The following is a 60,878-nucleotide window of genomic DNA, read 5'->3' as shown; positions in this document are numbered from 1 at the left end:
GAGAGTTTCATTGTTTCGTTAGTATTATTGTTTTTTTTTATTGCATTACAGTATTCACCGCATAATCGGGACAGGTTGGGAGTAGCAAACACGGCCCCTTTAAGCGGGGTGCCCGATTTCGCGATGAGCACTCACCATACACTAACGGCATACGACATGTACATTATGTAGTGCACACACACACACACACACATGCATACTGACGTACTGTACATGTACATGAATACACAACCACGCTACCCCTCGGCGCGACCCTCTAGCTGTCCCTGCATTCTCGCAATGATGTAGAGTAATCGCAACCGGGTTCTTCTTCTGTCGCCTCTCTTCGAACACAAAATATGTGGATTAAAAGCGAGCACTTTCTTAAACATTCGTAGAATCCTTGGACACGTAGGGCGTTCTGTGTAAATACATATCCACAACCATGGGAAATGATTACCCAGAACTGATGTGGGAACGTCAATGAAAAGTCCTTCAATCATTCAATCATCACGGCTTGATTGTTTACTTGCCGCGATCACTGTACCGTACATGTATTGTAGCGATCTGGCTCGCCATAATATATACACATGTACAGAAAAGCGAAGGCGGGCAGCGAGCTGAAATGTACGTGTACTGGATGGACGGAGGTCAAAACACACCAGTCCGAAGCTTGCTATGTAAGTTTGATGTAAACGACAACTGATAGGGAATCTTTGCAATATTGTTGTGGTATTTTGGTAGATGTTTTTTGTGTAAAATATCAACAAAATCAAAGATCGCTTGAAGAAAAATTGTCCCGTTTATCAGAGGTCCCCGCCCGATTATCCAGTGAAAATAACGTGCATTGGAAATGTTTCTGGGAAGCGTATGTCATTTAAGCGAGGTTCCCGATTATCAGATGCCCGATTATGCGATGAATACTGTATTTGTTTTTCCACATCGATAATTAGAGTGGAGAGTTAGAACTGTAAACCTTCATACATTTCTAGGAAACTTTACCAGCAAAATTTTAACAAGTTTGAATCCACAAATTGCACATTTTGTTTTTGTCAGTGTGTCTGTAATAAAGTGTATGTTTGTGAGTGTGTATGTGTGTGTGTGTGTGTGTGTGTTCATGAGTGTGGGTATTCAAAATCAATCATCAGGGGGCAATAATCAAAATTGGAGCAGAATTCATGTAAACAATTGAAGACGTTGTTCGCAAAAACCGATGTCCATATTTGCCAAATGGAGATATTTGCAATTGAAGGTCAAGAAAAATAAAGAGAATAATAAGAAAATTTTTGCTTCATTTGACCATAACTTCAAAAATGTACCTCTATATGTACTGACCAATATATCATTTAAAAGGTATTATTTTGTACTTTATGACAGAGACCGTACTTCAAAATTTTCAAAAATGGACTTATCGGGTTTTTTCGAACAAACTCTTCAATTCTTCAATTTTGTATGATTTTATTTAAAATTAAGAAATTGTTCTGATTCTTTTTTTTTTTTAAACTTACCCAGTTCTATTTTTCATATTCAAACAGCATACACCCAAGAGGCTCCTCCCTGCACACCATCTCAATAGCTCCATGAGATCCTCTCAGGCACAGTTAGGGCGTCGGGAGGGAAATTGTTGAACACCCAAGTCTTTTGTGCTATAACTCAACATAAGGAGTTGTCCAAAAATCACAAGTTTTTCAGTGATAAAGTAATTATGTTGTTCAAATTTTCAACATTTGTTGTTGTTTTTTCTTTCTTTCTCCGGTTGTCTAGATACACATTATAATGCTTTGGTTTGAAGATGTGTGTATATTCATGCTTTGGTTTTGAAGGTGTCTCTGTATTCATGCAGCTTGATCTCATTTCAGGAAAGATGTTCAAATATTAAACAATTCATGCTAGAATGGCAGCGTCTCGTAGCAAGAGCCAAATCGGGAAGTCAGAATTGTCATGACCATGACCAGGGATGCTAACCATGTAAAGGTTATTGCAGAATTCTCAGGGCGGAAAGGGGGTATTATTTTAGTATGGAAAAAACAGTATTTTTTTTTTTTTAGTTTTTTTTTTTAACCTTTCTAACTAGAGACATGTAGGAACACACTGGGAAAATGGTATCTTCCATGAAACCGCAGTATTTTTTTGGCAAAAAGAACAGTACAAAATACTGCCAGAAAAGTAAACAGTTGGCACCTGAGTCTGCAAGACATTTGCCATTGTTGAAAGAGTTGTACAGTGCACTCCAGTTACAACGAACGCAGTTATAACAAAATTCTGGTTGCAATGAAATAAAAATCCAGATTGCAAAATCATTGGCTCTGTGTGTTTTTTTGTTTGTTTGTTGTTTTGTTTTTTGTTCGTGTGTTCAATTGTAACGAAATTTCAATACTATAACAAAAGAAATATGCCCGTCCCAAGGACTTCTTTGTAACAGGAGTAAGTACAATGAAAGTACAATGTACCTTCTCTTGAAACAAATTGTAACAAACACACACACACACACATACACACACAAACACAAAAACATTTTCATACAGTACTCTGACAAAACAAGCATTTTGGAGAGTGACTGTGGTTGTGTTGAAATTTACTTGTAAGCATCCATGTGAGAGAGTGTAACCATAAACGACAATGAAGAGTACAAAATACATGTATCGGCACTTACTCTGGTTAGAAATCACACCAGTTTTATGTAAAACATTCTTGGAACGTGTGGCTGTGTTGTAAAAGTTGCAGTCAGTGTTTTTGGAGGGTTTTTTTCCCCTTCTTCTCTGATAATGTGTCGCACAGAAAATCACAATTCCATAAGCCTCTTCTTCAAGGCCACTGAAAATCAACACATCGGTACACAGATACACGTACTTGCATTCCATTATACAGGGTCATTATACGAGATCAAAAGGAACAATAATATGTATGTACTTGAATATGGCAGGTATCATCAACAGAGCACAGTGCCTAATCTTTGGACTTCTTTGCAAGCAAAGCCAAACACAAGTTACTTGTTTTGTTTTTGTTTTTTCATTATTTTCTCATTTCTGAAAATATGGCACACTTTAAGTAATAAAGCTTCAAAGTTTCTTTGAAGGCAAAACCAAACGCAAGTACTTGTTGTTTTTTTTTCCCCTTATTTCCTTATTTCTGAATATGCGGCATACTTTAAGTAGTAAAGCCTTTTTCTATTTAAGTAATAAAGCCTTTTCCTGCATTTGTGCTTGATGCAATGAATGATGGAAAAAGAGAAAGATATGAGCATATAAATGAATTCATTCAAATGTTTTGGAATGTACAAAATGGAGTGTAGAACACGCAAATTTGGAATTGTAGACAGTTCGAGGTACATTAATTATTCTGGGTAGTTCACTGCAAATCCTTTTTCACACTGCACATTTGATTCCCAAAAAGCATTGGCTTCAGTACTACAGTACAGTTCAGTAGTACACATCCATTAGTCCCACAAATCCTCATCTATGTTGGAGGTTATAGCATACATGACCTACGTACGTACATCAAGAGGGCACCACTCTCTAATATTCTGTGTGGGGAAACATAGCATAAACTGAGCCGATGTCTACATAAATCCAAATTTGCGATGAAATACCAGCAGGAAACTTGGTACACTTTGTCTTCATCTCGGGTATTATTGGTGTACTTTGATGACCCAGAGACAAATACAAGAAAAAGGAGAGAAATACAAGAAAAAGAAAAAATTTCAAACATTTTTTTTCAAACTTTTTTTCTCACTCAATCACCCTGAAAGTAGTATTAAACTATATGGGATAAAGGTCAACACATTTTCATATGTTATGATCAATATATTCCTTTCTCCATGATGATTTTACATCTTTTAGACATATGATCAAATCAGACAATTTAGTCACAGTAAGAGAACATACTTTTGGATGTAATTCTCCCAAACGGGGAAACGCACTCTTTGCTTCCATTTAAAAATTAAATTTTATATATAATATTCTATTAATTTATTTACAATGCATTTCAAAACAAGAGTATAATTACTGTGACTTTAATCAGGGGAGGAGGGACTTGATTAAATTACAAAATCACATAGACATACAGATACATGTAGCTTAGTATTTACAATATGTAAACAAAACAGAGAATGTGCTAGTTGTGGTATTAAGTGTGTGACTTTTAGAGCAGTGTTTACCAGGTGTCACTCTCTTGAGTTTAACTTTTTTGATCACTAAATTCCACAACAGTGAACCCCTTCAACTGACCGTACATTTCAACTGAACATGCTGATCTAGTGCGCTCTCTGGCATTGTTTGGTGAATGTATGCATTACATAACCATCCAGTATGTATCACTAATTGCGGAAAGCCTTTGAAAATTGGACCATACAATTCCTTTCAATCACATTCTTACACGAGTAAACTTACACTACGTTATGTACACACACATGGCTTAAGTATCACTTTTTGATAAAGAATATTGCTTTCCACAAAAGGTCGTGGCTTTCGCAAATGGATATAAAACGCGCAAACAGGGACACCCTCTACCATTGTCACACATACACTTTGAAATTACAACACCATTAAAAACTGGCACTTTGAAATATGTGCCCTAGAGGCTATAAAAATACACTTATTTCTGACAGATGCAATATATACAAACAAAAGAATAGTTTTTTTTTTTCTTTTGATCATGATCGTTTTCTAGTAAAATTGTCACGGTATAAAATCTCATATGGCTCTAAAATTTCAATAGTACTATTAACGTTGTCTGTGCTGATTACATACGCAAACACATGAACTGTACAGTGTGCTCACATATTTGTTTTTTTTTTTTATATATATATATGTAAGTATCGTTGCCAATGTAACAATGGACACATTCAATCTATTAGAAGAAACACATCGAAATTGAGCATGACAAGGCCATAGTGCATGTCGTTGATGTGCAAAACGAAGGCAAAATCTAGCAGTACTGTACTTTATCTAGTGCTGCTTGAAATATTACCTGAATCACGTCTCGTCCAGTTCTTCTGCGCTATCGTGACCAACAATGTGCCTGCGTCATGGTTGAGCACACAACCTCCAGGTGTTCTTTGAATTTACATGTCTATCCAATGAAACCGCAGCATAATCACAGTCCACATGCTTCTAAAAATGAAACACTTACTAGTCTTGTGAAAACGATCATTTCAATAACATGAAGTGTGCTGATGCAAAAGAATTTCTGAAACTTCCTGAAATAGATACTCCATAAATGTCTCTTACATAAAACATTGTCCAAGAAAACGAAAAAAAAAAGCCCAAACAAACATATGTTTGATTGCGTACAACAAGAGTATTGCTGCAAACAATCTAAAAATTTCACAGTACAATTACATTCCCTATTTATTTTTCATAATTCACTCCTGGACCTACAGCTTTGTGATCTTTGCAAGCATCAGCTTCCCCTGTTAAACATTCTGCCTACATACATGTGTTTGATGACTAGTGGTAAAGTCATGCATGTTCACACTCACGATTACCCTTGCTTAGCATCGCAAAGAATTTGACGCGATTTCGTGAGAATCTCCTCAAATTACGGACACTCCAGGGCACTAGTGTTGCAGGGAGCTGCAGTCGATTACAAAATCTTGACATCATTCATGATCTAAAGGGCTGCCCATGTACTGAACAAACTTGGGAGAACAATTCTTAGTACTGCATTAAAAGAAGAGAAGTGACCTTTCACACAAGAGTACATATGGTATGAAAATGAACAAAAGTATAACATCTGCTACGCAGAACTTATGTTTTGAGGGATTTTTTTTTTTTTTTTTTTTTACAAAATTCTATGCATTTCTGTTTAATAGCTTGACCATCTAACACCCTTGCTGAGGGCGGGGTATTCACTCACTATACACATGCTACGGTAGTTTGCATTGATAATGAAGAAAATGAAAATGCCTTTCACATGATTGGTCACCTAATAAGGAATATACACAGCACTGGTGAGTAAAATGAAATTTGGCATGGGAAGTACTAATCCCTTTTGGGACCGACGTATGCTGCATGGGTTATAATTAACAGCAATTAAACTTTAGAGAGATAATAACAGAAAGGTAAGGAGTTCTCTGATGCCTTTCAGCCAAAGATTTTTTCTTTCTTTTTTAATGGGAGAGAAGAAAAAACAAGAAATATAGAATGAATTCAGAGTTATTATACACTAAATGAAGACCAGTAGCAGAAGATATCTGTGATGATTTGCCATTGCTGTCAAGATCTCTACACATAAACATGGAAAAGGCGTTATCTCTACATGTAGATCTATTCCCAGTGATATCTGCATCCAAAAGATCCATCGCTGATTTCGCGGGCCCAACGGAACAGAAACTGTGGGGTGCGTCCAGCGGTGATGGGGAGCTTACGCGGGGCAGAGGGAGAGGTCCCGATCAAAGTTGAAGCTGTACTCCATAAAATCCATTCCTATCAGACTGCTGTCCTGTGTGCAGTCATACGTCTGTACCTATACAAGGGAAGACGCAAGGAGAGAGCAACAGTTAACCCTATTCTAACTGGGGGGGGGGGGTCAAATCCCCCCCCCCTCGACGTTTCGCGCCACGATTTCGCAACGCGCAAAGATTTTGCCGCGTTGTTTCACAACTTTTTTCATTGAAGTCTCCCGCATATTTTGAGACCAAATTTGCGACGTCCGGGTACACCGTTTTGAAGTTATGTAATGTTTTGCATATGCATGTCGACCAAAAAACAGCTCAAATTCATGATATCGTGTGCAAATCCAGTGCAAATTGTGTTTTTTTGGTTAAATTGATATAAATTAGATTATTTCAACTTTTAACCATTGAAATTAATCAATCCTAGTGTAGATAAGCCCGAAAAAGTGCCTGCAACAAATTTTGGCAAAAAAACAATAGAAAACAAAAGGTCGAAAAAACAATAAAATACATAAGAAATTAACAAAACAATAAAAAACAAAAGAAATTGATTTCGATTGTGCTAATCTTTTACAAGAAAATTGTTTGATGTGTCTCGAGGAATTCTGACACAAAAATTTAGCAATCCTCCAGTCTTTTTAATGGAGTTATAGGTGAAAATATGATTTCATGCACAAATTTGCATAATTAATTTATTAAAAATAGAAAGGCAATATTTTTCTATTGTATGACCATGTTATCTTGTAGTTGACATCCAGCTCTATCTTCAGGCAAAATTTCGCGGCGATCGCACGATCGGCGGCCGAGATCTGAAGGGGGAGTCAAATTGACCCCCCCCCAGTAAAAACTTGGTCTCAAATAGCCCAGTTAGAATAGGGTTAAGACAAACTAACGGACTGCCATATACAGACACTTGCAGATAATCACAGGATGCCACGGAGGAGATCAAAAGAATACAGTAGGATCTTGATTATTTGGCCATCGATTATCCGGTACCTGTATTATCCAGATGTGGACTGGCTGACATTTTTGTCTTTTGTTTTTTAATGTTTTCACGTATTTTCTGTGCCAAACCTCACTCAAGACAAGCACACATTCAACCACTATCATGCAAACACACAACGGGACATATATCAATCATCGCAGCGAACCGTAACTCTAAGTTTATAGTTCATGAGATGATATATGACTGGTGCCGTGCTTGTCACTGGCACTGAGTGCACAGCAGTGGTTACAGTACAATGCAGCGGCAGTATTCGACGGGTCGCAATATCAATCTCATTGTCTGTCAGTATCAATCAAACAATACATGAAGGGACATGAAGGGATATCTTACTTATATTTCATTTTATTTCTGTATCATCTGAAGTATCACACACGTGTGACAATGTCATGCAGATAATCATAATGATTGATAAATTGGTAATAACATTTGTATACCCCTAGCATGATGTGCTAGACAGCGCTGTATTTGAGCTTATCTCTCTTATCCGGCCAAATCGATTATCAGGAGACCCTCCGGTCCCATCGTGGCAGGATAATCGAGGTCCTACTGTATATCACATGATCAGCTATGTGTCCTTACCTCTGACAGTGGCATAATGCGGAATGTGTAGGAACTGTTTTGAAAGACGCCGACCGGCATGTCCCAGGTGTGTGAAAAGCCCTGAGAACACAGAAAAACACAAGAGAGGAGAAGATACTGGTGAGAATGAAGATCATATTTAATGAATAATAATTCTCCCCCATTTAGTACACATATAAGCACAGACAAAATATATTGATGTGATGGTGGCATACTTCTACAGTTACCACATACAAACTATGCCTCCTGACACAAGAGGTATCATTTGTTTTATAGAATGCGAGACCATTTCTTCGCCAAAAACACATTTTTTGACCATGTAAGACAGTAATAAAGCGGAAGGCAAATTTACTGGATACATTTCTTTTTGGCTAGTCACAGAAGAAAATACATGCATCCAGTAATTACTCGACGCATGGTGAGCTTGCCAATAAGCATTTTTTACAGAATGCATGAATGCTTGCGCATACTGCACAATACGTGTAGCATGTTCACGGTGGCTATTGTCAGTGAGGCACTGTGCAGCCATTTAAATCAACACATGGCCCTCGACCAACGAGATCAAAGGATTTTCTCTACAATTTCTATAATCTGGATGTGAGAGTACTAACTTGCAGACCAAAATCTGAAACTTACATATAAAACATGTGAGGGGAATTAAACTGTGAACATTCAATGCATTTGAATTGAAAAATTAAAAAATGAAAAGTGGGTTTTGGGCAGAGCATGAAAATATGAAGTCAGATTAAACTCTCAGTTCGTACGTACATCCGTACGTACGTACTATAATGTAACATGCTTTCCGTTCGTGTCAATGGCCATTGTGAATCAGAGTTGATGAAAAAAGTCAGGACTTACTGTGGAGAATGTGGCGCTGGCTGACTCGGGAGACTCGATTTGCTCGAGACACGAGGAGCCACTGGTCCAGGAACACAACACCATGACTGACACTCCCGTTGTGCTGAGGAGAGAGGGGGCAGAGTGGGGGAGAGGTGTCAGTATTCAAGCATTCTTTTTCACTCTTTATTGGATGTGATTTATTACATGTAGTTTTTGGTACCCTGGGGTACCGATTAGAAATCCTCCATTTGTTAATTTCCTTTTTCTTTTCCAGTGTCCATACCCTGGATTACCAAACAATTGGTGATGGTGATTTTTAATGCTTTATGAGACAACTTTTTTTTTTCTTTTTTGCAAAAATGAGCTCAATAGTGCAGCAACATCATAACATGAGGGCTCATCACACACAGTACACCAGTGATTTTAGTTTGTAAATTGAAATGATGTCATTCTGAATTACTGTTCGAAATTGTGATAACATGCTTTGAAAAAAAAAAAATGCATTAAAAAAAAAACATTCTTGTCATTATTGTACAGAAGTTTTACAAGTCATAATTGGCCTGAATTGGCATTGGGATCATTATGGCTAACTGCTAAACTGTGACTGCCACCATGGCAGTATGCAACTGTACATCTTACAAACACATGATGGCACTACACAATGCCATAACCCATGGTTGGTATATTAATGGTATATTGTTGTGCATCATACACGGATATCATAACACAATATGCAACATATCACAGTGTAGGATACAGTACTTACTTCAGTTCCAACTGGGTGAACTTCACAGGGAAATGGGGAGGCACAGTTATTCCACAAGAATAATTCCCATTCCTACAGCAGGAAGGGAGGAGTAGGGGATAACAGAAAAAAGACACATTAATGGTACAACTTTTCTGTCACAATGGTAGTATGCATAATAATAGCACATGATCTAGAAGACCCTCTATGTGCTTTAAAAAACTTCCTACACATTAAAAAACAAACAAACAAGTTTTAAGAGCTTTTACAAAGAGCTGTCAGTAATTTTTGTGCTTTTTTTTTTGTAAACTTATTTCACACTTCAGTGCTCTAACTGCAAAAGAACAATCTCAATGCAAAGAGACGGCTATTTCTTGTAGGTATGTGTGGAGTAATAGTAAAGGGGATTTTAATACCTAATCGTAACTATGAAACATATTAAAAAGAACACATGATACACAATTTTCAGCTCTACACATAAACAGTGAAGGCGATTCACATTCATGACACACATTCTGTTCTCCTTGGCTACTAATAAAAAAAATAAATAAATAAAACAGCTTTCCAAATTTGACAAGCTTGTAATAACTGATGGCTTTTGAACTTACCCTGACGGTGAGGCACAATCTCCCACTACACTCTGAGTGTCATCCAGAACGATGGATGTAACGTCTACATCTGTGGGTACGAAAGGTTAGACAAGGAAAATGCATGAGTTGATCAACCATTCTGTGTATACATCGTCCACAACCAGTCAGTGGACAGCCTTAGCCATTTCAAAACCGATTTTCATCAAATACACCTAGATTTCCTTTGGGAATTGTATTTTTTTTTTTTCATATTTCAGGAGTAATTTCTCATTATATTACCCCCCCCCCCCATCCCCCAAGAAATACATAAATTCTGAAGCCCAATCTCAACCAAAACTATATCATCCCTTTAAAGGTTATGTGAATTGATTAATGCTTTTTCACTGATGCCCAAAAGTGTTGCCTCAACACTGCATTGGATATCAAAATAGAAGTGTTGACTATATGATCAAATTCCAAAATCACAAATAAATATTACGCAGTTTACCCTACATTCCGCAGGCAAGGGCGAGTCACATCGTAAAAAGATACTCTTCGACACAAAAATGCTCACACGTTTCCATATGCCTAATGGCCAAAAGTTGGTACATAAATCACAAAATAAGTCATCAATTTAGAGATAGACAAGTTTGATGTTTTTAACTGTCTCATACTGTATAACTATGATTTAGCAATACACAATTTTCATTCTCTCTGCAAACTCTCTCTCACTAGTGTATGATCTTTGAATGTGAAGTATGCTAAAAACAGAATCAGCTCAAAGAGAACAAACACCATTAACTCTACCATGTGGCACCAGGACATAGAATTACTGGGGGGCAACTTAGCCAGAGTTTCTGATATCTCACCGACTTTGGTCATCCTCTTGTTTCGGAGAAGCGAGGCCAGGTGGCGACGGCGCCGAGACTGGATGGCAACCGAGTCCAGGTCGCTCTCCATCCCCGCGCTCACGTTGCCCCTCGCCGGCATGTCCCCTGGCTCCCCGGAGGATGGTGCCGAGCCGCCCGAGACGGTACGGGAACTCGCCGACGTGACAGTGTCAGAGGACACCTCCGCAAATGGTTGGACAACAGGCAGGACGACTGGATATGTACCGGCAATCATTCCCAGTGCCAAGAGAGATTTATTCGTTGTTACATTGTAGTTGTTAGTATGTGCAGTGAGTGAGGGTAAAGCAAAGGGATTGGGCAGGGAAGGATAATGTGAGTTGGTATGGTTGGGGAGGAAAAGAATTGAAATCAATTAATTACAAGGTTTTATTACAGTAAAAGTTCATCTGAATTGGTACTTCATCATGAAAGTTACAAGGTTCTCAACAGAATGTTCAAAGAATTGGATGAGTCACCAGAACAAACACAACAAATGTTTACAATACAGAAAAGTTCAGGGAGTTATGAAAAATCTGGAAGATTCAGCTAGAAGAGTGATCAAAGACACAACCAACACTTCTCAGGTACAGGGGAATTGCTCAAAATAATATCATTCTTATGGTATGTCAGAAAGTAGCAATAATCTCCAGGTACACTTGAGACAGTACAGGGCAGTTTCAAAGTCTTATAAAGAATGCATTATCACATCATCTATAGATATCATAAATGAACAAAACAATCATCTTTTAGTGCTTGCTTAAGTTTGTTTGTTTGTTCATTTTCCATCTGAGAAGATGGCTGGATAGCCCATATTCAGCTACGTTATAAAGCTGGTCTTCCATGGGGTCCAGTTGGATGTGTGAAATCTTTGTGAAAGAGACATGCAGCAGACTCCAGAGGATGCTCGCATAGAAACGATTGGCAACTTGAGGCTGGCTGAAAACACAATTGACAGTTAAACCCATCCAGTCTCACAAACCCAATATTTCTGTGGTTTGGTATTATATCTAAATATCAGACTGTTTACTACTCACTCATAGGATTATGTGTAAGGTAGAGAATAAAAAAACGGGGAGGGGTCTTCTATTTGCACCTTTACTGGATTGTATATAACTGCCTTTTTTTTTTTTTTTGTTTCAAAATTTTCAAACATCTCTGAATTGCTTCATTAATAAATGATTTTTTAAAGTGACAACACACTATATGATATATCAAGTTTTTGATTACTCTCAAATTGGTGACCTTTTAGTATTATGTCTTTGATTTCATCCATATTTCATAAAACTAACCAGTTCCATATACTCTGTTTTTTCAGTACAATATAGGCAATGACATTCAGAGTTGCGAATCTCATGACAATCAATTATTTCAGCAGTACAATTCTCACAGGATTGAATGGGCTTAAAGGGGCATTCCAGACGATTTTTATAATTTCACATCATGTAGTACATTTTATGAATAAACAGCTCAATGTATAGATTTTTGGAATTTACTGTGGTTCATGAGCAGAGAAACAATACTTTGAAATTCCCAAACCTTAAACAAATTACACTGAACAAAAATGATGACATAGGAGGCCCACATATTTCAGAAATGTAGAGCAGTGTATTTCCATTACAATACCACTTACTTGTGAGTTCATCGTGTATAATCTATGCATACCTTCTTCTTTTGTTCTGCTTCCTTGAGCCCCAACTCATGCATTCTTATGGTGACTCTGCCATGTCATCATCCGTGTTCATTGCAATTTGTTATAAATTTCAAAAATATTCTTATTCTTCATCCCAATTATAATAAATTCTGAAACTCTGTCCTCAGTATAACTAATTTATAGTTGTTCAAATGTAGAAATATGAAAATCATCCGGAGGTCTCCTTTAAAGGGAAAAACACTTACCCGATGGTTTGTACGTCGAATTGAGCGTGGGGATATTGGAGATCTCCATGGGTAAGTTGCTCAGAGAAGAGACGTCACAGCAGTACACCTTACACCCATCACCTGTACAGACGCTCGGCGTTACTACGGGAACGCCTGGGTCGATGTCTAGATGGAAGGGAATGCATCAAGTTTCACAGGTTGAATTCATGACAAGATAATCATACTAGATGAAGGCTGGCCAAACAAACCTCGTAGATTAGAATTCATGAAGGTGGTTTATACTTAAGACTATAGTACAATTTTTTTATTTTTTTATTTTTTTTTTAATGCTACTGCTGTAAATAATGTATGTGACTGTATGATAAACCTAACTTAATTTCTTCATTAATTACTGGGGATCCTCCTATGTGGTAATCTGATTTTTTTTTCCCTCTTATCATATCTCTGTTCTCTGTCACAATGATTTCTTTTATTATTTGTACCATACAGAAACAATACAAGAAATGAAAACGAAAATTACTTCATTAATTAGAATAATAATAATATTTTCCATTCACAAAGCACATAATAATCTAAAAGACTTCGAATGTGCCTTACAAAATTTTCGTCTCATACATGAGAAAAAAACAAGATAGGTTTCCAAAGATTTCACAAATTGCTTTGGGTCTGTCTCAGCCCTACATGTAAGTCTGACAGGCAGCCTATTCCACAAAATTTGCTTTACAACAGCAAAACAACAATATCCATATGAACAGGTGGATGAAATTTGTGTATACTGTATACGCCATATATTTCTAAATTTTCACGATCGGGAATTTCCAAAGATTTCTAGAGTGGTTAATAAATTCGTGATCATGGAGTCCAGTACTGAACGGAGAGGTGTACATGCATACGTCACTTTCACAACGGGATCAGAGTCAATATTTTTGAGGGTCTTTAATTTTGCGAATAGCACCTGACTCGCGAAATTCGTGAAAATAAAGACCTCACGAAATACATTGTATTCAGCGTATACAGAAATCAGTCTGATTCAACACAGGACTAAGCTCACTGAAACATCTTCACAGAATTTGTGAGGGGGAGTAATGGAGTGCACAGACCCAAAGCTTCACAGCTCTACTAAGAATAACGGTCACTACGTGTCCTTCGCGCAGATTTGGAAAAGTGTGCTCACCTTTCTTGGCAGTGGAAGAGCCTCCCGTGGTGGACGCTTTAAGAGTTGCGGTGAGGGAACTCGTCACTGTTGTAAGAACACTGTTTGCGCACAACGCAGACAAAATTATAGCACGAAAGTAAGTCTTCAGAAGATGTTTTTATTTATCATATCAAGGAAAAGTGTCATAAATGACTGCAAATAGCACGTTTCAATACACACAAGACAAGGAAAAGGAGAAATCAATGAGATTTTACGAAGAGCAGAATGTCACTTCCCTAATTGTATTCAAGAAGTAACCAGCAGCCAAGCGTATCTTGCTGTTCAAGACACAAGCTATACAAGGTAAACTTTGTGGTCCTATATACTGCTGCCATCAAAACAGAGGACAGGATTGAAATAAATGGGAACATTACATGACTTGAATGCCTCACAGTAGCTCAGTTCAGGGCAATACATTTGAAATTTGCTTGAAGATTATTTTTGTCTTGCAAGAACAGACTATTGAAAGATCATTTTAACCTTTGAACTTAATATCAGCATCAAATTACAATGCCTTCACAAATGACCATGCTTACAATGGACACTGCAAAGTCCCCAGAAATGGTCTGGGCCACTCTAACTGCATAATACATCAAATACTGGAAATTTTCATGAGGCCTTTAATGCTTCTGCTTCGCCGCTTCACAGAGTCAGGGTGATCAACTGCTTTCTACAAAATTAATTCTTTCTGCTTTAGGTGATGGCTGGAAGGACATGAGCTACAAACAGTGCTTGATGAGGTCTTGTTGGGACGGTGCATTCTCACACTTACTCAGTCTGTGGGAGATTGTTGTTCCTCTCCATGATGTACAGTGTGGCGATTGCTGCAAAGCTATTTCAGTTGAGAAGAAAGGAGAGGGGAGAGAGAGGGGTATCTTGAGAATCCACTGTAATTATTATATCAAAATACTGGATAAGTTATAAAAAAAACACAAGCAAACACAGACAAAAACCAAAAGAGATATAAAGGGTTGCATGTGGGTATAAGATGTTGGCAAGACAGATACACTTGGACATCAATGCAACCACTGTCAACACCAGGGAAATCATTTTTTTTTTCAGCTACCTCTTTTTCACTGCTTTGTCGTGACCAAATATAAGCATTGTGGTTGTTCTATGATACTGAGTGATACTTGGCATTTTTTTTGTTCATCTGCCACATCTGACACTATCACATTCTTACTTGACAGGCAAACATAAAAACTTATATCAAAATTAAAATCAAATGTTACCTGCAAATCAATCCTGAAACAATCTGATGAAGCCTAACTTCAATGCAGTCAAAACATGACAGATCCGACTTGCATTCATCCTCATAACATCTGATCCAAAACTTATCTCTTGTCTACAGTTGGCAGAGCCTGACTACATGAATACACACATCACACCGCTCGCTGGCCATCAACAACGCTTTGCTATAAAGCTGGGTTCCCTTCGCTATCATTACTTTAAAACAAAACAAAAGCAGAAAGATGCTTTTGAGAGGATCAACACTTTGGGTGTTTTGAGTGTTCATTGGAATAGAAAACCCCACAGCATTGCACACGCTGTTCAAAGTTCCCGGCACGGAAAGCGTTAAGAACGGAAGTGGCAATTTCTCACCGATATGCTTTTGAGAGGATTACCACTTTGTGTGCTTTGAGTGCTCACTGAAACAGAAAACCTGACAGCATTGTACACACTGTGCAATGTTCCTGGCACAGAAGGGGTTAAAGGTCCTGTTTACTTTTGGGAGCAGTGATTTAAAAATGTTCAAGATATCACTTTTGATGCATATATGTATAGGTCAGTTGTATCACAAAACATCCAACCATCTCAAATTTTTGCAATAAAGCCTAAAATCTCACAATTTTTCTCTTTAAACCATAACTGTAAATGGTTTAGTCTGGAAACATTTTTATTGTATAACTATTGTTCACATCTTGTATATTTAACAATACCTAACATTGATTACATGTATACGAGTTCAAATTTTGACATTGGTTGTTTGTATCCCTAACTCACATTTTAGAACTATTTTGAAGCATTAATGCTGGGTTTTCATTTCATCTGCAAATGGTAAATTATGCCTTTAAGACTGGGAGTGGCAATATCTCACCAGAAGAGCATGATCAAGACGAGGGCGACGATCAGCATCTGCATGGATCGAGGCGAGAGGCAGTAGCCGACATCCTGCTGACCTTTGCCCTTTTCACAGCTGCTGCCATTTTTGCCGGAGCCGGAGCTCTTCCCCTTGGTGCTACCCTTGGACTTATTGCTTCCGTTACGACTGCAGGTGGGATAACAAAAAAACAAAAAATACAAAGAAAAGTGGAATTTACATACTGGTACAATGAATGTGGAAAATGTACGTACAAACATGTCTTAATGGACTGCATGTATGTACATGACGTATGTATGCATGTACATACGTGTGTATGTATGTATTTCTGTTTGCATGAGTATTATGATGTAAGTGCATGACCGTGTGTTTGTATGTTTCATGGAAGGTATGATATGCATAGATTCAGAGGCAGGTGAAATAGTGCATACGCCATATATTTCGCAGGGGTTTCATTTTTGTGGATTTTGCAAGTCAGGTGCTATTTGCCAATGTCAAAGCACGCTAAAATATGAATTCTGATCCTGACACGGATGATTTCACGATACACCACGTATTTTTTCTTGAATGTGAGTGCAGTTCTGAGTGGCTCTTTTCAGGACCACACTCACTCAGATCAATGAAAGACTACATGGTGTACTGTGAAACCACCCACAAACAAGTGTCTGCGAATATGTCGCTGGTTTTGCAGAGATGAATGGCTATCCAATACGAGACAGGTGCTTACCTGAGGGTCCCAATACTGGTGTTTGACTTCAGACTGTCGATGCGCTTCAGCTTGGACAGCTTCTGGTTCATCTTCTCCAGCTCGTCAATGCGCGTCTCTAGGTTGTCCGTCAGCCGGACCAACTCCTTGACTGCGCCCACGTTCTCCATGTAGATGCGGTCCTTGTTGACCACCAGGAAGTGTTCGATCTTGGCCCCGTTGGGCAGGTGGACGGTGCCGGTCTTCTGGACGGCGTCGGGCAGCACCTCCATCACCTCCTGGGCTATGACGCCCGTCTCCAGCTGGTCGCACGGAGGCAGGCCGGCTTGCTCGGCGAAGGCCGGGATGTAGCGGTACCGCATCACCCGCATTTTGCCGATGTTCTTCAGCTGTTCTCGTGGATCCAGCTACAAAATCGAAAGACAGCACATATTTTCGCTTCAGTTATCTCCCCAAAAACAATCTTAATATAGAAAACATAGGGCAGGCTCTTCTTGGAGCATTTCTATTGTTTGTCATCACACTGTATTTGTATCGAAATGAGAGGTCTGGATAAACCTTCGCAAATGAACAATTTTGGAGGAATCCTTTCGGGTGTAGAGTCCATTAGGTCATGGTACATCGTGTGTCATTTCAGTGTGTCATGCCTGTCATAGTCGCTCATACAACGTCCATCACATCATTTGAATACTTGGACAATCTACAGACTGCATTACTAAACGATTTATTGAATAACTGAACAAAGTGACCAAAACCTCTATGAACATTCTCTAAAGTTGCTGCACTGAAACAAGAGAGTTCTTAGTCAGCTGTAAGTACCCATTTAAAGTGGGATGGAGAATACATGAACAATGCTGAAGGAAGCAGCTTACTTCTAAATGGGTATGTACAAATAAAACCGGCTATGCTACAGTGATGCCCACAGCTAAAGATAAGTAATTCTGCCTTTTATGTAATAGCTTCGTCATATGCCTAGTTGTCCTTGTCTCTGTCATAATACATGCCATGTGCTTCACACTCTGGGCAAGACAGTCAGAGGGAAAATGCTGTAGGCTTGCTGTAAAATCTTTGGCACAGGCTTGCTGAATATTCTGAGAGTGATGAAGCGCTATTTAGCCCACGACAATGTGTCACCTTTAATGTTGATCTAGAGAGTAATACAATCATCAGGCTATCTTAAACCTTCTGATTTACTTTTGAAAATACTCCTGCTAGAATTCACTTAAAAAAATCTCACCTCCTGGAAATCTTCCTTTGCCCTTTTGTCAGAGGGCTGCATCACGTGACCTGTGACCTTCAGGTTGCCGTTGACAACCAGCGCCTCATCCGGCCTCTCAGTGTTGATGCCAATTCGTCCCTGTATAGTAGAGTAATTGTTGCACTGGAACTGTCAAACTGACCAACAGGCTGGACATGGGATAACATACTGCTGACCATTAAAGATATCTCACACTAATTTTTATGTGTGTTTTCACCAGTGGGCAAGTTCACAGTGGTAGGAAAATATATCAACATGATTACAATATCACAACATTACATATAAAGCAAATGGCTTGGAAGGTGTACCACTGAACATCACACCTTCATAAGATTTTATAAGTACTGTTTACACAAAGACATGACATGACATTAACAGTTACAGAAACACACAAATGTGAGTTACTTCATCACCTTCACTTGCGCTATTAGTGTATCATGCAGATCAATTACTGTATACGCCGCATATTTCGCGAGGTCTTTATTTTCATGAATTTTGCGAGTCGGGTGCTATTCGCGAAATTAAAGACACACAAAAATAATGACTCTGATCCCCTGATATGAATGTGATGCACACTTATACATTTCTCCATTCAGTACAGCACTCAACACTCGCGAATTTAACCACTCACGAAATTGTCGGGAAGTCCTGATTCGCGAAAATTTAGACTTGCTTAATATATGGCATACGGATACAGTATGTGATCTTAATGACAAACACCTAAAGGAAAGCACAAGTATGTAGATCTTGCACTCTCTGCAGTAACAATTCCTTACTTTTGAATTATGTAGTAAAATATCAATCTGCAGAATTGAGAATTATCAATTAGACTAAAGAGCGAGAGAAACAAGGAGAGGAATCTGGAGTTCTGGGGGGTGTTTCATCAACATTTGTCGGCACTGACAACTTGATCACCATAGTAACAGTCAGTGACCAGAGCATCTCAGCCAATCAAAACCAAGGATTTTGCTGAAATTGGTCAGCGGCGACAGTTGTCGGCGCTGACAAGCGTTGATGAAACACCCCCGTTCCAGGTTCATCTTGTCACTACTGTTCTCTGGTTTAGTTCACATGGTAGCATCATTGACATGGAAGCATGCAGCCAAAGGTTCAAATCCCACAGTGGTTCCTACTTTCCACTTGGACTATTAGCCTTTGTATCCATACAAATGATCAACACTACAGAGAGCTATTAAGCACAGATACATCACTGATCATAACACCTTCTTCCACCCAACAGTAAGTCACATACATCATGTACATAGAAGACAGTTTGTATGTTAATCCACAATACTGTAAAAAATGGCGCATCTCACATTATGGAAGATGGAGTCCTGGTTTGATCCCTTCTGCCAGAAAACATCAACATCACTCTCAAACTGGCCCGGGTTGGATGCCTGCAGTCAATATAAAGATAGCCACATATTAGACATTATTTTAACTGAAAAACTGAAATACTAGAAGGCATCAATAATGCCTCCGGCACCCTTCAGGTGGAGGCATAAAAACCACCTGCTCTACTGGCAGGTATATGAACAACATGTACAGATTTTACAATGTACACTGTAACAGTGGGAGCAAGACTTTATTTGTTTTATGCTTCCAGTGATAATAAAAGACAAAAGATATACTCTACCACCTAGGGATACATCTTTGCCTGTTCAACAGTATACTTGTGATAGAAGTAACAGAAGTTTTCTAGTTCATATATTCCACAGCATTCAAAAACAAACAAACAAACAAACCTGGAAACTAAGGAAACTTGTCAAGTACAATTCCCACTAATAAATTTAAAAAGTCTTTAAATTGCCATAATGCATTAATGGTCATCCAATCATAGACAAATAAATACATATTGATAACAAATGTCCGATACACCTTGTCGGAGATAACACAAGAATTCTGACATCAGTCATTACCCTGACGATGATTCTCTCAGAGACTTGAGATGCTACGGTGTAGATCTCGTTTCCCACGTGAGCCTGGATGGAGACGACCAACATGAAGTAGCGCTGGTCCGGGTTGGGCTTGCCCTTCTTCCGCATGTTGTTGGATGTCGTCTCGCTGAAGTGAAGCCGCCCGATGGTCGCCTTGACAACGTTATCCGGGATGATGTCAATCCTGTAAGCATTACAGAAGGGGAAAGAAATGGTTTGAATGGACACAAGATTTGAAATTGTCATCTCTGAGTAGATCTCTCAGTCTGGCAAAGATGGTATCTTCCTTTTCCACAAAAAAATTTGCATGAGGAATGACCACATTTATCAATATTGGCTCGCTCATGTTGTCTCCTAACTCTTGGTCTCCTTCCATACATACTGTTTCTGTTTACCTCTGTCTGCGCTCAACATTATCCATCTCATTTCTTACTCCCAGCATCACATTCTTTACGACATATATCTCAAAGCTCATGTCTTTTGTATTAAAGCATTTAAAGAATTCCTATTTGACCACTTTCATAGAGCACATAAATTGCACGCATACTTCGGAACCAGTAAATGTTTCTCAGTAAAATCAACAGGGCAAGAGGCATACCATTGTATTTACCAGATCATCTAAACATGGCAGAAATAAGCAACCACTGATTCTTACACCCCTAATGGATGCCACCTTGCTAGGCATGAATGTGATCTCACATCTACTCACTTGGCGGGGACAAAGGGTTTCTTGCTGCGGTCTGCCTGGGACTGCTCCACCCGGATGTAGGAATTCATAGCTTCCACTTTGATGCCGTGGACGTGGATGCAAAAATTGTCCGCTGCCTTCAGGCCAGACTCCGTCTCCACCAGCCTTGGCTGACCGTTGACACACAGGTGGACGGTCACCTGTCATCGTCAGCAAAGGTGGTTGGTCAGTGAAATGAGGTGCTGAGGTGAGCAGTTAACTATCATATCACTGAAGAAACCACTCTAAACAGGGCTATCCTAATTTCATTTCTCACTATCTTTCACATTCACCTGCTGCTGTATGAAGTGCCAATCTGGAGCATGCTTTTACCAACATGTTTAAAACACACACAGCTGGACTCGTCTTAGAATATCAAAAAATGATGCTCTATCCTTTATCCCAGAGGTAGTTTTCTTGGTTAGCAAAATGATTGCTTCCAATACATTTAGCATCAGAAGAAGTATAATTATGAATTATAGAATTTTACAAGTCACAGAAGAACTACTAGTGAGGAAAAACAAAATTTCTTTTCTACCTGAAAGTGATTCTTCTTTTGGCACACAAATGCGTCGTCTGGTATTGAGAAGTTGAAGCCTTTGTCAGCCTCGACGCGATAGCTGAGAGTTGTTCTGCAGGTTGAGAAGTGTAAAGTTTCATTAATTGGACATTCATTAGCAGAACTCCACGAGAGCAGCAGTTAAGTACCAACAATACATTGTGAGTGGTTTGGAGAATAAAGATAACAACAGCACATGAGAAACCTAAAGTACGACTATGGTACATATTAGGTTCGTACATATTGTATACAGTGTTTTTGTAACTCAGATCTTACACTTGTATGTGACTTTACTGGAAAAATTTCTAGAGGAAAATTGCTATGAAAACCATCCCCATCAAGAACAAAATAAAACAAAACAACACAAAAAATGAAATAAACCCCAGCAGTGTGCCTTTCCCAAATAATCCTGTTTCTACAACTACATGTACATTATTTCAGTGTGCTCATATCATGCTTAAAGTCAAAACTGTGAAGAATAGATTTCATGTACATACGTGTATTACCACAGCTTTCAAAATGCAGGTTCCGAGATTAAGCAAAGGTACTAAATTCACTGTTTGCCTGGAGGAATATGAACTTCTTTACCTATAGTTGTAGGTCATTGCTGCATTACAGGAGAACAACTAAAGCCGAGCTGGAACTCAAGCTCACACATTAAATCTCCAGTTGTCAGTTTTCTGACACATCTTATTTGAAGTATCGATTTAACACTAGTAGCAGGGGAGTGTTTCATTATCATCTATAAATAACATTACTGTATATGAATACTTGTACGTGACTTGCACGTGCCTTTGAACGTGGTAGCAGCTTTGCAAGCAATTGTTTTCCAGTCATAGTACAAAATGTACTTCAGAACAAGCAAACAAATGTACAAACATCCAGTCATGTTCACGATTACAAAAATCAACTTGGTTTTGTATACAAATACAATGTTACAATGTATGATACCAAATGCAGAGTCCCACAAATGCAGGAGCACCAAAATGAAACAGTGGAAATTAGGGAGGTTCCAAAGAGCATTTAGAGGAGATGCCCGAGTGTTACAGTGTACACGCATCTTTATAGTAGGTAGTAACAATTCCCGCATCAGAGATACACATACTTTTATCTCTTTTTTTTTTCTTTCTTCTTTTTGTAAATCTAAACAGCAGGATATTATGACAGTTTCTACAGAGCCCCCTACAGAATTTCGGAGAACGGGCAGCTCTATTACACGCACAATTTTGATACACTCCTGATCAAGAGGATGAGATAATCCCTATTCACTGTCTGCTAGTTTCACATTCGGCACCAATTGCTAAATGAACAAGGATCAAAGTACAGTATGTTAGAGTTGAACAGGAAGACAGCAAATAGAAAGTAGCAGTAGACCATCTTGATTGGTCTACAGTACTTGGGGAATACCGTCATTAGATACTCAGTCTTGCCAATCAGAGCAAAATATATCACAAAAAAGAGACAAAAGAAGCGAAGGAGGAGGAAAATGATGAAGAAGAAGGAAGAGATAGAGGAGGGGAGGAAAAGAAGGTGGAGAAAAGAAGAAGAAGAAGAAGAAGAAGAAGAAGAAGTAGAAGAAGAAGAGGAAGAAGAAGAAGAAAAAGAAGAAGAAGAAGAAGAAGAAGAAGAAGAAGTAGAAGAAGAAGAAGAAGAAAAAGAAGAAGAAGAAGAAGAAGAAGAAGAAGAAGAAGAAGAAGAAGAAGAAGAAGAAGAAGAAGTAGAAGAAGAAGAAGAAGAAGAAGAAGAAGAAGAAGAAGAAGAAGAAGAAGAAGAAGAAGAAGAAGAAGAAGAAGAAGAAGAAGAAGAAGTAGAAGAAGAAGAAGAAGAAGAAGAAGTTGTTCTCACATTTCTTGTCCATTTGCATCCATAATTTTGTGCCACTTGTTGGTCTGGTACGGCTGCCACTTCAGGAACTGGTAGACGGCGTCTGTGTAAGGCAAGCCGTCACCAGCCGGCTGGTCATATATATATTCACTTCCCAGATCTGTCGAGGGGTTTAACACAACAAAATTTTAAGAGATACATAGCTGAAGCATGGGTTAGAAGAATACTGTAAGCTGTGGATTTTGTGAGAGCTTTATTTTTGCAATTTTTTGAGGAGTAAGGTGCTATTCGTGAACTTGAGATCCAGCGGAATCATGAACTCTGGCAATGACGCAAATGTGACATGCAAGCGTTGCTGTCTCCACTCATCACCGTACTCCATGATCGCCAAATTAGCTACTTACAATATTGTCTGGAAGTCTATATTCACACAAAATAATAAGACTCACTATTTTCAGTTGCTATTAGTATTGAAATGTATCATGCATGGGCCAGCAAAAATGACTATACGTAGTACTGCCCTGCCCAGAGGCCAAATAAAAACAACAATAACTTCGGTTGATTAGCAGCAGGAAACTGAATGTTACAGCTCATCCATCTCACAGGGAAATCCCCGATAACAATGATAACACAGGATACAAAATGAAAGAAATTAAACATTTACAAATGATATTGGCTTGAAAGTTCTGACAGAGCACAACTGTGATGATGCTGAAGTAGAAGATGATGAATATATACCATAAAAAATGCAGGGAGAAGCATCCTTCCACACTGACATACAGATGTGTATAACTTTCCATTTCCATAAAAGTTCTTTAATATTTAGGTTCAATTTTAATTATTAAAGCCTCTACCATTCTGATGGTCTGAATTTACTCAATTCATCAAAAGCCATCTGATGCATGGTGTGACAGTTGTACATTGGACATAAGCAACGCAGTGTCCCATCTGCATAGACCCTTTAATACTGTATACGCCAAATATTTCACGAGGTTTTTATTTTCGCGAATTTCGCGAGTCAGCTGCTATTTGCAAAATTAAAGACACACGAAAATATGGACTCTGATCCCGATGTGAATTTGAAGTACGAGTGTACTCTTCTCCGTTCAGTACAGGACTTCAGGATCGCAAATTCTACCACTCGCGAAATCGTCGGGAATTCCCCATTCGCGAAAATTTATACTCGCGAAATAAATATGTGGCATGTACGTAGTTGAAGAACAAGCAGTGTGTACTGTACCACTTTCAATTTGCAGTATGTGAGTTATACAAGTAACAGTAAAGTTTAATATTGAATGTTGGTGTCTTCAAAAACACTTACTTGAATTGTAATCTCCCTCGTTGCTGAGCGGGCACGGTGACGGATCAACTGAAACAGAACACAAGAAAATCTGGGCAGTTTAAAGGGATTGTATAGCATTGGTGGAGATAAGAATTGGGCTTTCAACTTTTTGTGAGATACCAAGAAACCACTCATGAAATAGTACAGAGCATATATGTACCATTTTATTAAGGGGAATTCAAAGTTTATTAGATGAAAATTGGTTTTGGATTCGCTGAGACATCCAAAAACAAAGTAAACGAAAGAGACCCTTATAAAAGGTGGGTCCCACCTTTTATTAGGAATGCTCTATTTTGGATATCTCAGCCATTTCAAGACCGATTTTCATGAAATAAATGTTGAATCCCTCTTAGAATTACTGGTACATGCTCTTTCATATTTCATAAAGAGGTTTCTCATTATCTCTCTGTCAAAAAAACAAAATAGAAACCTGAAGTTACGTCTCAACCAAAACTGTACCGTCTCTTTAACACTTTGAATTGGAGGTTTAATTTGTGTATGATTTGCCCCTTGCTCATAGTCCATTAAACCTACCGTATCAAGTCCAAGAAAAAAACAACAACACATTTTTATGTGGTTTTGTGCTAGATCTTGCTATATTTCTTTTTTTTTTTTGTATCTACTGTTAGTGTTTCATAATGTAAAGGAAATAATTTTCTCTTACAGGAGCCATTTGTTGAGTTATTCATCTTTATTGTTTAGACTTAGTGGTGAATGTATGTATTATGAACAGACAAAACTGTCCCATTTTTGTCCACCCATGTTAAACATATGTTCACCACTAAGTTTAGAAATGGTATAGAACACAGTGTTCAACAGAATTTCAGTGAGGACTCACTGTTATTCATCTTTTCTTATCAATATTAGGCAAATCAGTTGAAAAACAAATTTTCAGTGAGTATTCATTATTTGACCTTCATTTGTTAGTACATAGCTTCCTGTCCAGCATCACAAAGCATGCCATACACTGTCATGCCTGCTGTCATTATAATTAAACCGTCAAGCTGACATGAATGTAATGAGATTGTGCAGCCCTGGACAGTTTCAGGTCATCACCGAATCAAACAATAATGAGTTTCAGGGAGTAGCTGTCAATCAGGGAATGCATGAATTTGAAGCAGGATGTCATAAGAAATGGCTTTGGTGTTTAGTCATGCTTTAATGAACTGATTCAATGGTGGTACAGTGTCGTGGCTCCTTCACAATCCATTCCAACTTCCTCTTGTACATTGTAGAGATTTCAGGTTGAGATATGACCTGCATTGTATGGCATTGTGCAATGTTCTGCAGCAATCAGCCACATAACTCAATGCATTCCTTGAGATTCCTTTCACTTGTACTATAAGTGCCCATATTTTCTCTCTTCTTGTCACACTTAACAGGATTTGGGTGGCACAATTTGTCATTCATGACTTTATTCATGTACCGAGGTACACGTTTATTCAAGAATACACATGAAACACTTTGACTTGTCATACGTGTATACACAAGTGTACATCTTAATAAAGCTGAACTCGCTTCTTTTAAAAAACTCCTACAATGTTTTCTGAAGGTAAACACAATTCAAGTAGAGTGTCAGTATAAACAGTGGTGATATGTATTCCTATTTGTGACCGTGCATCACAAAACGAACAAAAAGTTGCACACAGTGATTTTGTGTGAGGACTGAAAATAGGTGAAATGGGTCAACCTAACCAATCTTTAGTTTTTCCTATTTTCTGAAAGAGCAAGTCTTTTTCTATATCATATTAAAGGTCCAGTTTACCTTTGGGAGCAGTGATTTCAAAAATTTTCAAGATATCATATTTGATGCATATGTGTAGGTCTGTTGTATCATAAAACATCCTACCATATGAAATATTTGCAATAAAACCTAAAATATAAGGAGATATCAGGGTTTTTCTCAATAAACCATAACTGTATACGGTTTAGTCTGGAAAAAATTTTATTATAACTATTGTTCACATTTTGTGTATTTAACAACACTTAACATCGATTATACGGATTCAAATTTTGACAGTGGTTGTTTCTATCCCTAACTCACATTTTAGAACTATTCTATAGCACTAATGCTTTCATCTGCAAATGGTAAATTATGCCTTTAAAGTTTGGGATCATAACACAAACAGGAACTTGTGTTTTCAGCAGTTTTTCTCGAACACTTTTTGGTGGAATAGTGTGATTAGTTGTTTCTCATAGAACCCTCTTCCCGTTTCTCAAAAGCCCTGTCCATACACTTCACTTTCAACTCCAATAACTTTGAAAAGAGTGATGCTGCTGCATTGAAAGTTGGCATTAATAATGTACAGAATGTGCTAATGAAGCATGATCAATTTCAGCTTAATCTGATAATCCCATCATTGTTGTCGCTCCCATGGTCAACATCCTGTTTTTTGTTCCATTCATCCCACAGCTGCCATAGCTTGGTATAAAGGATTAAGCGCTTGAATACACCCTGTACTTCAGAGCCTGTTTTCTCAATTCACACTTTCCAGAGTGTGTCCTTTCTTTCCAATATTTAGATAGGTTTTAGATATAGGAGAGCCCATTTGAGTTGAGTTATACATCATTTTAAAGCTTGGAGTCTGCTCTTTCAGAATCTACTCTTAACTAAAAATTCATGTCTGGCGACCTTTCTTTGCTTTGTGATGCAGGGTTACATTTAAAAGAATAAATCAGCACCATGCATGAAAAATATCACACTGAAAAAAATAAAAAACTATCAAGACAATACTGCTCTCTGTAGATGTCTAAAAATTGTAACCACATGCATAGAAACCAAGCTTTTTAATATGACATTCATGCCAATCCTCAGGTTAGCCGATATTGTGCTTGTGTTCATGCTTGTGATATAAACTGATGAATTAATGGTGTGCTTTTGATGGATAAAAATGTGTTTCAAAATTCTCTCAATAAAAATGATGTGGACATGATCTACTATTATTGAAGTCTTTTCAATAAAAATTCATGACTAAAGAAACATATGGATATTTGACTGAAGATACAAATATAGCTATGAAAAGATAAAAACATTACTTGTATGATTTAGCAAACAATATACAGTGCACATTGTACATAATTCAAATTTATTAATGAGGTTATATCTGAGACTACTTCTAGACATGTATTTAGCAATACATGTAGGGTATTAAAGTCAAAGTTATATTACGCATTTTTTTACAATATAAGCATAAAACTAAAATGTAAAGTGCTGGTGACTTGCATCAAAATGTGCCAGATGCTCACCATTTAAGTTCTCTATTACTTATTACAAAATAAATTCAATATGCATATGTGTACGTTTCATCTCTTTCACTACAGATACAAGAATATAATGGATTATTATTGTGTAATAATATCACAAAATGAAAAATACTATGGACTCAAGAAAAAAAAAGATAATAAAGATTAGAAAATAAAATAAGATGATCTAGACCAAGCATGCACAATCTCTTGTCCAAGTATTACCTGTAAGTCGCTCTTTTAGCAATCGGTCTACAGGAGAAATCAAATGATGAAACTACATTTTATGTGTGTACTTCTCTTGTGATGCCAGATACAGGGCACTTGCATTTTTTAATATTCAAATAAACCATGACCTTATTCGTCATTAAAAATACTATCAGACGACAATTATCAGAATGTTTTGTTGTTGCATTTTATCATAGTTTATGGCAACAGGTAACATTAACAAGAGCACAGAAATTATTGATACACACAAAAGACTTCAAGTGAATGGCTGGCTAGCAATACGCCTTGCCAACATTCAGCATGAAATGATACAGAGAGCCAGTGTGAACACAAAGAGTTGGGAAGGGAGGGAGCTACATTGTATTTACCTGGCTCCTGTTTCACTTGCATCAGTTTGTTGAGCATGTTCTGGTTGATGGTGTTTTCTGGAGAGATTGAATGCCGCCTCTTCTTCTGCGTGTGGCCAATCAGACTGTAGTCACATGAAACACAAAACACGAAACAAAACCAAAAAAATGTAAACACTGGAAAATAGCACATCAACTACTTTACAGTAATTCTGGAAAGCATGCATTTGTTGTACTTGTTTGCTTTACATAAAGTGAACCACTGCTAAGTGACTGTGGTGACTACCAAGGATTACTGGGTACATCTTACACTTTTGATACATCCACAATATTCCAAAGAAGGAAGACCCTGCTAAAATGTATTCACATCACATGTACATTGCAGACTTTGCTTCGGGAAGATCTCCATGACAATGCAAAGTTGATGCCACACATGGGCAAAAGAGAGGCATTGTAAAAACAGAAATTTTCGCATGCATGAAACTTTTGCAGCGAATCGAATGTCAGTCGCCAATTTGTGAAAGTTTCATGACGCCAACAAAAATGCTGAACTTATTGCCTCCAATTATGCGTAAGTGTCATGCCATATAAAATGTATGTTTCTGGCAAGCTGGCAAACTCTTGACACTGGTGTTCCACTATTAAAATGACAATTATTACACGATATTCAGTTTGCACTGCCAAGCTGAAGAGTTTGGGGTTCAATTAGCAGTGGACCCTAAAAAGAAGTTTATCCCATATGACTAATGGGGTTGAGTAACTATTTATAAAAGGTCTCTATTAAATTCAGTCTGCATTCAACATTCATTAACTTTACTGTATGTCATGAGGTACAGGCAACTCCCATTATAATAAAGTCCTCAGTACTGGCAGTTTTCTTTCATTATATGTATCAAAATTTCCTTTTATAGCCAAACAATATACAACATGTATAGATAATTAGCTTAATAGTGCCCTGATTTCTACTTGGTTGTAACATAATTTTTGTTATTTCAACTGTGTCTGTAATAAAGGGGGTGCACATGTACAAGTACATGTATATGCACATGCTCATCACTACCTGCAGATGTAGTTGTGCAGATCTTGTAGGCTAACGTTAGTTAGAATTGGAGGTACGTATTAAAAAGCCTGTATGGTAATGTAAACTTGACTGGAATTTGAATAGTAGAACTGCATCACTTCACACACTGGCTGCAGACTAGCCTGTCTTGGTGAAAACTTTTCGCGAAATGAGCTTCTACCGAATGGTGTCTATACCAGTATCCAAATGTGTGGATTATTTGCAATGTCCATAATCAGCACCATCTTCTTTTCACTTTCAAGTTTACCGCAGCACTCCTCCTACCTATCACTCCTACAATATCTTAAAGGGAAAGTAAACCCAAAGAGCAATGTCGATTGAGTGAAAGCAGTAATATTAGTAGAACACATCAGTGAAAGTTTGAGGAAAATCGGGCAATCGATGCAAAAGTTATGAATTTTTAAAGTTTTGGTGTTGCAACTGCTGGGTAAGGAGACTACTAGAGGTTATGACGTATGAGTGGACTACAATATAAAGAAAATAAAAAGGGAATTCAATAAAAATTCATTTTTCATGAAAATTACACATTCCATCAACTTGATACTGACATATGTTAGGGGTAGCACTTATTCCCCCTGCTTTCTGAAAGCGGTTAGTCAAGAACTCTTTTGCTAGAAAAGTGAATTTTTGTGGAATTCCTTTTATATTTTCTTTATATCGTGGTCCTCTCATACGTCATAACCTCTAGTAGTCTCCTCATCCAGCGGTTCCAACACCAAAACTTTAAAAATTCATAACTTTTGCATCGATTGTCCGATTTTCCTCAAACTTTCACTGATGTGTTCTACTAATGTTACTGCTTTTACTCAATCCACATTGCTCTTTGGGTTTGTGTTCCCTTTAAAACATAAGGACTACCGGTATCACTGCATGCTACTGCAGTGTTACTACTGTTAAACATTATATTCGCGGCATGAGATTTTCACGAATTGGAGCTGAGGGCCTTTTTCATGGCAAGAAATTTTCGTGAATTGCAACTGGCATTCAATGCAGAGAGTGTAGACAAGAACTTTTGCGTGCATTTTCAATACTTTCCCAAATCTTGGCTCCTGCGAAATTCGCGAAATTAAAATGTATGCAAACATTCTTCATCTTACAGGACCAACCAAAACTGATGAATACGATTGCATTATATCGATACAGCACTTCAATGACACATTACGTCAATCTGTTGAATTAGTATAAAGACTCGCACGAACTTTGTGGTTCTTAATGGTCTTAAGTTTGAAGACCATGTACAGCCTACATTGATACATTGCTGTTGTCATCACTGTAGGATTTAATTCTACAGAATTATAAATAAACTTTGTTCAAACATGTACAGTGTAGGTTACAAAGAGTGTCATGGAGCTTTGAGGAGCTCTTTACCAGGTGACTGTGTCCAAAAAGTGAATGAAACTTGAATATAGAGAAGTGTATCAAAGTCTTAGACCTTCACCTCAGTCGTGGAGGCAAAGTGCTTCACAAGAGCGATTAAAAACAAAAGTAAAAGAAAAGCTGGACAAAAAAAGATTACAGCTCTGTGTGTAGTGGTAGGGTTCATTGGTGACTATTACAAAATACCTTGGTATCAAAATGAAATGAGAGTCCACACAGGCATTCAATACCACAAAGATTTATGTGATACCGCTGATTACAATCACTTTCCATACCTATCTTTCCTCGTCAATGTGGTGTTAATTGTCTCCCTCATTGGCACTTGTGACAGGCTGGAGGTTACGGCAGTTGTTTGCGAGTCCGCCAGGAAGTTTGTGAACTGCTGCGGCGCCGTTTGTGGCACTCCGGCCGAAATGGAGGACACTCCCAGGGTGACTGGTACCTGCGCCGGTGCAGAGGGTGCCATGCCTGCTGGCAGTCCCAGTCCGGCCGGTACCGGGATACCGTTCAGCGGTAACGTGTGGTCAGAAGGCACTGGTAGCGAGGCTTGCGTTATCATGGGCGTGGGGATTGCACTGCTGTGAGGTATTGTCGTCACCATGGGAACCTGTTGCTGCTGCTGGGGCTGCTGCTGTTGGGGGTTGCCAAGAACCGAGGATCTGCTGATGTTTGTCAGTGGGTGTTCTTGGCTCACCACACCTTGCCCCTGCATGCCTTGAGAGTTGAAGCCACCACCCTGGTAATGGGACAGACATTGGTCCAGCTTGTTGTCTGCAGGCGAGTAAGGCTCTGACCCGGAGTCGGGAGGGGAGTCCGGAATATGACTACACAGAATGACAACAACAACAAAAAAATCACATAAAATTGCATGGGTACACAGGCCAGCACCCAGCATCACAAAACTGTACACCAACACAAATGCTGAATTACAACTGATGAACACAAATGTAAGATTTGTACAATGCGTGTACTACTGAATGGCTTTACATTTAACAACAAACAGCCATATCAAAAATGGAGGAAGCTCACAGAAGAACACTGTATGCAATATATCACACAGGGTCCCATTTCTACAGCTTTATGTGTCGTATATTGTACATTGCGAGTGCAGATCTCATGCACGTTGATGTCTACACCGTTCATCTACACATTACATTTTGTAATCTGAGAGACTTACATGTAATGTAACTGACAAGACCATTGTACAGTGTACAATGAAGATTGTACATAATGTATCAAACGCAAAAACAACAAAAAAGTAAAACTTCCATTTGACAATAAACCATAGTTTGCTGCACCTCTTTTACAATCTCACTTTTATCTCTCATTAAGATCAAAGGCACATCCAGTACAAGACCTTTGATACTACATTTGTAGAGGGTGTTGTTGGACAAAGTTTGACACTCAAGTACATTGTATCTGCCATGCTTCTGATTTTGATATCTGATTATTAAATTGATTTGTTAGGTGAGCATGTTGAAAATGGTCAAAACAATGCCAATCTCACTTTCTCTATTGATTTGGCTGCTGTCCATGGCTGGTTCCGCGTACAGCAAATTGTGAATGATTAAATTAAAGCTGTATAAGAGAGTTTTAAGCAATGTACGCCCATGACCTACTTTGATTGACAGTTAAATACAACATACAACGTATATATATATATGTTGAAGATGGCAATGATCATTACACCATCCATCCTAAGCACCCTCGAATAATAACAAATCCCAGGTCCGGGTGCATTTAAATGCATTATTAAAGCATACAATGTACAAATACCTTTTGTCAAGGCCCTCTCGCTGTATGGTGAAGAGAGCTCAGCTGAGTGGGGTTGCGCAGGGGCCTTTTCAGGGTTCGAAATTGGCGATGGTCCGCTGGCCATTGGCCACCCAAAATCACGACGGACTAGCTAAAAATCATAAAATTCTGAAGTTACTAGTCCGTCTGGCTAGCCAAAATATTTCTTCAGTGTTAAAATTGATTCTAAGTAGTCCGCCTGGCTAGTTAAAAAAAAAGTTAAGTGCGACCCCTGCTTTTGAGATCTGCTTCGCATCTTTTTGTTAGCCCTTTGAATTTAATACCGACTTTTGCTCCCCGATTTCGTGAGCAAAAGTCAACCAATCAGCGTGTCTGTCTGCTCGAACCCGATTTGAATACACCAAATGTGTCCCACAGACCTCCACAGGTGGTCAGTGATGCATGTGAACAGGCATGACAACACCAAGGCTGAGGATGTGGGGAGCACGTCATTCCATTGGTCGTCCAGAACCCATTATTATGAATATTCAGTAGGGTTCACGTGTCATGAATAAAAATGTGTGAAGCAGATCTCAAAAGGCCCTTGCGCTGTCATGAGAGGGACTTGACAAAAGGCTAACAATGTTCATTACGTACGTGCACAACACAAGTACAACTGTACATTGAAGATACAGTTTTTTACAACCACCATCATCATCATGACACACACCTCATTGGAACTGTGGGAAGTCCATCAAGGTCCCCCTCGCTGCTGAAGCCGAGGTTCTCAAAGACGGAGACCCCGTTGTCTGTCATGCAAGGTATGGGTTGTGATTTCGGGGGCAGCAGCTGCCCAGCCGGCCCCTGACCACTGTGGATGAGGCCGAGGGATCCATCGTTGGTTATATCGGATAGTCCTCTGTTGCAGAAAATAAAAAGATGACTTAAACATGGAACTCCATACTTCGTTTTCAAAACTACAGTTGACTTTGATAACAGGGTATAAAAATGAGATGACAAAAAAAAAATAACAACATGGGTTTCAACTATTTGAACATGTGTTGTTAGGAAAGTTTGATATGGAATTAGAAAGTTTCCAATTTCTTTGCAATTACAATAGAGATATTGGTTGCAACTACAAAAATAGTTGTATACATGTACATTAAAAAAAAAAAGTAGAAGATATGATGATGTCGTGCTGGCACAACCCTGCAATTGGTCTTTACCCCAAAATATCCTAATGATAGTCATGTTTCTGGTTGATGATTAGCACAACTACAGTTCATAATTTGAACCTTCCCTCACAAAGTTACCACTGGCAGGCTATTACAAGGCTACATCAATTTGATCTACCAATATAGATTAACAGGTATAAAATTACCAGGTATATTACAAAGTGCAAATGTAGTAGGCTGGAAGTAGAGTGTACACTGTGAGTTTTTCCTCAAGGAATTACCATGGAACCATGGTAACAACACTCTACAGAACTTAAGTGAGAAAACAGAGATGTCTGTATTTAGGCATAATTTACATTACGTGTACATTGTACATACAATGTATCTTCAGCACTATGAAATGCAGTGTACACCTACAATCTGTACAACTGTATGATGTGCAAATGTACATTTTGTACGTAGTGTAGAGGGAAAACCCCGTAGATCTGGACTACATTGTACGGTACATACAAATCGCAGTACATGTACTGTAATTGCAAAAATGTTTGCAGTACAATTTTACATTAATTTTCACATATAAAATTTCGCACTACAATGTACAGTACTTCCGGCTACACTGCAGCGCAAATTCAAAAACCCCCTAAAAATATCTTCACAATTTTCTCGGCAAATATTGAATGGGTTGACAATTGCGCAGCACAAATTGAGGAACCCACAAATGTGTTTTTGAGCTGCTCAGTGCAAAAAAATTATTCATAATGCAAAAATATCAATGTTTTAATATACATGTAATATCCACTACATGTATACAAAACTTGTACTGTACATTGTACAGTCCTGTACATGTACAGCTACTGTACAAGTACTGTATATTGTATGTTGTACAGTGTACATTGTACTATTCAAACTATTACAGATTGTTCAGTTTTATGGAAATGTACGTATTTTCATTTTATTCAGTTTGTACAATGTATGTACAGGTATGTATATATGTACAATGTACATTGTACATTGTACAGTACAACATGTACATTGTAGTGTCCAGGTTTAATATTGTAATTAGTCTACAAGCAGACCATGTCTTTACTTCTCATGAGCAAGAGGTTTTCATAATTTTGTTCTGGATTGTTTTCATTGTTTTTGTTTTTTTTTTGACTGAATTCTGTACTAGCATATGATACACAGAGAAGAATGCCATTGAAAGCCCTACTGTAGGGCACAGTGCAGACTGAAATGTCATGAATCAAAACAAAAAAACAAAACAAAACAAAACAAAACAAAATGAACTACACGTACATGTACCTGTCATAACAAAAATTGGTAACCATTGGTTCATTGTGTTTCTATAGTGGGGGGGGGGGTGAAAAGGGGGTGTACAGGACTGCATACAAAGAGTGCTATAAAATCAGAACACACTGTGTATGCACGCTGTGTATAATACAATAGCTTCTAACTGCAGTCTCCACAATTCATTATGTGCACACAATAGAAAAGCGCTGCACAAGGGCAGAGCACACTGGACTTTGGACACTGTCATGCGACTTCTGTTTTGGATGTTATCTGCAAGTGTTGTACAATGTTTCTGTTACATTGGACCACATGGTACAATATGATAACATGAAACAATGTGCAAACATAGTAGACATGCTGTACAATGTATAACCTATAGCCTACCGGTACTTGTGCAATGTACAGTGTAAAGTAGTACAATGAACATGTACATATGTACTAGATGTTTAAACAGCAGAAAAATGTTGTGCAAAACTCTGCCTTGGGTCAGCTTTTGAACAGTCAGAATAACAAGAAAAATACTTGGCAAGAAGGTTTGCTCTAAAACTAAAAGGTACCAATGCACACTCATCCAGTTGAGCTTGCAGTACAGCTGTACATGTACAAATACTACAATATAATGTACTACGCACAGTGTGCATGGCGGATTGTGTACAACAATGTTCTTTTAATACTGAGTATTTGTGACCCGCTACAACAAAATGGTCCTAAAGTCGCGCACGGTCAAAGCCGTGAAAATCGAGTTTGAAGTCAGAGCATCAAAATTGGTCAAACCTTACGATTTTCTGAATTTGACATATTATTTGAGTCTGACATGTCTTCTATCATCTGTCGAAATTTTGAAGCAAAATGATGAAAGGAAAGACCAAAAAATAGCGTTTTTCTGGGCCATGTTTTTTGGCGTTTCAACGAAGCAGAAACGGGTTCGAACATTTGGATTGAGCGCCACAGATAGGCTCCGCCCCTAACAACGACCAGAGTGATCTCATTGGTCAGTTTGCTGCTTGCCGCTAACTGAAGCGTGAAGCTCGCACACTGCCTAGTCGACTGGTGCATGCTGGCAGGGTGCGCTATGCCAAGCCGCTTCTCCTGGCATCCTGGTCACTGATTGGTCGGTGAGGAGACCGCCGACGCTGTGTTTGAATGAGCATTTCGGGGGTTGCTAGGGCTTACCTTCTATTGTCCGGAGGTATATACTGACTTGCGTGTCCCTTGATCGTGATTGCGTCGCAAGGAGATCTTTTAGGGCGCTTTTCTCGAAACAGTGATTTTTCCAGACGTCTCGACATGCTCTCTTTTAAACATCGATACATCTCCACAGCCGATTATTTTTTATAAGATGTGTTATACATCAATTTAAAGCAGAAAGATTAGGGAATTGTGTCATGCAATTTTCAAATAATCGGCCTCACCCGACTTTAGGACCATTTTGTTGTAGCGGGTCACATTTCATTCACTATTGTCACAGGTATGTGTTTACAATGCTCAGCCATAAAATGTGTAAATTGATGAACTCAGTATCTCTTTATATACTGTACACTACATCACACCTGTGCTACATGTGCAATGTACAATGTACAGTGGTTTCATGCGGTTCCTACATTGTACAACCTTGTACAGGGCCCCATTTTGGATAGCAACTCTTGCTGGAATTCTTGTCGTTACCATAACAATTGTCATTCCAGCAAGAGTTGCTATCATATCAAAAAATGTATGAAATGGGGCCCTGTACTTGTACTAATGTATGCAGCCCTAGCACTGACTCAAAGTTCTTGTACAGTACAAGTGTGTACAATTTTGTACATGTACAATTTGTACACATGTACAGTACATGCTGTATGAAGTACATACAGTTATTGTGTACAATGTACATTTTGTGTTTTATGTACACTACAAATGTACATTTTTACATAACCATGTACATCATACAATAACATACAAGTACATTGTACATTTGTGTACATGAACACTGTACGCAATCCATGTACTGTACCAGTGTACAACATACATACTGTACAGTACCTGTGATAGTAACTAGTGAAATTGGTATTGAATGATGTATGGTACAAGTGCATTTTCAATAGCATCAGTTATGTACTATATTTTATACTGTTTCCATAACAGCCTGTCACTCCAGGAAATCTTCATAGTGGTAAACACACACACAAAATTACATTGTCGCTGCCAAGGCATACTGTAATTTATCATGAAAATACTACACCTTCTTTTAATATCCTTTCTTCTTTCCATAATTTGGGACTTAAAGGTGCATGGTTCCGGTGTAATAGTCAAATGCCTACACGGGCGCACGGCGCAAGTTTCCTATACTAGTTAGAGACCTACGCTATCGACTCCTCTTTAGCGCTTACGCTTTGGCCCACTTCCCCCGAGTCCGAAGAAGTCCGATTCACTGTAGCCAGTGGTCCGATCACAGTTCGGCTCATGACTCGGCTGAGGGGGATGACCGCTTTAGTATTAACTTCTTTTGTGATGTCATAATAACAAGCACATATGCACGCACCCTGGCATTACTACAGACTGCCCGATGCGTAGAGAAGACAACGAAGGCAACGTTACTTTATAGCAACACCTACGCACTTTACTCTTGATGACAGCTCAACTTCGGTAATCTTTGTATCAATGCTAACTGTGATCGGCAGTATCATCAACAGCGCCCTCTACACTACCGGGACTATGCACCTTTAAAGCTTTGTCTGTTATTGAATATCAGTGTGCTAGTACATACATGTAAGTGCTTGCCCGATTGCCTGGGGCAAGTGAAAATAAAATTTGGGCAAGTGTCTTTTGAACAATGAGAACAATTATGCTTGCCCGAATTTCATAGGCAAGCAAAAAGTTCTGAAGCCGCTTTGATACGCGTAGCCCCCCTTCATTCACTTACACTGTATTCCCCTCAACAAACCCACAAAGTCAACCATACAAAAGCCCAAAGATAATGGCTATTTGTACTGTACATGTATGTATCTCATTTTAGCAACTTTCCAACACATGAAAAAGCTGAAATGCAATGCAACAGCAACACTTGATTGGATCAATACTCCATTGTGTTTAAGTGTGCGAATCAATGTGTGCTGCTTCCAAATTCAAATGATTGTGTTTTATTTACATTGTACAGCCCTTGACTTAAATACCTGATTTTCTAAATCTTGCATTTCCTTTACAGTATTTGGGCTTTCTTTTCAGGCAAGTAAAATTAATATTTGGGAAGTGTTTTGCAGCAAATTTGAAAATTTGCTTGCCCAACCAGGCAAGTGGTATACAGACTGTACATGTAAAAATAAAGTTACATACATACATGTACAATATGCAGCACCCTGAATATCAACATTATGGACTGGCCTTGAGGGGGATATGACATTTATTGCCTGAACTGGAATTGGGCAATACAATTCAAGTGAGGCCAATTAATGTCTACAATTGTATATCCCCCAAAAGTAGCCAGTCCATATCATTATTATTACCCATGTCGGGCATCTTGAGCATTAAATTAAAACATTACAATCTAAACTTATTCCACTCGGCGCCAGGTCGAACCCCACACCACTGGTCTACGCTAGGTGTACACTCACACGCATGCACACAATCCCTACGCACAATTCAGATACGCGGCGCGTGCAACATCCAGTTCACACAGCTGCAGTAATCGTCCTCTATTTTTGCGTGCTAACGTATGGGAATTTGCCCTATGTCACGAAACTCCTGAAGGTTCATGTACATGGGCTTGTACATTGTATGATGCACACGTTACAGAAACAGCCCAGTCAGACACACCCATACACATGGTGCAGCGATCGCCTTCTAATTTTATGTGTTAATGTATGGGAATTTGCCCTTCATCACGAAACCTCTCCGCGACAAACTCTCATCAACAGCAAATTTTCATCACCGGGAGCTCAAGTGCGCGGATGCTACATTCCCCTTGTTTTTAACATGCAAATCCCATAGGCATTTGCCAAAGAGGGGAACATATGAGAAAATGTCTTCTTTTCTCCCCAAAAAGGTTTTTGTCTCATTTGTACTTGTATAATAAGAAATGTTGGTAAGTAAATCAATTTCTGTCACACTGTTGTTTGTTTGGTTGTTTTAACTGTTTGCTTTAATACATGTACTTGTTTTTGTTTTTGTTTTTGTGTGTGTGTGTGTGTGTGTTTTTAATATCAAAATATACATGCCTGTACAATATGTATATATTCCAGTATGCATCTTTAAATCGTCGCTGGGGTGACAAGACCTCGTATCTCAAAAATGTCAATTTTTTTTTTTTAGCTTAATGGTCAAATAATGGGTCAAGTGATGTCTTGGCCAAATCCTAACTGTCTTACTCCAAAAATGAAGCCACCATGACATGTCAAAGAGAAGGCTTTCCCATTCACTATAGTGCTTTGGTCGCCATGTTTTTTCGCTCTCCTGAACATTTGACAATTTTGAGATACGAGGTTTTGTCACCCCAGCGACGAAATGTATCAATTCCCTTTATACTTCTAACAATCACAATCGTGGTTGTTCATGTACTGAGGGCTTTCAATAAAGATGAGCACTGTGTACACTGTACATGTACACAAATGATCTCCATGAGCAGTAAACATACAACACAGTACAGATTTAAAAGTACTGTATGTTGTACAATGTACATTACATAGTGCACACAAACAACCACGGAGGTACAAAGGGGAGAAGTATACAACGTCGGCCTCATGCCAGAAGGGCCTTAACACCATAAACTTTGTACACTGTTAGGGCCCTTTTGGCATGAGGCGGACGACAAATACAAGGTAGAGAACAATTATTCATCAAGAATACTTTTTACAGCATTAAACTTACAAATTCGCATCAGATTCTGTCAAGAAGCTCTCTAGTTGATCCAAATCAATGCCCTGGTCTGCAGAGAAAAAGAAACCAGATAAGGGGTGCATATTAAAGAAATGAGCTGCAAGACATTCCAATATTGAAAATGATATTAAAGTAAATTGTATCTCATACTGATTGTAAGCAAATAATCAATAGGAAAGGAGATCATGGAAAAAGGAGAGGGTGAGCATTAGTAAGGCAAAATCAAATACACTGTAAACATGTTTCTCGTCCATGTAAGCTTTTCATTCTGAGGCTAATTCAAAATATGGTGTTTGTTTTGTTTTTATTGTAAAAAAAATGCAACAAAAACATTTCTTTATAACAATGAAAAAGCAAGAAATTCCACCAGAAAAAAAAAATGTCCTTGCAATATCATAGTATCTGTTGGGGAAACATGTACGTACATTGTACAGTTGTATACTTGCAATGTTGGTTATGTGGTATTTTTTTGACCTGTACTACAATTGTAGATGTACCACCCTAGACCCTTGACCAATTTTCAAGCTGAAATAGTGAAAAGTTCTTGATCTCATTAAAGATGCACTATGTTCGCAGAGACTCCAACCCCAAGCACCTTCTGATCTGGAGATTCTCCCGCCCGAAACCCCTAGCAAATGGGAGACTCCAAGTTGATGTGTGCGAAGCGCGAAGTTCCTAGGGTTCTAGATGTTCTCTGGTGCTATCTAAGGCTTATTTTTTAAACATACGATAGCAATAAGTAAGAAATGCTTTCCACCGGGAGACACAGAGCCAGGGCGGGAGAAATCAAATCTCAAGCGGGAGAATGGGAGATTTTGCAAAAATGGGCTTTCGGCGGGAGATCTCCCGTCGAAAACGGGAGAGTTGGAGTCTCTGTGTTTGCTGCATGAGCATGAAAAAAATATACAACTTTTGATACATAATGTTGCTGCACTAGCGAGTGCCAATCATGCTACATAGAGTACAGATTGTATGTCTATCCATGATCCAGCCATCAGGCCATGGCTAAGGACACACTTTGAAGACCTGAAACAAACTGAAGTCTATAAAAAGCGGATATACAAATGTATTTTTCACAAAAAAAAATAAACGAGCATCTTGCCAAAAAGCTACCGAAGTATGATAAGCTCATGTGTCCTTTTCAACGAAACAAGAGTGGCCCTGGAACACACACACACACACATACACACAAAATAATAATAATAACAAAAATATGTACAGGGTATACATCATTGTACACCTGTACAGTAGAGTTCTATCCAGGTGTACGTGTATATGATGCATAAAATATAAAATATAAATATCATAGGATCTGCAAAGGTTGTACATGTACTTAGGGCAAAATTTGAAGAGATGTTGTCATTGTGGAGATGAGGTGAAGCAGCAAAATCCAGTCATATTGAGTTCGCCTGTTTGCACCGACAGACATTATAAAATGCACTTTGACAGTAGGCCTACAAAGTGTACACACATCGTGATTACATAAAATGCACATGCTTTGTAACATGAAGCCTGTCTACTGTAGACTAGGCTCTGGGAGAGGTTTCTACTCTAAACGTTGCACTTTAATATCGAGGTAAATTTACCTGTAATGTTTACTAAATTAAAGTGGTTATTTTCGTGCAAGTAATTTTTTCATATTTGAATTTCACGCATTTTTAATTACAAGGAATCTAGACATGTATGGTTGGACCTACATTTTGTACTACTAATCGACCGCCTAATGTTTATTTGCTTGATAAGAATATTTAACACTGAAATTCACGTAAAAAACTTGACCTACGTGACTGAGAAAATCCAGCTCTATCAAATGCCGTTGTTCCCTTTTTGATTTGAAGTTTCAGTGCAAAAATATCGCCGACGAACTTGCGTGGCCTCGTTTCAGCTCCCCGCGGTAAATCACGTTATTAGGATCGACCGCTGTTTTTGCATTGACAATGCACGCAAACCGAGTTGTATTGAACACCGTGTTGTACGAAGCTTTTTAGAAGCCTTTTAGAAACTTCCATAGACATTACATTGTGCTGTCATTACGATTCGGTGAAAATATTCATTCGAAATTTTGTCCTTGATTAAAACCATTAATGAACAGTGAATTATCGCATTTTCCCACACCATCCTCATCTACATTCAAAGCCAATCCATTTCTATGTGCTTTGCGCGCAGAGAAGTGCGTACTAAGTGTTTAGTGCGCGAATTATACGCGGTCGGTTTCAATAAGGGTGGTCGATATGTAGTAGGGCTACCATACACTGAAGATGTATGGTTGGGTGTCCAACACATCAACACCTAAACGTCTTTTTACACAGTGTGTATAAAATTTCTTAAAATACATGTCACAATTTGTCTGAAATTTTACTCACGTGTAAAGAAAATCATATTCTCAATTCACAAGCGCTCATTAAAAATGCAATTTGCTGTACATGTTCCAAGATAACTGCTTCAAACACGTGGGTTATATGACTCACTCACCGTAGTTTTGAAACCAACACCCACCCTGGCCCTACTCTCCATTGACAATACGTGTGAAATGCACATACAAATGTAATGGTTTTCCAATGGTGCATAATAATTTATATTAAATCTTTGGTATCACTATTTTGCTGTTGATCTTGTTTCTTATCGGGTTTTTTAGTTATATTTGGACATCATCAAATCCCCAGTGAACTGTGGGGAACTCAAAACCACTGTGCATAGTCTCATGTGTGAAAGTTCATTTTTTATGCGCAATGCTACATAAATAACCGTTAGAGGGGTGACAGTATCATAAAATGTACCATGTACAACTGTACAATGCACAGTGTTGATGTGTTGGACACCAGTACGAGGGTTCTATAAATTTTACCATGTTTAAGTGGATGACATGCAAAAATATTATTAAACTTTTTTTTTTTCGCACTGATCTGGTTGCACGAAATACATGAAAATTTCCAGGCTATAAACCCTAGATTTTCTAGTAGATCTAGGTCCTACTACTAGTACTCTAGTAGTACAGTACAGTGTAGTAACGTTAGAGTCTAACGTTACTCATTAATTAACTACACGTAGCCGCGACAAAACGCGGCTACACCTCTATTCCTTCGCAGACGTTGTCATTTTTCAGTGTGGTTGTGCGACTCCTCCATGAATATCTTTATTAATCGTGGAAAACTAAAATACAAGGAATTATCGTAATCTATGATAATCATTCAATAATCGGTATGCGATTTTTTCTTTAATTACGTCAAAAACTCACCGAAATCTGTGGCTGAAATCAGGTCTGTAAACGTCCTTATTGCTTCACTCCTCATCTGCGTGTTATTTGAATGGCATTCACTCTCGTATACTACAACGTACAACGTAGGTCGTAGGTAGTCGGAGAGCTAGAGGGCGCCTCTCCGACTACCTACGTTGTACGTTGTAGCATACGAGAGTGAATGCCATTCATAATAACACGCAGATGAGGAGTGAAGCAATAAGGACGTTTACAGACCTGATTTCAGCCACAGATTTCGGTGAGTTTTTGACGTAATTAAACAAAAAATCGCATATTGATTATTGAATGATTATCATAGATTACGATAATTCCTTGTATTTTAGTTTTCCACGATTAATAAAGATATTCATGAAGGAGTCGCACAACCACACTGAAAAATGACAACGTCTGCGAAGGAATAGAGGTGTAGCCGCGTTTTGTCGCGGCTGCGTGTAGTTACTCATTAATATGACGTTAGAAATAGGACCCTTTAACGTTACAATTGTAGATCTAAAATTATTTTTTTTGATTTCTGTTTTTGCCCTCTCTCCTGCAACATCAACAACAGCGGGATGTTAGACAGAAAAATCCGTCTGTGGTAGACTGCTATCATGTGGAGGCTTTTCTCATTTTTTTTCCATTTTTTTTTCTTTTACTTTTTACGGAAGGGGTAGGCCTAATCCTATGAGTATGTTCTATTCCGTGAAGCCAGACGCGCACAGTCTCCACGACCCACGGAACACTATCCCCGAAAAGTTAGGGCTTTTGTAGGCCCCTAACAATAAACATTGTTAATTTTACATTGTATTAAAATTTATCGTTTTCGTTCTGGACTGTTAGCATGCAAACAATAGTAGAGACCCCAACGATTGGCTTCTACTGCCCTTCAGACATCGAAGTTACTGTACTTCAATACTATAGAACGTGATCAATAGTACGAAAATTCATGAGGTGAAGTTTAGATTCTTTACGGCAGAGCAGAGACGGCGAGTCACATCTCACTGTGCTGCTGCCCGCACAGTCTTCCGTAATAATATTTTACGTGTGATCACCTCGGTTTGCGGTCTATACATTTGTATAACACGGTGAAGTCAAAATACTACCACTGACACTCACACTCATACTTACTTAGTATCTGCTGAATCGCTTCATTTTCCCCTAAAACATCCATGGAGGGTGTGAGAATTCCTTAGTGGATCGTACAGCCACAACCTCACACTAAAATATCACGAAACTTCCATGAATTTGATAGTCTTATCGCATTCCCGTGACATTACAGCATACATGTAGCTCTACTACTAGTATTCGCACCTGCGTCCATTTTGTTTTTCTGTGACTGGAGCTGCATACTGTATATGATATGGATGACTGGCTGGCTGCGCTGCATTCGCACGCACGCACAAGGATCGAGGGAGGGTGGCTGAGTTTTATTTGTTTGTTTTTTTGTTTTTTGTTTTTTGTTTTTTTGATAAGCAAAAAGAAAACTATGGAAGCTGGTTAACTCGATTTGATTTTCTACCACTTTAGGTGTTAGATAACTAGCAATGTCTCTGCAAAACAAGAAAAAACAAATAGACTTTCTATACAGAATTAACTTGTTTCGAAAATGTATGCAAATGAGACACTGCGGATGACCCATTAAGCATTCGACACCATTATCCAGTAGCGATGACGTCATGGACACCGATAGTAGCAACTTAGCTCAGCATACATACTGAGTAATGTGTAGGGGGAATTTAACTGGCGACAGCGCACCATGATACCAAAACCACGGGCGCCAGCTATTGACAAAGTTGGACTCTGGCTGATAGGTACGATCACTAGGTAGCCAAGTGAGCTTGTTCTGCATCCTGTTACTGTAGCATAAAGTGGGGTTTGAACCTGCAACTAAAAGTTTGGACAAGTGCAGCACGTGTCCAGACTTTGATTATGTACACGTATAGTCCTCTGGCGCCAGAGGCAGTTAAACATGTAGCTATTTCAGGTTTCCAACGATTTTTTTTTTTTTTTTTGAGATAATGAGTTCTCAAAACATGAAAGAACATTCAATTCTATGAAGCAGAGTTGATCAAAATTGGTTTTAAAATGGCTGAGATATAATACATTAAAAAAATCAAACAAGCAAACGATCCTAGTAAAAGATAGGACCAATCATTTTATTGGGTCCGCTTTGTTTTACTATTTAATTTGGTTATCCCAGCCATTTCAAAACCGATTTTTAAAGGGCCTATAAGAAACTTTAATTCTTCTCAGAAATGCTCTTTAAAATTTCATGAAGTGGTTTCTAAGTATCTCGCAAAACTTTAAAAGCTGGATCCTCATCTCACCCAATGAGTGGTTAGACCCTATGTCTTCCTATGTATTATGCAAAAAAAAAAAAAGTGTACCTTGTTATATTGATTTTGAGAGGAATGCATGTTACAACCTCTACTTTTTATCTCACTCCCCTCCGGGCCCGCTCCCCCCCCCCCCCCTCCCATTTCAAACATTATTTAGTAAATATCGTGCTCCTTATAAAATTATAAGCTTCATTATTCATCGCGTATAGTATTATGTTTCTACGTAGGCCTACTATGCAGAATATGATTTTTTTTTTTGCATAAAAGTATGTAATTTTGTACACCTACACCTGTAAATATACTCTTTGTTGAAAATTAAGATTACATGAGAGAAAGGGGAAAATAACAAAAATAACAACACAAGAACATATCTTTGATATTGTACGTAACAGACTTAATTCTCTCTGAAAACGAGTCTGTCATCTCACACCGTTCGTAGCTTTTTACTCTATTTTGATTAAACGAAAACCTCTATTATTGTCTACGGACTGTTCTCCGCGTAGGTTCCCATGCTACACAGTAATCCACCATGCAATATTATCATCGGCTCAACTCGTCCAGCATTGAACCGGTTTCTACATCGTGGTATAAGGGACATTACAAGGTCAGTGTCCTGTAACGATGATGAGAAGTGAACTAGTACAGCACCTAAGAATTTCTGTAGGAAGTAAATGGTAATTTCATGTTATGCAACATTGTATCTAATGCCACAAGAATGCAGTAATAATAATTCAGCAAGCAGGCAGCAGTAATACTAACGACGAAGGGAAAAGAGTTTGTAATTTTCTTTAGAAGCTGATTATGTAATATGCGATGGCTAGTATGGGGCAGGGCAAATTCATTTAGGTTTATGTCATAAAAATTTTTAATTCTATGATATTTGTTTCGGGGGGGGGGGGTCGCGTTTAAGCATGCTCAAACTTCTTCGTCCTGTGTTTCCGCCTTTGTTGAGGTACAAAAATGACACAAGTATTACAAAGAAAAAAAAAAAGTGTAAAGGAATCTTCGCATTCCATGATACTTAATAAAGAATAACCGTTAGAATGGTTTATGAATGGGGCTACTCTGTAGTGCACTAAGCTCGAGCTCCGGTCGAGAGAAACTGAAGATTCTTGCTTAATGGTCTATTGTTTCCTGGAAGGTACAATAATTATTACTCTCATTTCGAAATTTTTCTAAATCATGCAAAATAGATAACCGTATGATATACGTTTATCTAAAAACCTATTAAAGGTAATCGTTCACCATTTGCAGATGAAACAAAAACCCAGCTTTAGTGCTTCAAAATACTTCCGAAATGTGAGTTAGGGATAGAAACAAACTGTGCAAAGTTAATCAGTATGATTAATGTTTATTGTTGAATATACAAACCGTGAACAAAAGTTATAGACCGGACTAAACCGTCTACAATTGTGGTTTTAATAGTGAGAGAAATAGTAATATCTCCTTTTATTTTAGGCTTTATTGCAAAAGTTTGATATGGTACATGCTTTGTAAAACAACTGACCTGTATACACATTATGCATCTAATGTGATAACTCAAACATTTTTAAATTCACTGCTCCCAAAGGTAAACAGTATCTTTAAAAATTTACCAAGAGACTTGTGTGTTGTAGAAATGACTTTGATATACTTTTGTTGACCTTTGACCTCTTTCAACTTACGTAATTATATACTCTATGTAAAGCATACAACTGTGATAAAGCGGACGGGCGGTTTCGGGCGGTTCAGGTACTAACAAATCGCCTGCGGCTCGTCCATCCGTTGTGGCACGCCTCATTAAGGCCCGGTCCCACTGGCCGACGGACTAGCGTATGCAGACAGGACACAGCGGACGAGCAAAATTTCGGGGATGGCTTCATCCGCTTTCATCCGCTCCAGAAATTGACAAAATTGGCGAAAATTGGCGGTAACAGAACGGAAATAGAACGGACGTGGGTAGTATGTAGCGGGGATGTTAAACGGATGTTCATCGGAAGCCTAGCGGATGAAAGCGGATGGAAGGGGATGACAGCTCCGAAGGGGTTACCGGAGATAATTGCGAAACGGACGCATAGCAGAAAAAGCGGATGTAGAGGGGATGCTTTCGAAATGCTTTATATACGAGATGCATACGCTTACATCCTTTCTATTAACGTGCTATTAACGATGTAAAGACGTTCCACGTACCATATCTTTCCTCCCTCTTTCCGTTTTTAGCTGCAGCGGACGTGAGTTGCGAGGATGCCCAGAGGATGCAGAGAGGATGCAGCGGACGTTTAAGGGATGCCGCACGGACATACAACGTTTGTTGCTCGTATGTCGCAGATTTACATCGTACACAGCGGAAAGTTCATCCGTTCTAAAAGTTTTAAGCAGCTTAAAACTTTTTGCGCGGATGAAATCACAGTGGATGGATGCTCGATGGATAGAGCGGATGAAACACGTATGCGATGGGTACACAGCGGATTCGTAGCGTTTTCCAACGGATGGCAAGATTTTTTGTACGCTCCTCTTTGCATCCGTAAGTGCAGTGGGACCGGGCCTTTACGCACACCTAAACTCATATCGTTACCACAACTTGGAGTGTTGATTTAGTATAGACAGTTATCCTTTATCTAACTGTGGGTTTTATATCAATATACTTCAATCAACACTCCATCTAATTTCTTTTGAAATGACCGAATCCTAAAAATATGCCATTGAAAAAAAAAAAAAACGGAAAATAAAGTGAAAAATTACGAGGCGGAGGGGAATGCAGTAGAAAATTCGCCTTATTCTCACTCGCGCCCTTTCATAATGTATTATATGAAAGGGATCGCTATATACCTTAATGAAACTGTTACAACAGGCAATTTAAAAGGGATAATGTTTTGGGAATATATTATAATCATGTATATATATATCATCACATAAATGATATTTATGAAGAGTTTGTTCGCAAAAACCGATAAGTCCATTTTTAAAGATTTTGAAGAACGGTCTCTGTCATAAAGTACAATAATATCTTTTAAATGATATATTGGTCACTACATATAAAGGTATATTTTTGAAGTTATGGTCAAAAGAAGCAAAAATTTTCATATTGTTCTCTTTATTTTCTTGACCTTTAATCGCAAATATCTCCACTTGGCAAATATGGACTTATCGGTTTTTGCGAGCAAACTCTTCATATATATGTATATATATATACCATCCAGATGACATAAATGGTATCCCGGGGTACCAAATAAAATCAGCCATTTTGTTGGATTTTTTTCTTTTTAAGGTTATACCCTGGGTGCCAAAAAGGTGGGAAATTATTTTGGTGCTGGAGTAAGTTTGTTAGTTAGCGCGCACTATAGGGACTGCACTGCACTGCACGGAAGCACACGCTATAACACTAGCACAGCATACCATGCATGCTGTATCACAATGTCATGCACTGGCATGGAAATGACTGTACACGCACACATAGTGCATGCATTTCTCTGCGGCTGTCCTCGAGTGGACGTGAGGTGGCGCTACACAACGTGGTACCCAGGGGTAACGCGTGATTAATCTATATTCTGGAGAGGGAGAGAGAGAATGGTTGGAAAAAAAACGCGCGAAAAAGCTAGACAATTGATCTCATGAAATATCTGCATGCTATAAGCCAAACATAAATTATACCCACGAACATAATATCGGTAACACTAATGAAATCCTAATCGTCATATCAAATAAACCTAAAACCTAGTTTGCAGGCACAAACCCTTGTTGGTCGTATAGGAGTCTGCATGCGCCAAGACTAATAGACGCACCACTACACTGCAGCCTCTCGGAGAAGCTTCAACACAGGGCCTATGGGACAGTGCCAAAGTGGTGCATGTAGTAGTCTTGGCGCAGACTCCTTTACGACCAACAAGGGTTTGTGCCTGCAAACTACCTAAAACCCACAACCCTAACACTATAGCCTTTGGCTAAGCCCTTGGAGAAAAATAAAACCGGAGTAACTCCAGCAAGAGCAAAGCAATGTCGTGTCACTGGCCAAATACGTGTATTTACTTTGGAGCCATATTTGGCGGTCATAAAGCCATTTTCAAGTTCAATTTGGCAAAATAAAATTATCAGTGCTATCTTTTTTTTTTTTTTTTGTAAGTTCAGTATGATGGTAATACAATCTTTCCGTCACTCGTCAAAACAACAAATGCGGCCATTTTTCGTACCATTAATTTTTGGTTGATATTACAAATTCGCTCAACTGACTTGTGTCTAAAAATGAGAAATATTGTTTTTTTTTTTTCCCGGAGATCAATCCCTTCTTCTCTTAAGACCTAAATATTCCACCATTTATAAGAAAACATAAAGGGTTTTGCAATCATGCTGCAGATTCTTGAAAACCTCAATATTTCAAAGATGCGAGACTTGCATCATCCATCACAATTAACACCCTCGCAATAGAGTAAGACCATCAATTTCTTTCTATTTTTTCATCATTGATGACGAAACATGCTTATATTGGCATTTCAATTCTTGGCAGCCATTTTGGAAGTCATCTTGAACATCTCAGAACCATCAAGGATGCAAGAGTTGCATTAGCCAGATTCGAATTCAGCACCCTCGAAATAGGATAAAACTACTAATTGTTCTAAATTTGTCTCCCTGATTTATTGAAAAAAAAAACCGGGAATAGCCCTATTTTGGTAAGCATTTTGGCGACCACCTTGATTATCTCAAACTCTCTGCAATGCAATTAAGGATTGCATCATGTAGATTCAGATTCAGCACCCTCGAAACAGGGTGAATTATCACCAATATTGTCAATTTTTTGCTACCATTTAGAAGGATATAAAGAGTTTCATCACAAAAAGCGACAAGCGCCAAATCCAACATTTCTGAGTTACTCTAACTAAACACACAAAAAAAGAATGTTGGATAGCTCCATTTGGATCTAAAATCGGCTTTCAAAAAAAGAGGTCTATAACTTTTGTCTTGAAGAGTTCAGAATTTATTTTTTGTTTGTTTGTTTGCTTGTTTCTTTCTTTGTTTCTTTCTTTCCGTCTGTCTTTCTTTCTTTGTTTTTGCCAAACGCTCAAAGTGCCACCTTCGGTTTTTTCTCTTCTTTTTTTTTTTTCGCAAATCGCATTATATCTGCGAAGCCATACGCCCCCTCCTTTTCTTTCTTTTTTTTTTTCTTAATACATCCCGGAAGTGGAACCGTCTAGAAAAAATGTGGGTAAGCTGTTGTTATTCTTACTTTAAAGTCAATTAACCTATTAATCAACTTTAATTGAAGTAATCAATCAAGCCAAGGAAGCAAATAACTTGAAAAAAAGTGTTTATTTTTCTTTTTTGGCTGAGTGTATACATCTTTATCACATTAATGTTGTGATCAATGAATCTATAATAATTACATGAATGTCCTATTGATAGCCATCTTTTATGTGAACGTCTAATACAGAATCCTCTTTTGCAAATGTTTCAATCAGCAATCCAAAAATAATGGGAGCACTTCTTATAAGATACACATCCAAGAAAGAAGGGTTACAGTTCGTCATTCCGAAGGTTCGTTAATCCGAAAATGTGATGAGGTTTGTTATTCCGAAGGTTCATTAATCCGAAAATGAAATAAGGTTCGTTATTCCTAAGGTTCGTTAATCCGAAAATGAAACAAAGCTCGTTGTTCCGAAGGTTCGTTATACGGACCCTATCACTTCGGATCAACGAACCTTCGGAAAAGCGAACCCTATTTCATTTTCGGATTAACAAACCTTCGGAATAACGAACCCTTTTTCATTTTCGGATAAACGAGCCTTCGGAATAGCGAACCTTCGGAATAACGCCACAAATGTTCGGATTAACGAACCCTTTTTCATTTTCGGATTAACCAAACTTTAGGTATAGGGGATTTGTGTGTTTCGAATTAACGAACCTTCGGAATAACGAACGTTTGGAATAACAAACCTTCGGAATAACGAACAGCACCCAGAAAGAAGACGTCTTTCTACGTGGTATTTGGATTGAGGCAGCTGTATTGAGGCGTCTGTGAACTTAAAACTCTTTTCTTTCTCTTTCCTTCGACCCGCATTATATATAGAAGGGTTTTACTACTGTGAATGACACACTACAGTAATTGACCGTCGCTGTATAAGCTCGTGTTGGGATATAAATTAAAAGTCGTGCAAATACGAATTCGTAAGTGGACAGCAAGGGGTGATACCTTGCTCGTACAACCCTGCTGCTCGAGGAGGATCTGTGCAACGGAGGGGGCGCTCTTTCTTCTAGGTTTCCTCGCCATAGCAATTGGAGCAGTCGTAACTGAAGCTGCGACGTTAATCCAGGGAGGTGGACTCTCTCTTCCACCTCCCTGGTTTATCCTACAACACGGCTATTAGAAAAAGAAAATGTTCTGCACATGCTATTATCCGATGTCAGATTATTTGCTGCACTGTTGTCTGTCACTTTAGATTAAAGAGGCAAATAAAACTTTCAGCGTGAAACACAATGCCCTTACGTTCACATAACATACGCAAATACAAACACACACACACACACACACACACATACACACAGTAATATACATATTATCATACATAACAATTATTGTAAACATACTATGCCGACATTAATGTATACCCTCTGTTAAAGCATCATGAATACTATAATCATACTTAATTTGATGAAGATTTTCCATATTTATTTTGCACGTTAAAACAATAAATGTAGATTTCAAATATTGCGACAAGACGTGTGTGTACCAAAATAGTAAATATTAGCTTGAAAAATATTCATCACTGTACAAGAACTAAAGTAAGAACTTTTTCGAGTGCAAAATCTGTGCCAATTTTAATATTTTTTCATCGGACACGAAAACAGAATAAAGGTGCAACATAGAATTATTCGCTCATCAGACTTTTTCATTCTGAAAGGTTGTTTATTAAGCAAGTCGATTGATGACAGAATCGCTCATACTCCCTTTACACCCATTATTGACTGCACAATTTCTTCCTACAATAATATATTGTACAATATGAACCAGCAACCTTACGATTGCCACCGCATAGTGCTCTAACAAAGTTTTCTTTTTTTGCCTACACAGTGATGAGGTGACTCGACAAATTTAAAATTCTTTAGGCAGAAAGGCTCGTTTCTCTATGGTACGAAAACTGTTCCTAACGATTTAAAAGACAAAAGCGTATTCATAGTATTATTCTGTCCATATGCCTGATAAAACATCAAGAGCATGTCTATTATCATTACTATTATCTTTCTTCTTTTTTTCTTGGGGCGGGGGCGAATTTGGTTACAGCTCGTTATTCCGAAGGTTCGTTATTCCGAAGATTCGTTATTCCGAAGGTTCGTTAATCCGAAAATGTGATGAGGTTTGTTATTCCGAAGGTTCATTAATCCGAAAATAAAATAAGGTTCGTTATTTCTAAGGTTCGTTAATCCGAAAATGAAACAAAGCTCGTTGTTCTGAAGGTTTGTTACGGACCCTATATCACTTCGGATCAACGAACCTTCGGAATAGCGAACCCTATTTCATTTTCGGATTAACGAACCTTCGGAATAACGAACCCTATTTCATTTTCGGATAGACGAGCCTTCGGAATAGCGAACCTTCGGAATAACGCCACAACTAATGTTCGGATTAACGAACCCTTTTTCATTTTCGGATTAACGAATCTCTAGGTATAGGGGATTTGTTTAACGAACATCTCTATGGTAACGAACACTTCAATGGTACGATCACTGTTCCGAACGATTCAAAGACACAGGGGTACTTAGGATTATTCTGTTCAGATGCCTGATGAAACATCAAGAGCACGTCTATTATTGCTATTATTTTTTTTTGGGGGGGGGGGGTAGGGGGAAGGGGGTGCGTTTAGCAGTGTACTAAGCAACACAAACATTTCAATTATCATGTTCATGTGAGTCCTGCATTTTACTCAATGTCACTAATGTTTTTGGAATGACAAGTCACTTTGTAGTCATAACCAAGACTCATTATTACCGATTTTTTTTTTTTTTTTTTTTTTTTTTTTTTTTTTTTTTTTTTTTTTTTTAACCGTAATTACAGACAAATCCCTTAGGAATAATCTTTATCATTCTGCTTTCACTTAAAAAAGAAAAAAACACGTTCATGAGAATAAATGCTTGAGAAGGTGTGAGGGAGAAATAATTAAAAAATCAAATATTTCCTCAACCAAGTTACTGTAATAATCAATGACAATTTTTTTTTTTAGCAGATCTGTTTCTTCTTTCAATAGACTCATGAACACATACATGTATAGCTATTGGGGCGACATAACCCCGTGTCTCAAAATGTCAAGTGTTCAGGAGAGCGCAAAACATGCAGCCAAAGCGATACAATAAATATACAATTGACAACATATACTGTATGATCATATTACAATTTCTTGACTAAAAAGGTGATATTTCACCAAAATTTGACGTAAAAGGTCTTGTCACGTCGAAGCTGTGTCTGCAACGAGCTTTAGTGATCTGCAACGTTAGTCTTACAACACGGCTATGAAATAGCAAACAAAAAAAAAACAGAAAAATGTTCTGCACGAAGTCACCGCTTTCTCTTTTTTTTTCAATAATGGAGACAAATACTACTTTTAGCGAAAAAACAAACACAAAACCCTAATATTTACATAACACAAACAATAATACACACACATAAATGATATGATAATTATTCACATATTATGCCGACATTAATGTATCTAATGCTATAATGCAGCATGAATATTACATAGTTTTCATATATATTTTGCACGTTTTAATAATGAAAGTTTCATTAATATTGCGACAAAACTTGTGTGAACAAAAAAGAAAGAAAGATAAGTGCTTGTGAAATATTCATCATTCTACAAGACTTATATGAGAACTATTTCGAGTGCAACATCTGTTACAATTATATTCCTCGTCGTATATACAAGAGAACAAAATATATGTGCAACATAGATTGTTCATACACTCATCCTTTTTCACTCTGAATACTTTTATGCTAATCGAAACGATTGATGAAACAAACAATGCATTAATCACGTGTCTTTGTGAAACTCATATACTCCTTTTACATCCACTATAGGCTGCACTATTTCTTCAGTGGAAAACTAAATGAATACAAACATAATATCATCAACCTGTATTTTGTTCTTGTCACCGTATAGTGCTCGAAGAAAGTACTTTTTCCTGCCCAAACAGTGATGAGGTAACTCGACAAATTCAATATTCTTTAGGTAGACGGGCTCGTTTCTCTATGGTACGATCACTGTTCCGAACGATTCAAAGACACAGGGGTACATAGTATTATTCTGTTCATATGCCTGATGAAACATCAAGAGCAAGTCAATTATTACTTTTTTTTTGGGGGGGGGGGGAGGGGTGAGTTTAGCAATGGATTAAGCAACACAAACATTTCAATTATCATGTTCACGTGAGTCCTGCATTTTATTCAATGTCACTAATGTTTTTGGAATGACAAGTCACTTTTGTAGTCATAACCAAGACTCACTTTTACCGATTTTTTTTAAACCGTAATTACAGACAAATCCCTTAGGAATAATCTTTATCATTTCACTTATAAAAAAAAAAACACCTTCATGAGGATAAATGCTTGAGAAGGTGTGAGGGAGAAATAATTAAAAATTCAAATATTTCATCAACCAAGTTACTGTAATAATCAACGACAATTCTTTTTAGCATATCTGTTTCTTCTTCGACTCACGAACATATAATTGTAAAACTATTGGGGCGACAAAACCCCATGTCTCAAAATGTCAAGTGTTCAGAAGAGCGCAAAACATGCAGCCAAAGCGATACAATAAATTCGGTATATACAATTGACAATACAGACTCTATGATCATCTTACAATTTCTTGATGAAAAAGGTGATATTTCACCAAAATTTGACATAAAAGGTCTTGTCACGTCGAAGCTGTGTCTGTAACGAGCTTTAGTGATCTGCGACGTTTATAGTCCTATACACAACACGGCTATTACCAAACAAACAAACAAAAAAAAAAAAACAGAAAGAAATGTTTTGCACACGCTATAATCCGATGTTAGATATTTTGCTACTAATTTACTACACTGTTGTATTTCACTTTAATTCACCGCTTTCTCTTTTTTTCAACAATGGAGGCAAATACTACTTTTAGTGAAAAACAAACAAACACAAAACCCTAATATTTACATATCACAAACAATGACACACATACATGATATAATAATCATCAACATTAATTTGCCGACATTAATGTATCTAATGCTATAATGCATTATGAATATTACATGGTTTTCATCTTTATTTTGCACGTTTTAATAATGAAAGTAAATTTCATTAATATTGCGACAAAACTTGTGTGAACAAAAAAAGATAAGTGCTTGTGAAATATTTATCTACAAGACCTATAATAAGACCTATTACTAGTGCAACATCTGTACCAATTATATTCATCGTCGTATAAACAAGAGAACGAAATATATGGGCAACATAGATTGTTCATTCACTCAGCCTTTTTCACTCTGAATACTTTTATGCTAATCGAAACGATTGATGAAACAAACAATGCATTAATCATGTGTCTTTGTTAAACTCATATACTCCCTTTACATCCACAACTGGCAGCATTATTTCTTCAGTGGAAAATGCGTCACAAAACATCAAGAGCTGGTCTAATCATTATATCTTTTTTCTTTTTTTTTGTGGGAGGAGGTGAGTTTAGCAGTCGATAATAGGCAACATTAACATTTCAATGATCAACTTCATATGAATTCTGTATTTTACTCAGTGTAACTAATGGTTTTGGAATGACCGCTCAGTTGTCCAGTCATAACTCATTGATACTGATTTTTTTTTCCTTTTTTTTTAACCGCCATTATATGCAAATACGGCATACGGCAGGTGGCAGATTTGACTGTAAGTATATGAAGGTCCACTGACATACCGAAAGCTCGGTGGCGATCAAACCTGTTGAAATCCGTAGCTCCGAATAAAATGTCCCATAGCAGCCTTCGTGGAATGAACGTCAATAGCAATATACATGAACAAATTGACAATTATACATCGTACTAGCTATAACGTGGAAAAGATGACGATATAGCATTATAATGCTATTACGCAGTGTCATTGAAGTGTCACATATTATTTTGCAAGCTAGGAATCTGCAGTGATTAAAATTTACAATTAGGCCCTATTTCCACCAATGTGTGTGAGGATATGGAATTCCTGGAATATTAGTAGATTTGTGAGATATTTTTCTTTTGTTTAGCTTCGTTTTGTATAGTCTAAGTGACTTAAAGACGAGATTGTGAGGATTACATGTGGCCATCATAAACAATGGCCATTTTCGACAAGCGAGTGACTTCAGTACCACCGAGTTCATCCTGTGTTATGGGATACAGCACGGAAGTCGGATTGTCCGAAGCGTAGTCTTTAGTGACCACCACACCGTCCTGCCGCAGCCAGTACACTGTGTCGTTGAATATGCTCACATCCCTCAGGCCTTTGTTACTGGCTGCACTCTGTATGCCAACTCCTGGTATCTTTGTCCGCCCTGTGCTTCCTGGAGGCAGGTTAGTGTAGTAGGCTTCGCCGATTGTATTCTTGACACAATACAGTAGTCGACCAGCTGTCAGTGAAAGAGAAGATAAATTTACGAAAATGTGAATATTCTATATGCAAAAGTTCAAAGAAAATACGATCATTAGGGCCCATGTAATTAGAGAAGCGACGTATCGAACAGTGGTGCTCGTTATCTTTTGGGAAGCTAATTTTCCCTCATGAAAATCAATAAAAACATAAATACAAAAAGATAATTTTCCTCTTTAAGGGGTGTCAAGTGATCGTTTTCCAGCCATAATGGTCAAAATGTTCTAAAAGTACTTATCGGCAGTTCCATTCACTGAATCCATAAACTAGAACTTTTCTTCAGCAAAGAGTTGGAAAAATTATGCAGATCTAACTACAGAGCATATTTTTCGCAGCACTGGAAAGCTAGGGCGCATATATAGTTCTTAAGAGTGTATTTTTACGTGTTTCATTTCAAGCTGATGCACTGAAAAGAAAAATGATATTCTCTCCTCATTAATCTAAATCGATACATCAAAACAATATGATGTTCGGCTGCAAAGCGATGCATTTCATTGATACTCATATTTATCAAACATTGATATTAGTGATGTGTCTTTTATGACATTGATAATGTCCCCTGAATCAGCGTTGCCAGGTCCCAGCAGAACAAAATCACCTAAAGGCATGTGAAAACTCACCAATCCTCATCAAAAACCACCAAATTTGGAAAAGTGTAATCGTGGCTTCAATTTCAAGACAAACACAAACTGGTTTATGACCGATCATGTCAATAAACCATTATTGCACTCTATACGATTGCATTTGCTCGAGTCTCGGTGCAGTTTGATTGCACTACACGACGTGGTCACATAACGCACAACGTGTACAATGTTCATAGATAACACTCGATGTGTTCATGTATGTGCAGGTGTGTGTGCTTAGCAACAGAAGACGCACATGTTATCTTTGTACAGGCAAGTGCAGTGTGATTTAAGGGAAGATCTGTTGGGAAAATGCATTTTCGTTTTCATTATTGTGATTATTTTTCATGGTCTTAAAATCACCAAAAAATCACCAAAAATTACCAAATTTTGATTTGGTTACCAGGCCAAAATTTTGTCACCAAACAATTGAAAAAATTACCAGATTTCACCCTTTTTGGTTACCAAAATCACCATCTGGCAACATTTCACTGAATACTATTCATTTTGTATTACAGTATAGGACACAGTCCTGCACGTACGCTCTGTGACGTACACACAGTGGTGCAGCTGTGCTGGGTTTCTTTAATCACCTGTTGGATTTATTTATGAGTTCACATCACTTTTTTTCTAGCTTGAAACTCCCCTTGTTGATGGAATCATTATAAACGTTTGAAAAAGCATGTCCAACTTTTTCTTCTAAATCTATGAAAGCCATTGTGTATGTCAACTTTTACACCTTCTCTTCAAGAGCTTGAGACAGGTTTGATGACAATTTTACGTATACTTTGGTAATATGCCTGTGAGCTGTTGATTGGACACATTTATTCCTTCGCAATAGCTAAATGTTGCAATGATGATAACAATAATAAAATTGTTTGGCAGTGCATAAGGTTAGAATCATCTTATATCAAACATCGACTGAAACATCCCCTCGTCGTCAATGTTTATTCCAAACTATGACTGCAATAACAATTCATTGTTCATTAATTTCTACTTACCACTTTCGTCGATGGACACGCCAAAGATTTGCTCGTTACCAGATAGAGGAGAACAGTCAGTTCCGTCTTGTAGTTTATTGCACATTATTTTTTCCCTATACCAACCCGTCCAGTACACAGACCTAAAAAACGTAGAAAAAAAAATCACGAAAGCACAGTACATACACAAATAATCCTCAATACGGTCAGTGTATTTCGCGGATGAAGTGATACGATTCTATACAATCAGGATGTCTTGTACCAGTGCCGAAATTAATATGAAAAATAATAAGTTAGAGAGAAAGAAACGTTTATGAGTGTAAATAAAACAATTGTTTGTTTGCTTGTTTGTGTTTTTTACGTATTCTTGTGAACAGTTCAAGTCGTGTAGAGGAATATTGAAACAAAATCATGGAACATTATTTAAAAAAAAGTCACTCCATTAGTTGAAACAAACATGTTAGAAGTGTCAGAAGATGGCCATTTATCTGCAATCCTACTGATGTAGCTAATTCACTTATTGAACACTTTACGTATTGTGTGAAGAGACTGGACCTATTTCTTCTGTAAATAGATGTCCAAAATACGCTGATACGCAATATCATTTTGATGATGTTTTTCAGGGTTATGTTATAAGAATAAGACCCCAGGACTCCATTATATTCACCTATGCCTGTCAACATAAAGAGGAATTCACGAAGAAAATAGATTAACTCTAAAACTCCAAATATGACAAAATAGGGTAAGAAATATGAGAAATTTCGAAATTTCACATTTCTTCGAAAAATATTTCTTGACCAGTCCTTATGAATTTTCAAAATAATTAATTTTTTTTGTATGTCATTTTATGAAATGATTTAGAATATTCTAAATTCGGAAAAAAATTTATTTTTAGCTGATACACGTAAAGTCATATTCCCATGGCAAAATATATAAGAGTTAACATTTGTTCTTTGTTATTTTAGGTAGTTTTAAGTCAAGTTTCATAATTATGCAGCTAATATCTGAGATTTTTGTCATTTCTCTATATGAAATGAATAAGAAATTAATAAGACATTGAGAGAGTATGACATCATGAACTTGCTGATTTGAATATTCATTACCACTGGTCAAGAAGTATTTTCCGAAAAAAAAAAAACTGAAATGTCAAAATGTCATAACTTCTACTTCTTGTAAGTTTTTTTTTTATTTTTGCATTGTTCTGCAAGGAACTTCTGTCTCTTTTTTATTTAAATGATAAAATTTTGGAGTGTCATTAGTGAATATACTTCCTCAAATTTTTAATATTGCTTCCACCGAGGAAAGGCCAAGAACCGAAGAAATAGAAAATGAACAAGATGACACCGATTTATAAAAATGAATAAAAAAAGAAGAAAAAGAAATATGTTCAGGTTTGAGTTTCTTCAGTTTGTCTCCCTCTACAAATAAAAATTTGTTAAGGTCGCAACTGCCGATCTGTAAATTAACAAACATGTCGGAAAAAAAAAATGTTTGTTAATTTACAGATCAGCAGTTGCGATCTTAACAAATTTCCATTTGTAGAGGGAGACAAACTGAAGAGACTCAAACCTGAGCCTTCACCCCTGTGAATAATATCTTTCTTTCATTTATCCTATGTCTTGTCCGCCTTGGACTTCTTAACATAACAATGTCGGAATTTCGGAGCTTGGGTATTTGTTCCATGTTCATCGTGTCACTGCCGGTAACCAGGGACAGCCTGTTGGTAGTGTCGCTGCCCGGAAAGCAGTATATGACAGGTTCGAGTCTCCTGGTTCCTTTTTTTTCCCGACATGTTTGTTAATTTACAGATCAGCAGTTGCGATCTTAACAAATTTTCATTTGTAGGGAGACAAACAGAAGAAACTCAAACCTGAGCCTTCACCGCTCTGAATGATAGCTAGGCCTACAGGCTCATTTTATTACCCCCATAATGTTCATGAAAGAAGGCCTATTTCGAAAATTAAAAAGATGCAAGTGATGTTTTCCTGGTTGGAAAGTGATCTATGAATCCGTGGTTGACCCACTCAAACGTTAAATGTTTAATATTTAAGGTCAAAGAAGTTGTAGTCTTACCTGTTGTGAAGTACAAATGCAATGCTATAAGGGCCAGGGAGTGTTAATACATCCGTTTCCTCTCCATCTGGGTCGATTGACATCTTAGTGAGCTTGTTCCTGTTCAACAGGTAAAGCGTCCCCGGTGACTGCGTTATAGCGATACGACTTTCTTCTAGAAGATAAAGT

General features: G+C 37.9%; 1 protein-coding gene and 1 long non-coding RNA gene across 2 annotated transcripts; one reads left to right on the top strand and one right to left on the bottom strand.

The window, feature by feature from the left end:
• Nucleotides 1-6,263: 6,263 nt before the first annotated feature.
• On the bottom strand, nt 6,264-44,386 carry LOC140235589 (myelin regulatory factor-like protein). Its single transcript, XM_072315594.1, has 23 exons — nt 44,219-44,386; nt 39,847-39,904; nt 33,270-33,458; nt 31,081-31,629; nt 28,369-28,472; nt 24,509-24,556; nt 23,209-23,347; nt 21,343-21,436; nt 20,787-20,965; nt 20,060-20,261; nt 19,457-19,537; nt 18,120-18,239; nt 16,904-17,289; nt 16,174-16,344; nt 14,848-14,907; nt 14,055-14,134; nt 12,899-13,045; nt 10,982-11,215; nt 10,152-10,221; nt 9,565-9,636; nt 8,817-8,919; nt 7,959-8,039; nt 6,264-6,444 (listed from the first exon to the last, which is right to left on the bottom strand). The coding sequence occupies exons 1-23, from the start codon at nt 44,259-44,261 to the stop codon at nt 6,343-6,345; spliced, it is 3,312 nt and encodes a 1,103-aa protein (XP_072171695.1). The 5' UTR covers nt 44,262-44,386; the 3' UTR covers nt 6,264-6,342.
• Nucleotides 44,387-44,827: 441 nt separating this feature from the next.
• Nucleotides 44,828-47,859, top strand: LOC140235591 (uncharacterized). Its single transcript, XR_011901698.1, has 3 exons — nt 44,828-44,901; nt 45,933-46,033; nt 47,629-47,859. It is a non-coding gene; the product is annotated as an uncharacterized lncRNA (long non-coding RNA).
• The last annotated feature ends 13,019 nt before the right edge of the window (nt 47,860-60,878 follow it).

This window comes from Diadema setosum, chromosome 12 (genome assembly GCF_964275005.1).
Source record: "Diadema setosum chromosome 12, eeDiaSeto1, whole genome shotgun sequence".
Lineage (NCBI taxonomy): Eukaryota > Metazoa > Echinodermata > Echinoidea > Diadematoida > Diadematidae > Diadema > Diadema setosum.
This window is presented reverse-complemented; position numbering and strand designations above follow the sequence as displayed.

Bases quoted from the DNA above. Each gene is read 5' to 3' on its own strand.
- LOC140235589 (XM_072315594.1), bottom strand. From the start codon at position 44,261: ATGGATGTTTTAGGGGAAAATGAAGCGATTCAGCAGATACTAA. The intron at 21,437-23,208 runs GTGAGAACAACT...CTCAACCTGCAG, and splicing joins GATGCAAATGGACAAGAAAT to AACAACTCTCAGCTATCGCG. The intron at 19,538-20,059 runs GTAATGACTGAT...TATTGACTGCAG, and splicing joins CTGAGAGAATCATCGTCAGG to GCATCCAACCCGGGCCAGTT.